Source organism: Procambarus clarkii, chromosome 38, assembly GCF_040958095.1.
Source record: "Procambarus clarkii isolate CNS0578487 chromosome 38, FALCON_Pclarkii_2.0, whole genome shotgun sequence".
Lineage (NCBI taxonomy): Eukaryota > Metazoa > Arthropoda > Malacostraca > Decapoda > Cambaridae > Procambarus > Procambarus clarkii.
The window spans coordinates 16,228,932-16,301,020 of NC_091187.1; the positions used below are offsets into that span (position 1 = coordinate 16,228,932).

The 72,089-nt window shown below is 39.5% G+C and overlaps 2 protein-coding genes across 4 annotated transcripts in view; both read right to left on the minus strand.

Moving 5' to 3' along the window:
• Positions 1-15,858: 15,858 nt before the first annotated feature.
• LOC138372394 (uncharacterized) lies at positions 15,859-28,624 on the minus strand. Its single transcript, XM_069337798.1, has 7 exons — positions 27,466-28,624; positions 25,522-26,670; positions 25,112-25,308; positions 24,358-24,510; positions 22,672-22,815; positions 20,514-20,587; positions 15,859-18,067 (listed from the first exon to the last, which is right to left on the minus strand). Exons 1-7 carry the CDS (start codon positions 28,379-28,381, stop codon positions 17,857-17,859), a joined length of 2,844 nt encoding a protein of 947 aa, XP_069193899.1. The 5' UTR covers positions 28,382-28,624; the 3' UTR covers positions 15,859-17,856.
• A 32,413-nt stretch (positions 28,625-61,037) lies between these two features.
• LOC123771868 (uncharacterized) overlaps positions 61,038-72,089 on the minus strand; it is a 53,198-nt gene continuing 42,146 nt past the window's right edge. For all 3 annotated transcript variants that reach the window (XM_045764601.2, XM_045764600.2, XM_069337799.1), the window contains 3 exons: positions 67,846-67,985; positions 67,505-67,703; positions 61,038-66,025 (listed from right to left, as the gene is read on the minus strand). In XM_045764601.2, the coding sequence (XP_045620557.2) occupies positions 65,860-66,025; positions 67,505-67,703; positions 67,846-67,985 (505 nt within the window). In that variant the 3' untranslated portion in view covers positions 61,038-65,859. The remainder of the gene's footprint in view (positions 66,026-67,504; positions 67,704-67,845; positions 67,986-72,089) is intronic.

Below are 72,089 nucleotides of genomic sequence, written 5' to 3' on the forward strand. Positions count from 1 at the left end.
CGAACGTAAGTTACGACTGAGGACTTATGGGGATAAAGATGCAGTATTGCTTCAAATGTCTCCTTTACTAAGGATAATAATCTGTTGCATGTTGTTGTTGTTTAAGATTCGCTACCTGGAACAAAAAGTTCCAAGTAGCACGGGCTATGGTGAGCCCGTAGTTAATCTGTCGCAATATGAGAGAAGTGCTTGACCAGCGGCGGACATTTAGCTTTGAAAGTTGTTAAATTAAGTTGTTCATGATCAAAGCGTTCATATTTGAACGCTCTGATCATGGACAACTTAATAAGCCTCAATAAAACCTTACATATAGAGAACATTGCATCCAGTAATCTTAGGATGGTTAATCCAAAGAGACCTACGTACCTATATCAGTGTTGACAATCGTATAGAGCACAACCATTTACAGAACGAATTAATGAGCCAACTGCTGCTCTGGCGGTAAGTCCACTCAGAGAATAAGTGGCGCTGCCCAACAAACTTGCCCCTCGGGGCAAAATTTAAGCAGCTCCAGATGCACATAGCTGGAGACACAAGGCTCGAGTGTTGTTTGAGGAGCGGAGAGTCGTCGGCGGTGTTGAGAACACAACGAGCGGCTTATGTTTGAAGCGCTGGGTCCCGTTAGCCAAAACTATATTTTCTCGAATATAAATCAATATTAATTCATATTAAATGAACATGCACAAGGTACCGTGACGAGGGTTCGAACCTACGTCCGAGAACCTAGCTCAGTCTTAATCGACTGAGCTACGACGTGGTAAAAAGAATTTATTAATTCGTATTATTTTAAGTATAGTTAGGCCGAGACAGGATTGGTTAGAATTATTCTTCTGGCAATTATCTGTTTTCAATATATGGTAAAGCATTTAAGTCCCCGTGGCGTAGTGGTAAAACACTCGCCCGACGTTTTGCGAGCACTTTAACCTGGGTTCGTATCCAGGCCGGGATTGACCGGGTGCCAATCATTAACTGTAGCCTCTGGATTGAGTTCCAAAGACTGGATCCCTTTATTTGCATGGAGTGTTTGCACAGATTTAATTTGACTCTGGGGATATAAGATATTTATTTTTGGTGTGGTACTCATGGGTTGTAGTACACCTATCAAGGAAAAGTTTCAGATCAAGATTAGTATGTTGGAACAATGTTTTGTACATGTAAATAGCACATGAGAATTTTTGGAGTGTATGTTTAGCATGTTAAGGGACTTAAACAGAGGGGCTGTGTGTGTGTGTGTGTTGTCTGAAGACAGAGTTTGTTATAGTTCTGATAACAGATTTTTGCTGACTGGTGATAGGCTTGAAGTAATTTTTCAGTGGTTAAACCCCATGCACAGATAGCGTATGTTAGATAGGGATAGATTAGCGCTTAGTATCATGAGAGGAAAGCAGAGTGGGGGACATAATATATGATTTTAGAAAGTTTACCGACCGTTTTTGAGATTTTTTTTGGCTATGTGTTGTATGTGGGTGCTGAAGTTCAATCTTGTCTATGTATAGGCCAAGGAACTTTCCCTCGTGTTTATTGCTCATGGTAACATTGTCTATCTGAAGTTGATTTTGATATGATGAATTACTACCAAATGAAATGTAGTAAGTCCTTAATATGTTTAGTGTGAGTTTGTTGGTTGACATCCATGAATGTACTTTTTTAATTCATTATTGACAGTATTATTTAGTGTCTGTGGGTTGGGGTCAGAATTAATGACGGTAGTATCGTCAGCAAATAGTATATGTTTAAGAATGTTAGGAACATTTGGCAAATCATTGATGTATATAAGAAATAGGCGAGGTCCTAGGATGCTGCCCTGTGGCACTCCTACTGTTTATATAGGGCATACGTAAATCTGTGTATCTATGTACTTACGTATGTAGGTTAACTTAGCATTTTAAAAGCACCGAATCACCTTCTGTGGTTGATTGTTCAATAAACCCTTGAACTATATGTTTAACACATCTCTAACCCTGTCCATGGAGGACAGAAGAAAATGTATATATGCTGCTTAGCATTGTAAATGTGTGGCCATGTCTGTGGTAGAAAATAATAAAAAAAAAATGATAGGGGGGGGGGGGGATGGCTACATACTGGTGTCTGTCACTGATATGTGAATGAATATAGTTCAGAACAAGGCCTTGGATACTATGGTAGTGAAGTTTAAGTGGTAGTTATGATTTACAATATCAAAGGCCTTTCTCAGGTCAATGAAAAGGCCAATTGGGAACTCATTTCTTGAACAAGCTTGGTTATTTTTAATCACACTTAATTACATTATCTTTGGCCTCTGTACTATTGCATCTAAAGACTCAAGACAGACTGATATCACTAAAACTTTCACTCTACACAGCAGTTGTCTCATGTACATGAAATCTAAGATGTCAAAAATTATTAAGTTACTGGGATTCCTTACGCTTGATACGTTTTCTGTGACAGGAGCCCAGAACAAGCGCTTCCATTCTCTTTGATTGAAGATGGCTAACTGGGATGTTTTGCGTTGAAGAGACGTTGCAAGGAAGGCCAAATCATTGTCTCCTGTTATGAAAGAGAGAGAGAGAAATGACTTACTACACTATGCAAATGAAGAGTCACAATAACGTGGCTGAAAAAAAATCTTCTTATATAGCATTATATATGCTATATAAGAATTTCCGGACGACAGAAGACGCTAAATTTCTCTCTGAAGGAAGAATTAGCTTAATCTGGTTCCCCCTGGATGATGGCTAACTAAGTCTGGTTCACTGACTCATCCTAATAAACTCCTTTTACTGCAGCGATATTGAAGACTGCCTATGGTGTGACCAATATCCACATTAAACTCATCTTCCCTGAAAACTGCTTCTACCCTGCTGAAACGAATGGAAGCCTGCCAGATCTGCTTTCCAATGAATCCATCAACAGACTTAAAGATGAAGGACTAATCATCTACCCTCTAACCTAGTTGCAAGCTAAAAGAACAATGCTCATTAAACAGAGTAAACCCCTTGTTAACCCATCTTGACTTAGAAATTATAACTGAAACAAAACCTAGATCTCAATATCATCCACTCCTTCGTGATCAAGAGGAGACTGATCCCCTAAAAGCCTGAAGTTTACTCTTGCAACCGCAGAGGAAGCATCAAAGGCACTCTTCACTAGCATCTAAGCCTTTGGCATAAAATCCACCCGAAACTAAATCTCCTTGCAAAAATACTACAAAATCAATGTTTAAAATGCTTCAGCTACAATCATTAATAAGACGTGTGTGTGTGTGTGTGTAAGCCAAACAAATGCTCCAACTCTGCTAACCGCAGGTGCACCTTGTGCCATGGGAGCCACTTTATTATCACTTCCTTCTGTAAGACCAGGGAAATAGACATTATATAGACCCAAGAGGATGAAGCAGAGGCACAAGTCCAACAAACTGTTACCTTACACTAGCTCCACCCACCAGACACTGTGTTATCCCCAACCACAGCTCCCTCCCACACAACACCGACCAAGCTCCCTCCCACACAACACCGACCAAGCTCCCTCCCACAGAACACCGACCAAGCTCCCTCCCACACAACACCGACCAAGCTCCCTCCCACACAACAAAGACCAACCACATAGGCAGCAAACCCTCCCAAGCCAGCATCCAACTCATCCAGCAAGTTTCCACCAACAATCCCAACACCAGCAACCAACCAGCCCCGAGTAAATGAGTCCGACTACTAATAATTAGAGAAGCGTGGCCCAAGATCTGAAGTTCTTCTCCGGGAACACATACAAGCACGTACAACACCTCACTCCAGCAGACCTAGGGGTTCTACTATCACGTATCTACCGAGGGTGTGGTAGATGAGGACTGTAGGACCTCGTAGGGTAGTCTTCCTGAGGGCGTCCACGCTGTGGGCAGCTGTCCTCGCGGCTGAGTTGACTCGCAGTCGACCGCCGACCATACCTGCGGTGACAAGAGGGAATACAGCCTGCTGTAATCAGAATTAGTTGCAATGTTAGTAATAATAAGCATTTTGTTGACCAAACCACACACTAGAAAGTAAAGGGACGACGACGTTTCGTTTCACAATCGACTTGAGAATGGTCCAGGACGGACCGAAACGTCGTCGTCCCTTCACTTTCTAGTGTGTGGTCTGGTCAACATATTTCAGCCACATTATTGTGACTCCTCGTCTGAATAAACATTTTGTAATAGCAACAATAGTCATTATGTTACCACTACTAGAGTAGTAGTAATAGTTAGCTTGTACTTATAGCAATAACAAAATAAATACATTAGACAAAGGAGAATTTATTATAATTAGTGAAATCATTACTAATATTTTTATTTATCTGAGAATCCCGCGTCTCATAACACCCAGTAATTTGTTCCATTAATCAACAACCTAATTACCAGACCAGTATTTACCCAAGTTTTTCCTGAATTTTAAACTTATTCAATTTGTTGTCATTGTTTCATGTTCCGTTTAGTGCACATAAATCTAACACCTTATTAGTATCTCCGCTGATAATACATTTTCATCAGTGTATATACATAATTCCAGTGTATATACATAATTCGTGTCACCCTTCATACATTGTTTTTTTCTAGAGAATGTAAATTATGCTTTCTTAATCTCACTTTATATAAAAGGTTCATAATAAGAGGCCTGGCATTCCGCGAGCGCTATGTCATGGGTTCGTATCCTGGCCGGGGAGGATTTACTGGGCGCAATTCCTTAACTGTAGCCTCTGTTTAACGCAACAGTAAAATGTGTACTTGGATGAAAAAACGATTCTTCGCGGCAGGGGATCGTATTCCAGGGACCTGCCCGAAACGCTACGCGTACTAGTGGCTGTACAAGAATGTAACAACTCTTGTATATATAAAAAAAAAAAAAAAAAAAAAAAAAAAAATCCATTGATTAACTTTGTCAATCTCAAGAATTAAAAAAAATCCCATTTAAAGAGAGATATTAAGGAAGCTAAATTTGCATTCAGTAGATAGTGGAAGAATTCAAGGTGACGATATTTGAGTATGCGAATGGATAAAATGGTATAACAATGATAATAAGGTTTCAATATAGCACCGGCTATGGTGAGCCCGTAGTGGACTTACCTGGCACAGGAGCGGTGCTGTGTCTCTCCCCGCGGACCCAAAATTGGGTCACCTATTTTTCTCTTGAATGTAAGCGAGAGACGTATTTTTAAGTCTGATGAACAAATATTTCTATAAAATTCAATTCTTATCCGATCGACTTGGGGATAGTATGAACATGTTTGCCATGAAATTTACGTTTTCTTTAATAACCACATAGCCTTTTTGAGAGAACGGCATTGTATTGTATCTTTGTGGTAAAACTATTGTATTGTTGACACGGCGAGTGTAATCGACGTATGTTTTTTTATTTGGTGCCGATCTAAAGCATCTTTGTGTGACATTTTATACATATGTTCTTCTATAACATTCTATTGCGAACACATTGGTACAAAAATGAAATACGTACATAGAAAATTAAGGTCAGAAGAGTTGAAAGAATATTCACTTGTCAATACTGGTTTCGCCGATGTGTGGTAACAGGTATAACACTTCGCCCACTTCACACACTCTTGCGGGTAGGCCTCGATCATGATTCTACATTTATATGCATATGTCCGTATAGGGAATTTTATTGCGATCCCAGTGATACCAAATTTAACGCTGTAGGACAAGTGTGAAGTTGACAACCCTGAAAAGAATGGAAACATCTCGTCGCTGTTTGGAGCTCGCGGCTAGTGATCGACGTAGTTTTTTTATCTGGTAATGGTCTAACTCATGCTTTGGTGACATTTTATACATATGTTCTTGTAGAATATTCTATTGCGAAAACATTGGTACAAAAATTAATTATGTACATCAAAAATTAAGATCAGCACAGTGAAAAGAATATACACTTTTCAGTGTTGCCGCGCGATCGCCCGAAACGCTGGGAGCACTTTGCCCTAGTTAATTTTCAGTTTGCTGACAGCGCGAAAGTGATACCAGACTCACTACCTGGAACAAAAAGTTCCAAGTAGCACGGGCTATGGTGAGCCCGTAGTAGGTCTAATAGGTCTTCTGGGGGTTCTTAAAATGTGTATGAGACCATTATTCAACCTCCCGTTGGGCTCCCCACCTGCTAGGGAGACACCCTCCGTCCCCTCGATGGCCTGCAGCACTAGCAGCAGAGCGAAGCGAAGGGTCTTGCTCTGCGACCCGCTCATAGTAGGTCTCAGCGAGGTCTTCTGACGCGGTCTTCAGGGTGACTGGTCTCCACCTGACGAAGGAGGAGTTAGTACGAGTCATAGATGCTATGGAGAGACCTATCAGGGGGGGGGAAAGCGCCATGCTATTTGACTATATAGAACTGGCAAGGGGTCAGGATAAGGATTTTGGGATGGGACGGAGGGAAGGAATGGTTCCCCAACCACTTGGACGGTCGGGGATTGAACGTTGACCTACATGAAGCGAGACCGTTGCTCTACCGTCCGGCCCAAGTGGCTGGGTACATATGCTATGTATTTGAATAACTATTGAGTAATTTGAGGAGAATGCAAAATGGGTATTTGTGGAGATAATGGATAAAGGATTTATGTGTATGAGGTCTAATGGGATGATGAGAGATAATGGGTGTGAGGGATAATAGGTGTGGCAGATGGTAAATGTTAATGGGTTCAGCCAGCTGGGAAGAGTTGCGTCACCATCTGGATTGATCGTCACCTCAACACACACACTTTAGGCTCCAGTATTTGCAACATTCCTCCATGAATCATCATTCATAACTGCATATGATGTTGTGTTGCATACCTACTCATGACTCATCCACTCCTACTCTGCTAAATTCACCAACACATTATTAAATTACTCTTTCATTCACTTTACATGCTCTTACTCTCATTCCGTCCCAACATTCTCTTTCTCTTCCCGTTTATTATTTCCCTTAATTTCTTCATTCTTTCCTTCATTTCTTCGTTTCCACCCTGAATACCTCTCCCTCCGTCTCCCCACATCTCTCTCTCTCTCTCTCTCTCTCTCTCTCTCTCTCTCTCTCTCTCTCTCTCTCTCTCTCTCTCTCTCTCTCTCTCTCTCTCTCTCTTTCTCTCTCTTTCTCTCTCTCTCTCCCTCTTTCATCCGTATGTTCTTTCAGCTCGTTTGAAGGTCAACAAGAGCTTCTAGATTAACCCAATTACGGTGTTCGCGGCTTCAAAAGATAGAAATGATGTCATTAATGAAGTTCAATAGTGTCGGGGGCAATCTTATCTCTGATGACAAATCAATGTATTCCTTTAAAGAATTGCAATTGCATTTTGTCCCTTTTTCTCCATGCACTGATTTTTAATGAAAGTACACACACACACACACACACACACACACACACACACACACACACATACATATATATGTACATATATATCTTGGAACAAAAATATATCGTTCTCTTGGATCAAAATTATGTTTTACCTTTTCCAGTGTCAGGAAATCTGGAAAACTTTTCTATTACATGAAAAAAAAATGATGAAGTTTCCCCCCAAGACTCAATAGTCACCCACGATCACCAGGATTGTAAAGTGGTAAACTGTGTTTACCTTGTGGAAGCTGGAGGACTCCTTGAGTACCTTCGACGCCAGCCTGTCTGAGTGAATAGCGTTGGTGTTAACTGCAGCGCTCCCGAGTGTCAGAGTGCGTCCACCCTGCCAGCTGCTCTGATGCCTCCACAACTCAGTTTTCACACTAATCACATTGAGTTTACACACCGTGAAAACACTAGTTATCAGTTGTGTAGTCGGCCTTCACTTTGCAGGATACATATAATATTATACATATGGGACTGTAGTCGGCGGAGTAGTAGAGAAATATCAGCAGGTAGAGCGCTGTGTTGAAGAGCAGGTGGAGCAGCAGCAGATGAGTATAAGCAGGTATAGTGAGGTGCCGTCCGGACACTGGCACTCACCTCACTGCCTACTCCAGCGCGTGTCACCAAGCAACAGCTGGCACCAGCACAGCTCATCGATAACTCCATAAGTGCCAGAACAAATTATATAGTCATTTATTCAGTTTAATTTCCTTCTTAAAATCCAAAACGAGGATTACTGGAGAGAGAAATACAAATATAAACAAAATTGGGAGGATTTAGGATAAAAACCCACTATGAGAAGTCTATGAGAAGTCTATGACAAGTCTATCACAAGTCTATTACGTCCAAGAGAAGACATTACCAATAATAATGAGAGGATTACTAGCAAGAAACCGGTTGCATTGAATTGCAGAAATCAAGAATAGACCTTTATTACTCAAACAGAACAGTATTGCCAAAGAGATGATGGATAAATTAAGCTGACTTAAGTGTAACATATTGACTGACATAGTCATGGTGAGACATACCTGGGGAACATGGTGCTCTGAATCATATCACCTGTGGTATTCCTGCTAATGTTATCCCTATGGGAGAAGAGAGGAGGTGTGTTGGGATAGGTGAGTGGCAGACATCAGACGCAAATTAAAAAAGCAGATATGTGTTATGATGTAAGGAATGGTCAATTACAATGACACAAAGAATGGTCAGATACAATGATGTAAGAAATGGTCAAGCACAGTGACGCAAGGAATGGGCACATAAAATGACACAAGTCAAGCACAGTGACGCAAGGAATGGTCAGATACAATGACGCAAGGAATGGTCAAGCACAGTGACGCAAGGAATGGTCACATACAATGACGCAAGGAATGGTCAGATACAATGACGCAAGGAATGGTCAAGCATAGTGACGCAAAGAATGGTCACATACAACGACGCAAGTCAAGCACAGTGACGCAAGGAATGGTCCGATACAATGACGCAAGTCAAGCACAGTGACGCAAGGAATGGTCAGATACAATGACGCAAGGAATGGTCAAGCACATTAACGCAAGGAATGATCAGCTACAATAACACAAGAATGATCAGTTACAATGAGATAATGAATAATTAGATAGAACGACGCAAGGAATGATTAGGTACAATAACGCATTGAATAATCCCATACTATGACGTAGAGAGTAATAACATGCCTCACGACGTAAGAATGCCACAGTCTTTAATACTTAATAAAGCTTCCGTCACGAAGACATTTAGACTACGTCATACAGTGTTGCCACAACAACGGTAAATACACAGAACTAAAACAGTTGATACAACTGTATTTGACTTAGTTCTGGATCTCCTTATTCCCTATTATGGCGTTGAATAGCACTGTAGATTAGCATTTTGTTTTAATATATGGGATTAGACGGGGATTGGAAAGTTCTATGTACAACATTGTTTATACAGAACTCTTAATACTATTATAATCCCATCTTCAGTGATTTGTAAACTATTATATATTTCGTCTATATGCGCGGAAGCCAAAAACTTTATGAAAGTTATTTATTTTGATTGCTTAATTAATCCATATATAGGAGCAACTTGGGTGAAAACAATTCATGTTGAAAACATCTCGAGAGAGAAAACTATTCTTAGAAATTAGAAGATTAGAAAACTATTCTAATCTTCATTTGCAAAATTTCAAAAGTGTATTGAAATTAATTCGAGATTAGCCTCCAAGTCTAAACAAGGGATTTCTAATTTTAACTTGAGTGTTCAATATATCGAGTGACCTTTAGTCCACCCCCACCCGCTCCTAGTATGGTAGGAGCCTAGTACCGAAATAGCATTGGCTATTTCGTGGATCTATCTCCCTACTGTATTGTTTCTTACGGGGATCTATCATCCCTTAATGTATTGTCCCATCCGGGGATATAATGTTCCAGAATGTGTTGGTTTATCTCTCCGAGCTTCGTCTCAACAGTGTTCTGGGTTTTTAATGTTATGTACGATCTTTCCCTCTCGTGGGTCTCTGCCTGCGTTTCTTTTTTACATTTTTCTCTCACTTTAACATTTCTCTTCGATTTGTTTTTCTCTTTTAATATATTTTCTTCTTATTTGAATTTGTTTGATTTTACTTGCCATAATTTCCTTTTATTGAATTGTTTCTTCTTGCATTTTTGTTTCTTCTTTAATATACTTTTTCCTTACTTGAATTTTTTAAATTTTATTTTAATATATTTTTGTCCCACTCATTCAAGTCACTAGTTAACGGCAAAGTCTTTGTTATTGACTTAATACCAGTGCTCAAAGTAGATATATTGCCTACCAGACACGTAGAAAACTATAGGTAGGAAAGGAGAAAGCAGTAGGCCTACTGGTTCATATATACTCTTTTGGATATTTTCACGTGTGTTCTCAATCTTGTTAAATTTAGAGTAACAAAGAGACAGTTGGGTACGTTTTCTTTCACCTGAAGGATCTGTTCACCTAGTAGTAGAATAATTACCCGAAAGTTAGGTAACTGTTGTGGTTGGCATATCGCGGAGAAAGTCAGTAGTTGGCTAATAGTAGGAAAACATAACAAATAACATATTGATTGGCGTTGAATAATTGGATGCATGCATAAATTGGGCTGCTTATAGGGATACTAATGCTAGTAAGGATTCTAATAGGGCTGCTAGTAGTGATGTTAACAAGAATACTAATAGGGTTTCTTCTTAGGGATGATACTAGAGAGGCTAAGGTCGTTGCCAATAAAGCTGCTGATAGATTCTAATAGAGGTACTAATAGGGACGGAGGGACTTGTCAGGAGGGAAAGCGCCAAGCCATTACGACTATATAGCACTGGGAAGGGGTCAGGATAAGGAATAGGGATGAGACGGGGGAAGGAATGGTGCCCAACCACTTGGACGGTCGAGAATTGAACGCCGACCTGCATGAAGCGAGACCGTCGCTCTACCGTCCAGCCTAAGTGGTTGGACAAAGGGATGATATCATTAATGCTAATAGAGCTGTTAATGGAGCCGCTAATAGGAATGTTAGAAGCGGTGAAAATGGGCTCACAAGACTACCAATAGGGCGGGTAATAGGGATGCTAAAAGTAGTCACACTTCAAGTGGACAATTTATCTCCCTAAAAGGCAACAATTTTAACCAAATTTACAAATTAACCTTAATTATTATTATTAAATATTAAGTAGATATTTATTTTACCGAAAACTGCGTAAGTTATGATAAATTTCCACTTGCCAGTGGCAACGCACACGCTTGCCAGCGGCACCACACTCTTGCCAGGGGCAATACACGCTTCCCAGCGGCGATACACTTGCCAATGGCATCGAACACTTACAATGTAATAGTGGCCCCCCAGTAAAAAGAGAAGTATACCATTTTATTGGTCGTTTTCTGTACGGAGTAAAGAGAGAGAGAGAGGATGGATACCCTCAGGGGGGACTTCAGTAGGTCGCATTAGGGCCGTAGTTTCTTGAATTTACCTGCTGGGCCACCATCTCTCTAGTGGCCTCAACGGGGACAGGAAGCCGGCAGCTTTTAGAAGGTTTCCCCCTCACTGTAGTCTATAGGAAAATTGTGTATCTAATGTATTCTTAGTAGTAATAGTAGTAGGTCTCCGTGGTGTAGTGGTAAGACACTCGCCTGGCGTTCCGCGAGCGCTTTGTCATGGGTCTGTATCCTGGCCGGGGAGGATTTACTGGGCGCAAATCCTTAACTGTAGCCTCTGTTTAACTCAACAGTAAAATGGGTACTTGGTTGTAACAACGATTCTTCGCGGTGGGGATCGTATTCCAGGGACCTGCCCGAAACGCTACCCGTACTAAGTGGCTGTACAAGAATGTAACAACTCTTGTATATATCTCAAAAAAAAAAAGTAGTCATCCATCAGTCTCAGGAGACTATGGAGTTGCACGCTGGTGTCGGCCTGGTCTGAAGTGGCCTCACCAGGGCGCAAAGCCAGGGTAGGTTGATTCGGGGGAGAAACTGTTACCCAGGCAGCAGGTCCCCCCCCCCCTCTCCACGGCGCTGAAAGTCAGTATTCTTAAGTGTATCAATAATAATACGATTTATTTCATTTCATAAATTTCAAATGTTTTTCATCCCATTAAAGAAATAGTACATGGGGTTATGTACAATGTTTTCTGCTTCTAGGCGTTTACAGGATACAGAGTTGACTTTAGTCCAGTACTATGTTCAGGAGTATACAGACTAGATTAATGGATTTAGGTATTGTATGTACTAGCTCTATCTTTAAATCCAACATTATGTTTGTAACTCATCTTCAATGTATGTACCTTTACCTGAATAAAAATTATAAATCTAAATATAATCTAAATCTAAATCTAGATGGTCAGTATAAGCTCTTGTGGTGAGCTTCATAACCCTTCAGAGGCTGATATAGGCCTTAAACACAACACCACACCAGCCTATAGAAGTAATTTTCTTCCTTGAAGTGAAGTTCTTTTCCTCGATCTTGAAAGTCGTTGTTACAAGTTATATATATATATATATATATATATATATATATATATATATATATATATATATATATTCAGTTATAATAATTATAATATTAATTCATAGTGCCGGGGGACAAGCAGCTAGTGTACATATACGTGTATATATGTATATATACATGTTAAGCTTATATCGACATCTTTCCCCGCCTCTCCAACATCGAAATACTGACCCTACCCACGATGCAATTCCACAACAGCTGACTAATTACCGGGTAGCTATTTACTACTTGGTGAGCAGAGGCATTAGGTGAAAGGAAACAGGCCCATCCATTTGTGTGTGCCAGGTATTCGTACCCGGGATTCCCGATTGTGAGTCGAGAACGAGCCCCACTGTACTACCGAGACCCCTGTAGTAGGTCACATCTTATGCGTGTCGCTTCAAACTAGAATAATTTAAGTTCTTTTAAATAGATTTCGCAATATTTAATTACTCTCACATGTCGATGTTTACACACAAAGTTAATGAGGAAATTATAAAATTAGAAGGACTAAAGAGTCCTGAAGAACAACCATAACAAACTCCAGAATTGAGCAGATAAATGGCTGTTAGTGTTCAATATCAGCAAGTGCAAGGTAAGGAAGACAGAGAAGGGCAATATGCGACTGTAAGTAATCTCTTCCACAAAGGGAAGTCATATACTTGGAAAAATTATCCTTAGTAGTGGATTTAATACCAAAACTAACACCAGAAGCGAAGATTCTTACAAGGTAATTTATAGTCTTGTGATAGCAGCACAAGAACACACAGCCACTCTTCTGAGAGAAGATCTGGTAGCAAATCCTGCCAGTCACAGTGGTAGACTGAGACCTACACGGGTAGTAGATAATAGTCACGCTCCGAGGCGTCACCCTTCGCTGTGACCGAGTTAGAATTTAGCTTTCATGCTGAATAACGGCGGTGAAATACAGTAGTTCCCATGCGTGACTGTATTGCAACATAGTCCTATCTTGCAAGACTGGGTCAGGGCTTTCAACCTATATGAGCGGATTCTACACATGCGCATGGACCCACGCACACACATGAGCTAATGTCTCAGGAATCTGTGCACCAGTTGATTGACAGTTGAGAGGCGGGACCAAAGAGCCGAAGCTCAACCCCGGCAAGCACAATTAGGTGAGTACACACGCACACGCACGCACACTGAAAGACGGGACACCACGAGTGTAGCTCTTATCTTGTAAATAAACTTAATAATTATACACATACACACACACATCACACAATTAGATCGATTAAAAAGGCGGGGTCCAAGAGCTAATAGCTCCATTCTGCATGCACAAATAATAAATACACACTGCAAAAAGAGCCTTTGATACAGAACCGCACAGGAGATGCCAAACAAGCGAGGGGAGCCAAAGAAGAGGACACAGAGAGAAGCACAGCACACGAATGCTTCAGAGGAACATATACATATTGTTCTCTGCGTCACAGTATTACAAAAAATAAGTGAAATAGTAATAATCACTATTACTAATAATTGCTTTCAAATGTATGAGATATGAGAACGTAAAAGCATGGAGCTACTATGTTCCTGCCACAAAAATAGACAGTTGTATCTCGTAGAAATTCTTATATATAAAACAGCAGACGTTCTCAGGCGCATTACTCCTACATTTTCCGCGTCAGCAGCTGTGTTTGAAGCAGGTTGTTCTCTGTTTAGAGAGACTTGTTTAACCTCCGGTCTGCTCCACCACGCAGCAAGGTGCTTAAAAAAAATATACAAAAAAAAATCGAGCTTTCCCTACCCAGCAAACCTCACAAGAGAGGCGGTGCCGTGAACGGGGCTTTTACCCGAGTGAAATCTAAGGTGCCATTTCCTGACAATCAGCCGTGATAGGAAGAGACACTTCCGATGCAATTTCCGTGTGGTGGCTCGAGGCTGGCTACCATCACGTAGGAATCACATGATATATAAGTCATGTCATGTAAGTCATAAGTCATGTATATAAGTCTGCCCTAAACGCTTTGCGTAATAGTGGCTTTAGGCATTGTATGTATGTATGTATGTATGTATGTATGTATGTATGTATGTATGTATGTATGTATGTATGTATGTATATATGTATGTATGTATGTATGTATGCAGTCACCTAGTTGTGCTTGCGGGGGTTGAGCTTTGTCTCTTTGGTCCCGTCTCTCAACTGTCAATCAACTGATGTACAGGTTCCTGAGCCTACTGGGCTCTATCATAACTACATTTGAAACTGTGTATGGAGTCAGCCTCCACCACATCACTGCCTAGTGCATTCCATCCACTAACTACTCTGACATTGAAAAAATGTATGTATGTATGTATGTATGTATGTATGTATGTATGTATGTATGTATGTGTGTAAGTATATTGAGGCAGCGTCATCTTCGACCAATACACAACTTGTTTTAAAAGTTGAATTATTTCACTTTGGAGACGTGATAGGGAGCGAGAACTCACGAGTCAGGTTTTGCATGTAAGTTAAACAGTCTAGACGAAGATGTAGTTGAAGTTAACATGATAAAATAAATTTATTAAAAATATTATAGAACGAAATAGCAATTGATTTAACGTTATAAACAACAGAATGTTCAAAAAGGCGATGGCTGTTAGCTCACGCTCGACCCTGCCAGCACATTTAGGTGAAAACTCCTAGATTTTCTAGATACAGATACAGATACAATTTGATACAGATTTTGATACAGATACATTTGTGAAAACTTCTAGATACAGTTAGACACCATACAGATGAGATACTAAAACATATGTGGGCCTCTAACTCCATCTCTCTCTCTCTCTCTCTCACCCGTCACTTTAGAGCAAGAGAGAGAGAGAGTAAAGCGAGTAGTGTGTGAGCGAGGGAGCGCCGGCTGGGGTGTTTGACATGCAGTCCTCCACCGCCCAGACCCACTGGCCTACTGACCTTGGCATTACCAACCACCAACCATGGCCTTGTAGTGAGGCGAGGTGCAGAATAGGAAGTGTTCGGAAGAAGAGGAGGAGAAGACGGAGATGGAGGAGGAAGAGGAGGAGGTGGCTAGTTGTAGATTATGTCAAATTGGATCTTTAATGATTTAGAAGAGGGAAGAATGCGGTGGATAAGTTAGAGAGAGAGGGAGAGGGATGGTGGGAATCAGTGAGGGAGAGAGACAGTGAGAGAGGGAGACAATGAGGGAGAGAGACAATGAGAGAGGGAGACAGTGAGAAAGAAGAAGATACTGAGAAAGGAGGACACTGAGAGAGACAGATTACAGAAGAGACTGGTACAAAACCCCTCCAGTACGTTCATCTGTACCTGTCAATACATGCGTGTATGTCTACACTCGCGATTTATACATCATTGATACATACACACGTGATATATATACATTGCTTTCATATATACATTTGTTGTGTAGCCGTTCGTGGTATGTACACTCTCTGACATAAACACTTGAAAAGCGAGCAAAAGCCAAGTTCACATCGCCTTATTTTTTTTTTTTAATAAACAACTAAATAAAAGCAAATAAAAAAGGAGGATAAAAACCCTTTCATAATATAAATAATTTATTGGATGTTGTACAGTAACTCCCTAACAAGTGTTAACATTAATGAAACATCTACTTTTTTATATAAAAAGTTCAGGAGCACACAACATATCACAAATAAATAATTCAAATAAATTACGACAAAGACGATGATTAAAATGTGGGTGTCGACGCGGACCGAGCGAATTGTGACTGAAAAAGAGGGTTTGCTCGGTCTAAGTCTTGGTGAATAAAGCGACCTATACACAGCAAGCGGATCTGCACGAGGACATAGAGAGAGAGAGAGAGAGAGAGAGAGAGAGAGAGAGAGAGAGAGAGAGAGAGAGAGAGAGAGAGAGAGAGAGAGAGACAGAGAGAGCCAGACAGACAGACAGAGATAATGAATCCTGAGTGATCAAAGTCATTCATATGTGGTTGTGGGTATGTTGTAAACATATGTGGCTTTGGGAAGTGCCAGATTTATGTTGCCAAGTGTTGTTCGTATGTGGTTGCACAAAGTTCCCTACATATGTGCAAAATGCAATACGTATGTTGCTGCACATTGTGCCGTATAAATAATGCTACGCAAAGCTGCATGCGTAAGTGGCTGAGTAAAGTGACATAATATGAGGCCAAGTGCCGTGGCAGCACTTAAACCCACATCCATCAATGATCTGGGCAACATTAAATTGTGAATGACCTTATTCTTATCCTCACGTTAAGTGGAATAATACTTATGAAAAAAACCCACTCTCATTCAGCACTACGACCCGTGAAACTGTGAGGCATACATGACAAAACGAGGAGGAGAATATGTGAATGAAGAATATACTCACTACTGAGTTTAATATAATGCTCTTGACCTTAATTCCAAAAAATATATACCCCCGTGAGCACCATGTAGCACAAACCAAAAGTCATGTAAATATACCCCCCTCTAACCCACTCCTCAAAAAAAAAAAATGGTTCGAGTCAAAATATGGACAAAACTCGTAGTCGAGTGAAGACAATGTCGTTCCAAACAGGTTTGGTGAGTGGTGGCGGATGTGGGTCAAGCGACGCTCCCAGACACACTACTGACATAGCCGGCTCTCAGACCACCACATTGTAAACAAAAAACTCCTGCTGTTTTATACAAGAATTTCTACGAGATACTATTTTAGTGGCGGGAACATATGAGCTTCGTGTCTTTACATTCTCATATCTCATGCATTTGAAAACGATATCAATTTGTGCTATATTTAGAAATGTTATGAAAGCTGGTTTGTGGATCTGGGTATGAGGAGGAGCCTCTACTTTCTCCGCTAGAGGGCAAATGAACTTCAGGATTTCTCTTACGTGCCTCCTGTAGGGACCTTCCGACCAGATCTTTCGGGTGAGATCTTCCGGTGAGATCTTCCGGCGAGACTTTCCGGTGATACAGGGATGGGACGTGGCTTTAGCTATGTTGTCTCCCTATCCGTCTGGATCCTATCAATCGCTGCTCTAAGTGATTTTGTCGCAATGAAAAGAAGAAGAATGGCAACTCCTGAAAGGCTGGCATTCATTCGCAGGTCAATGTGGGAGGAGCTACAACAGGTTTTTACGCGAAGAGAACAAATAAAAAAAAAAAGTTGTCTAAAAATGTAACCTCAATTTTGATGTACGCTGTCATTCTAATTGCCCTCTTGGTCAAGTTTAGTCCAAACCCTCGTTTTGGGTATGGTTTATTTCACGAGCTGATAGTCCCTTAACGTATCAGTTTTTTGTTGGCAAAATTAGAGGCTGAGCTTTAGCAGTAAACACACTTAAGGAATTAAGAATCTACATACCCGGTCTTAGTTTGTGCTACAAGATACTCTCCCATTTTGCCCCAGTGAGACACCTAGCAAAGGAAGTGAGTCTCCTAGTAATGGTGCGACAGTCCATTTCAATGTAACTTTACAATCCCCCGTCCCTTGAGCTGCGATATGCCTCGCAGATCGCGAGCGATCGCGATCTGGCGACATGAACTGAATACCAGAGAGCAAAACTGATGTAAGGAGGAAGAGTTTTAACTAGATGCAGCATCCATGAGCAGCGAGACCTTTTGGAAGGCGTTGACTATAGGTTTGAGAGAGAGAGAGAGTGTGTCAATGTGGCACTCGGGGTACTTGACCCCACAGTCCGACCCGTCTTGGCCCTCCCGCGCAGACTTGAGGTATCGGAAGAACCTCAGGATCCTCTCATCCGACACCTTCGGTCTTTGCAGTTGCTCCAGCGTCCTGTAAGACAAGAAATATGTATATAATATGAAGCTTAAGAGACTTATATAGTTGACCAAACCACACACTAGAAAGTGAAGGGACGACGACGTTTCGGTCCATCCTGGACCAATTTCAGGTCGATTGTGAATCTCTCACAGTCATTCACAATCGACTTGAGAATGGTCCAGGACGAACCGAAACGTCGTCGTCCCTTCACCTTCTAGTGTGTGGTTTGGTCAACATATTTCAGCCATGTTTCACTCCTCGTCTGCAGACCTGTACAGTATTGCTCTGTCATATTCTATCACTATTGGAAGGTAAGCCAGGTAAAGGTGATTATTAGGACAAAGCACTATAGGCCTATAAACAGCGAACATATAGTACATGGAAGGGATAAAGGGACGGGCATCTGGGATAGGACTGAGGGGAGGAAAGGTGCCCAACTACTTGAATCATCGGAGATCGAACGTCAACCTGAATAAAACGAGGTCATTGCTCTACCGACCAGTCCAAATAGGGAATCTCTATAGCACCATATCAACGACACTGACCTCAGATTCACACACCTGCACCAGGTGACCTACACGTGCAAACCCAGCCTCAGGCTGGGAAAGTAACACCGGTTAACATTCCTCTCTCCAGAGGTAAAACTAGAAAAATAGATCTTGGTCCATATGACATGAATTCCCTCCCGTATGAGCGGCATATTGGCCCTGGATGTGACTGTGGGCTCTGACGCTGAAATCTGGTTTCTAAGAACTGAACTTGACCCACGTATCAATGAGATAAATATGGGAACTAGAATTTTGGTATCGGTATATTTGAGCTTGCTAACTGAAGGGATTCGACCGTCCGGAGTTGAATGTCGTGGTGGCAACACTTGCTGGACGTATGTGAACCATGTTGAAATAAAGTTAATTTAATTATTGAACCAAACAGGTGCGTACGACTGCTCTGTTTACCTGTATGCTGGCAAGTTAGACACCAAGAGAGTTAAAGAGTTCTAGCAAGGATCTTAGTCGAGTATTCTGAAAGTCATTTAGAACCTACTTTGCCTCACACAAGACAAATGTTCATATTGTTCTGGTATAATTAGATTATGATCAAGTTATGATCTAATTATAAACGAATTAAATAAGTTTGGTAAATGTCCAAAACTATATTTAATCAAAAGTCAGTAATAGTTATGAAATCTAAACAATAGAAACTTTATAAATATTGAAGCCATAAATAATGAAATCGAACTCCCAATCCTGGACTTCTTAGGCACACGCACAACCGACTGAACCATGATGAACTTCAAAGTATTTCAAACATCGTTCAGTCAGTTGTGTGTGTGTGTTCCTGGGTAGTCCAGAGGTGAGAGATCACTGAGTTGTACCCAAGGGTACCTGGGTACTACCCAAGGGTACCTGGGTACTACCCAAGTATTTTGAAAGTCATGTAGACTTTCTTCATGTAGAATACTATTATATCACAGGGTAGTACCCAAGGAAGAGGCATCAGAGGGCAGTACCCAAGGAAGGGGCATCAGAGGGCAGTACCCAAGGAAGGGGCATCAGAGGGCAGTACCCAAGGAAGGGGCATCAGAGGGCAGTACCCAAGGAAGGGGCATCAGAGGGCAGTACCCAAGGAAGGGGCATCAGAGGGCAGTACCCAAGGAAGGGGCATCAGAGGGCAGTACCCAAGGGAGGGGCATCAGAGGGCAGTACCCAAGGAAGGGGCATCAGAGGGCAGTACCCAAGGAAGGGGCATCAGAGGGCAGTACCCAAGGAAGGGGCATCAGAGGGCAGTACCCAAGGAAGGGGCATCAGAGGGCAGTACCCAAGGAAGGGGCATCAGAGGGCAGTACTCAAGGGAGGGGCATCAGAGGGCAGTACCCAAGGAAGGGGCATCAGAGGGCAGTACCCAAGGAAGGGGCATCAGAGGGCAGTACCCAAGGGAGGGGTATCAGAGGGCAGTACTCAAGGGCATCAGAGGGCAGTACCCAAGGGCATCAGAGGGCAGTACCCAAGGGCATCAGAGGGCAGTACCCAAGGGCATCAGAGGGCAGTACCCAAGGGCATCAGAGGGCAGTACCCAAGGGCATCAGAGGGCAGTACCTAAGGGAGGGGTATCAGAGGGCAGTACCCAAGGGCATCAGAGGGCAGTACCCAAGGGCATCAGAGGGCAGTACCTAAGGGAGGGGTATCAGAGGGCAGTACCCAAGGGCATCAGAGGGCAGTACCCAAGGGCATCAGAGGGCAGTACCCAAGGGAGGGGTATCAGAGGGCAGTACCCAAGGGCATCAGAGGGCAGTACCTAAGGGAGGGGTATCAGAGGGCAGTACCCAAGGGCATCAGAGGGCAGTACCCAAGGGCATCAGAGGGCAGTACCCAAGGGCATCAGAGGGCAGTACCCAAGGGCATCAGAGGGCAGTACCCAAGGGCATCAGAGGGCATTAGTGCCCACTAACACTACTCACACTGTCAGTTGTCTGGAGAGGAAGTCACTGTACGGGGTGTAGGCATCAGGGTTCTTGTAGATATTACAGACAACCTGTTCAAATACACATTATGTTAATGGGTGTTTGGTGTATTAAATGGTGTATTAACCGGTGTATGCCTATTGTGTATTAACAGGTGTATGCCTATTGTGTATTAACGGGTGTATGCCTATTGTGTATTAACAGGTGTATGCCTATGGTGTTTTAATAGGTGTATGCCTATGGTGTATTCATTTGTGTATTAACTTTAGTATTAAATGGTGAATTAAATGGTGTAGTAATAGGTGTAGTAATTGGTGGTATTAAATGGTGTATGCATATGGTATATTAACTTGTGAATGCTAATATTATAAGTAGTTTATGGTAATGTTATATTAACTGGTATATGATAATGTTATATTAACTGGTATATGATAATGTTATATTAACTGGTATATGATAATGTTATATTAACTGGTGTATGATAATGTTATATTAACTGGTGTATGATAATGTTATATTAACTGGTATATGATAATGTTATATTAACTGATGTATGATAATGTTATATTAACTGGTATATGATAATGTTATATTAACTGATGTATGATAATGTTATATTAACTGGTATATGATAATGTTATATTAACTGGTATATGATAATGTTATATTAACTGATGTATGATAATGTTATATTAACTGGTATATGATAATGTTATATTAACTGGTATATGATAATGTTATATTAACTGATGTATGATAATGTTATATTAACTGGTATATGGTAATGTTATATTAACTGGTATATGATAATGTTATATTAACTGATGTATGATAATGTTATATTAACTGGTATATGATAATGTTATATATATTATACTTGCTTAAATTATATTTCGTGATGCTTGTTCTAAAACAAAATTTCAATGATAAAAGTAGAGAGAGAGAGAAGGGTGTGCTGTGTTTTCTTTGAAACCAGAAAGTCCTTGACATCGTCCTGATTGCACCGTTGCTATTCAAACTTGAGAACAAATCTAGTGTTACTGGAAAAGTTACCTCATACATAGGAAACAGACAGGTGAGGTTGGAATGGTGAGATGTCATTGATATATCAATGCCTAATAAAGTAAATAAGATCATTCATTTCTCTCTTTGAGGAAGACGCAAATATAATAAGAAGGATTGCAAAAGATTGCTGGTGGACTTCAATGAGCATTAGAGATAATTAGAAAGATGGTTTCTAGACTTTAACCCTGAAAATTGCAAAGTAATGACGATTGGAAAGGTCCTCTTTGTATTGGCTTTAGAAGTTAATACATAGATGCCTTCAGAACACTGTATGCAACCTATTTACGACCGACTCTCAAGTATACAGCTCCAGCTTCGAATTCCCACATATAAAAATCCATAATCTTACAAAAGAAAATGCTCAGGGTATGGTAAACTTTCACATGGCAGCGCTGAGAGAACTCAACTTTAATGTCTAGCTGAGAGAACTCGCCCTCATCACGTTAGAGGACAAACTAGCTAGAGTATGTGTAATAACAACATAGGACAGAGAGAGAGAGAGAGGGCTTTATCAAAGTGGCAAAAGAGACATTTTTTAATCTAGAAACGGTAGGACTAGCGGCCACGGGTTGGAGGCTTTGAGACGCAGGTAAACTGGGAAGATAATAGAGGTAATGATGATGAGAAATCGCTAAACCAATACGACTATATAACACTTGGAAGGATCACCCATCCTTCAATCACATGTAGGTGAGTACATCTAGGAGAATACACACACACGTACATACACGTGTGGGTATATGTGTGTGTGTGTGTGTGTGTGTATATATATATTTGCATGTGTATGTTAGCAGTCATAAAAATAAATCATTACCCATCCTACAAGTCTTATACTCATACTACAAGCGTTACTCATCCTACAAGTCTTACCCATCCTACAAGTCTTACCCATCCTACAAGTCTTACCCATCCTACAAGTCTTACTCATCCTACAAGTCTTACTCATCCTACAAGTCTTACCCATCCTACAAGTCTTACTCATCCTACAAGTCTTACTCATCCTACAAGTCTTACCCATCCTACAAGTCTTACTCATCCTACAAGTCTTACCCATCCTACAAGTCTTACCCATCCTACAAGTCATCCATACCTGTTCGCGGCATCCTTCATCCTCCAGCTTCAACTGGTGGAAGATGACGTCGATCCGTGACAACCTGGAGCCATAGAAGGGGTCGAGCGCGTACACGGGGACGTCCGAACTAGGTGTCGAAGCCTTGCTTGTCAACCCAAATCCCTTCAGGAGAGAAAAAGTTTCGTGTTAACTCGATTATAAAAAAAAAAATCCTGTACCCCCCCCCCACACACATGCTCTCGTTACTAACACAGTCACAATAACGTGGCTGAAACAAATAACCCAATCCACGCATTTCATATGTATGATATACATATATTATACAATGAATAACAAGATTATGTATATATTACAACAGATGGCCTGGGGAGTTTCTGTTTTAATTATAGGATACATTTGTATTTTTCTTAACAATTTTGTTTTGCATTTTAATCTTAGTTTGAGAAGCGTGTATAATATATTGAAGAAGTCTGATATCGACTGATATCGAGGTTCGAGACCAAGATATCAAAACGCAAAGAACAAGTGAGAGAGAACAAGATTAAAGAACAGCATCAGAGAAGAAAGATGAGAGAATAAGGGCGAGGGAATAAGATGAGAGAAGAAGGGTAATAGAACAAGACGAGAGAACATAATGAGAGAACAAGAGAGATAGAACGAAACGAGAGAACAAGGGTAAGAACATATGCAGACAATGAATCACAATAACATGACTGAACATATGATGACCAAACCACTCATTAGAAAACGGAGAAAACGACAACATTTCTATTCTCTTTTTCTTATTCTTAATCTTACCATTCATCTTATCTTTCATCCTTTTCCTACCTTTCATCTTATTCATAACTTCTCCTTCTTCCTCTGTCTTGCTCCTCACCTTTCATATCCCTCTCTTACCTTATTTGTTTATCCTTTCCTCTCTTTCTATCCCACGACTTCATGATGGTCCACGACGGACCGAAATGTCGTCGTGTCTCCGTTTTCTAATGTGTGGTCTGATCATCATATGAGAAAACAATTTAAACCAAAGAATAGTAAATGAACAAGTGTGGAACAACAAGCGAGGAAACACGATGAATAAGCAATTGTAACAGAACAAGAGAGAACAAGGTGAACAAGAGAGAACAAGGTGAACAAGAGAGAACAAGGTGAACAAGAGAGAACAAGGTGAACAAGAGAGAACAAGGTGAACAAGAGAGAACAAGGTGAATAACCAGATATAATAGAACAAGAGAGAACAAGGTGAATAACCAGATATAATAGAACAAGAGAGAACAAAGTGAATAACCAGATATAATAGAACAAGAACAGGTGAATAACCAGATATAATAGAACAAGAGAGAACAAGGTGAATAACCAGATATAATAGAACAAGAACAGGTGAATAACCAGATATAATAGAACAAGAGAGAACAAGGTGAATAACCAGATATAATAGAACAAGAGAGAACAAGGTGAATAACCAGATATAATAGAACAAGAGAGAACAAAGTGAATAACCAGATATAATAGAACAAGAACAGGTGAATAACCAGATATAATAGAACAAGAGAGAACAAGGTGAATAACCAGATATAATAGAACAAGAGAGAACAAAGTGAATAACCAGATATAATAGAACAAGAACAGGTGAAAAACCAGATATAATAGAACAAGAGAGAACAAGGTGAATAACCAGATAGAACAAGAGAGAACAAGTTGTACCTGGGCCGGGCGGTGTTCGACGACCTTGATGTGTGTAGGGATGTTGGTGCGAACGAATCCAACGTTGTGAGAGGTGTATTCTGGCTCTGCCTTGATGATCTGGGGCCCAGGAGCTTGAGGAGCTGCAGCCACCAGAGCCTCGGCCTTCTCCGGCTACAGAGGTAAAGCAAATATGTATAGAATAATATACGTACTCAAGGGTAATGTATATTCTCAAGGGTAATATATATAAACTGACGGGAAATATATATAAACAGACGGGAAATATATATAAACTGACGGGAAATATATATAAACAGACGGGAAATATATATATAAACAGACGGGAAATATATATAAACAGACGGGAAATATATATAAACAGACGGGAAATATATATAAACAGACGGGAAATATATATAAACAGACGGGAAATATATATAAACAGACGGGAAATATATATAAACAGACGGGAAATATATATAAACTGAAGGGAAATATATATAAACAGACGGGAAATATATATAAACAGACGGGAAATATATATAAACAGACGGGAAATATATATAAACAGACGGGAAATATGTATACTGGAGGTTAATGTGTGCCATTACCCGTGTAAATGATAATATGTCGTTTATTTAAACAATTCACGACTCATTTTACTTTCAACTATTTTGCATTTAACTGAAACAAATTACAGTGTTGTAGGTAAGGAACTCGTTTGTTTACATCTCAGATGACGATCTTACACACTGAAGATGATGCTACTCACATGATTAAGTTCCTGTGTAGGTGATTGTGAGTTCTGGTGACGCTGAGGGCGGTTCAGCTCCGGAAGGGGTTCCGGTCGGCCGTGACCGATGGACGTGGAGGTCACCACCCGCACGGACTTGGCTGTGGCCGTCCTGAAGAACACGGCCGGCTGCGGGGTGGTGGTGGGGTTCGGTGACGGACTCGTGTTGAACACTCCTGGTCATGCAAATGTAATTACATTATGATATATATATAATAACTAAGACTAGCACAATAGGGACCACGAACACTTGATGTAGCCACGAGAAACTATTGTGGCTCTGTAATGGCTCGAACTCTATCTCAGGGATCATATATGTAATCAAAATTATGGTACTTAGAAAATGAGATATTTTCATTATAATGTCTTTGATCCTCAAAATTACTTACCAGATGTGACTAAAGATATCTGGCGCGTGGACGTCTCAGGTTCTAACTTGATTATGGAGGCCTCACCGGGAACGTTAATAGGTTTAAATCCTCCTGAGTTTGTCTGATGTGCCAACCCAACTGCTGGCTTAGACTTAGGGGTCGGGGTTGGCTTGTTTTTCGGTAATACGGTCTCGTGCTTAGCAGGTCTAAATCCTAGCTTGGTTTCTTTTGGTACTGGTGCAGAGTCGCCCGCCGCCGGTCTCTTTACAGTAGCATCATCGACAGGAGAATCCTGTTTGATGATGGGCTTGAAACCTCTCTCTGTGTTGATAAGTGTACTCTGTGTGGTATGAACATACACAGGCTGGGGACTTGGTACTTTGAAGATTGGATTTACAGTCGCAGTGGCCACACCTTGCGGTCCATTGAAGACCTTGAAGTGGGTTCCTCCTCTATTGCCTTCATTCTGGAAGGTCCCAAATGTGTTGGACTTGTCACCTGATGCGCCAAGAGCAATGGTTTCTGAAAGACTAGACTCCTGGGCCTGAATATCAACCGGTCCTACAGGGAGACGTTGTTGACGCGGGGGAGGCTGCGACTGAATCCTGGGGCGTTTTAGAGGTTGCTTCTGACCCTGAGGTTTCCGAAGTTGTTGTCGGGGCTTCTGTTGCTGTCGAGGCTTCTGGGAGTCTTGCAAGGGACGCTTCTGCTGCGGTGGTTGAGGGTTCAAGGGCGGCCCATTGCCTTCAACTAGCTTAGGCCCACCGGCAGGAGGAGCCCCCTGTGGTCCCCCTGCGGGAGGCGGCTGCAGGAAATTACCTGCAGGATTCCTTTGTTGGGAAACACCTTTATTTCGAGACTGGGATTGATAAGGGTAATGTTTGTCGTAATAATCCTTGTATCGAAGGTACCATTGGTGGTACCACTGGGCGTAGTTCTTCTGGTACTCGACGTCCTGGTGGTCAAGCTGCTGGTGCTGAGGGGGCTTCTCATTCTCGTCTCTCCTCAGATGCTGAGGGCGGAAGTGAGGCAGACCAGGGGGCCGGAAATTAGGCTGGGGTCGAACTGTTGGGTTGTCCGCTCTCGCTACGGTCGACGAACCCGACCAAAAGTATGGGATGGAAATAAGCCCTCCGAGGACAGCCAGCCATGACATAGGACCAAATGCTGGAAAGAAACATTATGGAAACATTACATTTGAAACTACACAATGTTTACAACTGTATCTGGAGGTGCATATTATTGTATGAAGTGGAGCTGGTGAGGAAAAGTGTGGTAAAAGAAAGCTAGAAAGAAAGGAGAAAATGGGAATTATCATGGGGAAAGCGCCAAGCCATTACGACTATATAGCACTTGGAAGGAGGTCAGGATTTAGGATGGGACGTGGGGGGGGGGAAGGAATAGTGCCCAACCTCTTCGACAGTCGGGGATTGAACGCCGACCTGCATGAAGCGAGACCGTCGCTCTACCGTTCAGCCCAAGTGTTTGGGTCACAAAGGAAGAAGATGAATGATACTTGAGTGGTCTGCAAGACGGCCAATATATTTGAATCTCCCAAGCAATCTCCAGATAATATTGTCTATGAGGTTAGCCATTGTTAAGTCTGCATTATCAGTAATTTGTTGTGTTAATACACATCCGGGAGTTTAAATACTTTAAAAATATTCAAATTCACTATACAAAATTTGTCTGTGACTAATAATAATAGTAATAATGATAGTTATAATATTAAAAATTAAAAATAAATACGATAATACTACTAATTACAATAACAATAGCTAACATTAATCAGGAAATAACTATTACATTAATAAAAAAAATAGTGATAAAGTAATAAAAAAAATGGTAATTAATATATAACATAATGAACATTAACGTCGATTATGTCGCTATTAACGCAAAAACAATAATTCTGTGAAGCGGAACATACAGAAAACAGACAATTTTTAAGGGGACACTCACATATGACGGAGGTGATGGCGGGGTCTTGGCGGGGCATGGCCACACTCAGCTCGGTCTCGGAGGTGGCCGACCTCCCTTGCAGCTCCGACAGGGCCTTCTGCGTCATGAACTCCTCCATCTCCTCCTCGTGCAGCAACACGCTCTCTGGAAGCACTAACTTGAAGCGGTGATTTGAGAGGTAGTCCTCGGCCAGTTCACTGAGAATCTTGGAGGAATCGTCGCTGCTAAGATCCTCGTCGTTGAAGACGTCTGTTAACTTCTTCGTGAGAGTGAGAAGGCCTTTGGCCAGCTTTTCGTCTCCTAGGTACTTGAGGCTGGTCTTAAAGGCACTGATTCCACCGGCCTTCAGGAGGTCTGAGTAGGTCGGGTTCTCTTTGTGGGTATAAGCCTGTACTACAGTCATCAGAATGGGCAATAAATTATCTTTATTGACAATAACGTCCTTCTGAGAATGAATCGGTTCCGGAACGTTGGCTCGGAACTCGGCCAGCGTGGGAGGTTCCGTGTCATTCAGTGAGTACAATGCATAGTCATCGTCGTCTAGGGAGTGCAGTTCGTAGTCGAATTTAGTCGTTGTCTCTACATGTTCTTCATCATAGGACCAGTCGTCGCCGACCTCCTGTACAACGGCAGGAGTCTCCACTTCTCCTACAGAAGAGCTGGTTAACACGTGGGTAGCCTCAGGCTCCTGCACTACCGTTGTCTCCTCGGAGAGAGAGGCTGGCGATGAGGTGGTCGGGAATTCGGTGATATTTCCGACCGAATAGTTGGTAGTAAGCTCATCGCTAGTAGTAGTAGCGGGCACCTCGGTCGTAGATGAGGGTACGGTCGCAGAGGATGTTGTCGTAGATTTAATGGATGACGATGCGACACCAATCACCACCACGAGAGTCACTAACTGCCTTAAGAGCAACATTTCAAATGTTTAGTTACAGTACGTTGTGTCAGTCACTATAAAGTTGCATTACATATTAAATGACAATGAGACAAAGTGCTCACTTCTTAACTTTGATATCAGCTCAATATATCGTAAGATATATCCTCGCACAGCTCCGTCAGCTCAATATACTCTCGCACAACTCTGTATAACAGTTTCGGCGACTGAACCTCCGTGTCCTTGAGTGTTCCCAGAGCGCCTGTGGACGCGTGCGGCCTTGGCAGTGGCTGCGGCGGGTCTGACCCAGTGAGGAGCAACTCCACGGCTTCGTCTCACATGGCAAACTTCCAGCAACAGCTCGGGGCCGACCAATCCCAGCGCATCACCTCCAGTGCTGCAAACGACACTGTACACTTTTGAACCAAACACGCTTATAACTATACAGTTTCCTGATTGCTTGCAAGCATTTCAACCCCCCTCGTAGGAACAAGAGTTTGTTCGAGAGCATCTGTATCTGTTCTGTGAACAAAAGGCGAAATATATCAAAGAAGAATTCTCTCTGTTTGCATTTCTTGCTCATCTTGCCTGGCCGCTTTCTCTTCCGGGCGGAGCAACCCGGCCCACCTCCACATGTCCTACGCACCTCTCTGCCCTCATAGCAGCTCCTGCTTTCACTCGAGTTTTACCGTCACCCTTTACTGAGGTGAATCACTAATCAAATACACACATTCTGATCATCACTTTGCTGTTTTGAATGTACATCAGAAAATGTCATTGACACTCAGTGGCTTATCCCCAAATCCTTATCCTGACCCCCTTCCCAGTGCTATATAGTCGTAATGGATTGGCGCTTTCGCCCCCTGATAGTTCCCTTCAGTGACTTATCTTCCTGGAAAGTTTAATTTGCTGGAAGTACACTTGTGTTGGAGGAGCCTGACAGGTCATAGTTGTATTGGTGCGATATTTCTAAGGTGCAGCATGAAGGAATGTATATATGACAGAAGGGAGGCATGACTAGGTTGCCACAGGGAAGCATGACTATGTCGCAACATGAATGCATGACTATGTTTAAGCTGAGAAACATGACTATGTTTAAGCTGAGAAACATGACTAGGTTGTAGTATGGAAGCATGCTGCTTCCCTGCTGCAACTTCGTCATAGCTACATTGCAACCAGAAAGCATGACTATGTTGCAACCTACATATATGACTTATGTTGCAGCATGGAACAATTACAACGATGCACCCAGGTTTGTTGAATAAATCCCACGCCAGCTAATTAAACATGAAGGCCAGAAAGATTGGAACAACAGTTCAACATCTAACGGCAAATTATGATCCTTCGCCAGAATTTCACTTGCAACTTGTGATAAAAACGTTTCGTGTCAGGAAAATATTCCATGCGTTCCCCCACGCCGGTCGGGTCCTGTGGTCCTGGGTTCGATCCCAGGCACCGGCGAGAAACAATGGGCAGAGTTTCTTTCACCCCCTATGCCCCTGTTACCTAGCAGTAAAATAGGTACCTGGGTGTTAGTCAGCTGTCACGGGCTGCTTCCTGGGGGTGGAGGCCTGGTCGAGGACCGGACCGCGGGGACACTAAAGCCCCGAAATCATCTCAAGATAGCCTCAAGATAACGCCTGTGTACGTTGTGTTGTGAGAATGTTGTACTAGGACTAGCCAGTACCGTTTCAAGCTGGAAGCGAAAAGACAATGAACAAATATCAAGGATACGAGTACTAACATCATTTTAATGAAATATGACTACAAAAATAAATGAAAATCAAATTTCCTTCCATTTATCTTGAGGTGAGTCTGCAAGGTACCGAGAGGCGAAATAGGGGGGGTTGTTTCCCCTCTTTGGAGGACACGGAAAGGAAACCTAAGGAAGGGCGACACGACTTTCTCGTGGGCTTCGCCGCCCGGCTGCCCACTCTCACCCTAACACCCGGCATTTCATCACATCTAGCCAGGAGAAAGCTTCTCTCTCTCAACATCTCAAGAACAAAAAATAGCAAGAATGTGATCTTGCCTGAACGACCGTGTTAATGTCACGCGTGAGGTGGCTGCCCCCCTTGGACGTCACGGGGATGATGTGGAGGGGAAGGGCAGAGGTTAATGTTGTGAGAAGAAAGAATTCGAGCTGGTTACTAACATTATCCTCATTGTACCAGCAGGTGTAGAGTGACGATCGTCTGGCTTTTCCGGTTCATGATCGGCGCCAGCGGCATGAGAGATGCGGCATATCGGCGTTCCTTGTGCAGATAAGGTAAGTTGACCAGACCACACACTAGAAGTTGAAGGGACGACGACGTTTCGGTCCGTCCTGGACCATTCTCAAGTCGATTGTGATGAGGAGGTAGGGACAGGCAATAAATAGGCAAGAGAGAGCTGAGAAGGAAAGTAAGGTGTAGGGGATAGTAGTAATAATGAGAACTGCAGATAAGGTAAGGGTTGGTAGGTGCTGACTGCGAGCAGGAAGGGAGGATTGGGTAGTGCGGCATACCATCGTTGCCTGCGGCAGGTAGGGTGGCGGTGGCCTAGTGCGGTATCCCGTCGTTACCTGCGGGAGACAATGAACCGTTACAATGATAATTTGACACTTTGACATTTGCTATTATTGCAGGTGATGAGTCACAATAACGTGGCTGAAGTATGTTGACCAGACCACACACTTAGAAGGTGAAGGGACGACGACGTTTCGGTCCGTCCTGGACCATTCTCACAATCGACTTGAGAATGGTCCAGGACGGACTGAAACGTCGTCGTCCCTTCACCTTCTAGTGTGTGGTCTCGTCAACATTGCTATTAATGTAAAGAGTGAGAGAGACAATTCCATATATATATATATATATATATATATATATATATATATATATATATATATATATATATATATATATATATATATATATATATATATATACACACACACACATACACACTAGATGGGACTCCTGGCTGTACCCGGGTCTCTTCCGCATCTCCATCTTCTCTTCTGACCCGTCTCCTCCCATCTCTACTCACTCTCCCTCCTTCTCCTTCCCTCTCCTCCCCTCTACACATTTGGTATGTGACTTGCACATGTTCTGGCATAGAAGAATTACTTTACTTTTGGTCACCAGCTGTATCTATACCCTATATCTATACCCTATATTATTTTTATATAATTATATGAATGATAAGTTAGAAAAAGGCATAGATAATACTCCACCAATGAACTCAACATGAAACAAGCAGCAATCAACAAGGGATTTCAACAGATAATAGAAATCTTCTGATGATTTCAATAGAAAGTAAGTAGTAATCCACTGATGATTTCAATAGAAAGTAAGTAGTAATCCATTGGTGACTTCAATAGAAAGTAAGTAGTAATCCACTGGTGATTTCAATAAAAAGTAAGGAGTAATCCACTGGTGATTTCAATAGAAAGTAAGTAGTAATCCATTGGTGATTTCAATAGAAAGTAAGTAGTAATCCATTGGTGTTTTCAATAAAAAGTAAGTAGTAATCCATTGGTGGTTTCAATAGAAAGTAAGTATTAATCCACTGGTGATTTCAATAGTGAGCAAGTAGTAGTCCGCAGGTAATGGAGAGATAGAGATTTCAATAGAGAGAAAGTAGTTCATTGCTGATTTCAGTAAACGTAAAATTCACGGTGATTCTAGTTACTTAAATAACATTTCATTCATAACGAGGTGTATGTTGTATGTGGGACGGGGTGTATATATGTGTGTGTGTGTGATGGGGTGTATATGTATGTGTGACGGGGTGTATATGTGTGTGGGACTGGGTGTATATGTGTGTGTGATGGGGTGTATATGTGTGTGTGTGACGGGGTGTATATGTGTGTGGGACGGGGTGTATATGTGTGTGTGGGACGGGGTGTATATGTGTGTGTGACGGGGTGTATATGTGTGTGTGTGACGGGGTGTATATGTGTGTGTGACGGGGTGTATATGTGTGTGGGAAGGCGAGGTGTCTGTATACTCACCTAAGTTGTACTCACCAAGTTGTGCTTGGGGGAGTTGAGCTTTGGTTCTTTGGTCCCGCCTCTCCATTGCCAATCAACTGGTGTACAGATTCCTGAGCCTACCTGGCTAAATCATATCTACATTTGAAACTGTGTATGGAGTGGCATACCTCTGGTGGCATACCTCTGAACCTTTTCTAACTTTGTTTTGTGTTTGACTAGATGTGGACGCCAGACTGGAGATACATATTCCAGTATTGGTCTCACATATTAGGTATTCGTATATGTATGAGCGCGTCCCTGTGGTACTCAGACATCGATTTACTATATAGTGTTGTAAGTATATATATAGAGGTAAATAATTATATTCTTAAACAACGAATAATTCTTGTAGCATCAAGAGGGTCACCCATCAGACACGCAGACGCTGTTACCACAGGAATCAGACCATTGGAAACACTTTCAATCCCCCACCCCCCCACTCCATCCTACCACCAATCTTCCTCCGGTCCCCAACCTTCCCCCCCTCCCTCGTCTATCTCCTTACTCCCCACTTCCCCCCCTCCCACCTCCTCCTCCCCAACATTAAACCAGATCCGGTATATTTTGTGTCGGATACCGTTACGCGCCAGACATGGAACGGAGTCTTTTTTAACCTTGCAGACCAGTTTTTTCTCCTTCTTCTTCTTCTTCTTGAGTGTTCGTTTGCATCTTAGTTATGCCTATTGTCTTAGTTAAGACAATCGACTTGGGAATGGTCCAGGGCGGACCGAAACGTCGTCGTCGTCCCTTCACCTTCTAGTGGGTGGTTTGGTTAACATACTTTAGCCACGTTATTGTGACTCATCGCCTGCATCTTGGTTACTTGATAATTCCCGCAGTGCTGGAGTTAATTCCCTGTCGACTCCTAGACATAATATCCTTATCTGTCCAAATTTAATCAGACAAATAATTAACGATTTCATTTATCTTCTGTAACATTCGAGCCTTCAAACTAGTTCTGCTGAAATCAAGGCTCTATTTTTCTGGATTTGAACGAATATTCAAGACCTTGAAAATATTTGATTTACATATGGTTTAACATATGATTTGCATATGATTTATTTACATATGATTTAACTTGTGAAAGTACAATTAGGAAATTATTAGTTAGAGAGAACCCTAGTAGTGATAAATGTCTTTTACAAAGTTCCCCTGTTAAGATTATAATACATTTTATATAGCTCAAACATTAAAAGTTTGGAAATTTCGAATCATGCAGCATAAATATTCTGTAAGAAGGAGTCAAATAGCAAGCACTCTGTTTTATCATTTATCAGTCAATTCTCGCCATATTTATTGGGAAAGTTTTTCTTCAATTACAAATAGTACCATTTTTAATAGAAACATTATTAACTCTGATTTAATGCAAATTACAAAGTCATACCATGTGAATATTAAAAAGGGTTTGTGCACTTTGCATCCATTTTAAATATATCAAATATAAATTTATTATAGCCAAATTAATAGACAACATTCTACATAGGGACATTTCTTCCAGGAACTCTCACGCGTTGGCATTAGGCCGTCTGCACTTTCTTCTTATGCTCATGTTCATGAACCAATGTTACTAAATTACAAAAACATTGTCTTTCATCTCACATGTCACCTGCATTTTCCCCTCGGATATATATTAAATTATTGTGTTGTATTGGTCTTACGGGCTATTCATGCCCGTGCCACCTCTTAGGTGGCTTAATCTTCATCAATAAATGTGTATGATCTTGTTTTTTATGATTAACATGAAAGGATTCAAGAAATTTCTTGAAAATATAACCGTCGTATTCTAACGGGCTGCAGTAGTTTTTGCACAAATGCACCTCAGAAAAATGATGAAAGATTTTATATAAATAAGAGAGAACACATCAACAATTGCATAGCGACTAGAGGTCATTATCACGAGAAAACACTAAGCCATTACGACCATACAGCACTTGGAAGGAATATGAGGATAAGGATTTACGAGAGAACGAAGGTAAGGAATTGTGCTCAGCCACTTGGACGATCCGGGATTGAACGCCGACCTGCAAGAGACTTGAGTATAATCAAGCTAATGAAGCCGTTCAATTGTTCAATTTTTAATATTTTGAGACGAAAATGCTAATGAAAAGCAATAGGTCTCTATACGTTCGTGAAGTGCAAACACGGCCGTTAGGTCATGGCCAGCGAACAGCCTCGTTAGAGCGAGTTATTAATAACTGCTTCTGCAGATCAGCTGAACAAGCTACAGAGCTGACATGGATGGAAGGAACTAGGCCAGGCGGTGGGGGAGGGAGAGAGGCCTCCACCTCTCGTGTTAGAACGTGCGTGACTTGAATGGTTATATAGTTGGGTGAGTTCCTCTACGTGGGGTGAGTTCCTCTACGTGGGGTGAGTTCCTCTACGTGGGGTGAGTTCCTCTACGAGGGTGAGTTCCTCTACGTGGGGTGAGTTCCTCTACGTGGGGTGAGTTCCTCTACGAGGGTGAGTTCCTTTATTTGGGGTGATTTCCTTTATTTAGGTGAGTTCGTCTACTTGGGGTGAGTTCCTCTACTTGGGGTGAGTTCCTCTACTCGGGTGAGTTCCTCTTCTTCAATGGGTTCCTCTACTCCAAAAACGTACAAAAATGCAACCATTTTCCGTAACCAGAAACGTACAAACCCATACAACCTACCTAGTCTATCGAGGCTAAGACATTGAAAACGTCCATATAACGGTGCGTTAATTTGTGCTAATACATCGCATTCCTTACGGATTGATCAATTTCCTAAAATATGGCGACTGTAATTTAGACGGATTGCAATGTTGCGTCACATTTACGAGCGGTTTAATCACCTCATTGAGTATCATGATGATCACAATCATCATTGTCCTTGTTTTGCTCTGCATGATGAAGAGCCTGGGGCCAGATTCACGAAGCAGTAACGCAAGCACTTACGAACCTGTACATCTTTTCTCAATCTTTGGCGGCTTTGTTTACAATTATTAAACAGCTAATGAGCTCCGAAGCACCAGGAGGCTGTTTATAACAATATCAACAGTTGATTGGGACGTTTTCATGCTTGTGAACTGTTTAATAAATGTAACCAAAGCCGTCAAAGATTGAGGAAAGATGTACACGTTCGTAAGTATTTGCGTAACTGCTTCGTGAATCTGTCCCCAGGTTCGTAAGTGCCTGCGTAACTGCTTCGTGAATCTGGCCCCAGGTTCGTAAGTACTTGCGTAACTGCTTCGTGAATCTGACCCCAGGTTCGTAAGTGCTTGCGTAACTGCTTCGTGAATCTGGCCCCAGGCTCATAAGTGCTTGCGGAACTGCTTCGTGAATCTGGCCCCAGGTTTGTAAGTGCTTGCGTAACTGCTTCGTGAATCTGGCCCCAGGTTCGTAGGTACTTGCGTAACTGCTTCGTGAATTTGACTCCAAGTTTCTCGCTTTCCCATCAGTCAAAAATATTCGTGGTTTACCCTCCTAACCAAAAGCATCAGAACCTAACCTAGAGAAGCCAATAATCATTAGGACCCTCAAACGTCAATATTGCAATATCTTTTTTATTTTCCCTAAACCACAGCAATTTTTACGACATGGGCAGTTGCTTAAAAATTCCAGTGTGTTCAATAACAGATCAACATCACTTGGAGTGATGCTAAAGTCTTCCGTCTTGGGTACTTCAGGCTTACTTGTTGACGATACACTGAGGGATTTACTGGATCCGGATGGTTGGCTGATTTAACTGGATTCGGCTGGTGGCCAGACTGAGCTGCATTCGACTGGAAGATTAACTATACTGTATCCAACTGGGTGTCAACTATTCTCTATCCGGCTGAAGGGTTTATCAATATTGTATCCGGCTGGAGTGTTGATTATACTGTATCCGGCTGGAGTGCTGATTACTTTTAATCCGGCTGGAGTGCTGATTATATTTTATCCAGCTGAAGTGCTGATTACATTAAATTCGACAGGAGGGCCGGTTATTTTTCATCCGATTAAAGAGTTAACTATACTGTATCCGGTACTGTGTCTAGCAAGAGGAACGACTATTCTATGTCCGACAAGAGGACTGACTGTGCTGTATGCGTCATGAGGGCTGACTATACTGTATCCGGTACTGTGTCTAGCAAGAGGAACGACTATTCTATGTCCGACAAGAGGACTGACTGTGCTGTATGCGGCATGAGGGCTGACTATACTGTATGCGGCATGAGGACTGACTATACTGTATGCGGCATGAGGGCTGACTATACTGTATCAGACACAAACACAAACATATATATATTTATTTTGTTCAGAGTCCCTCGTGAACACGCCAAAAGTTCAAGCATATAATATAGTGTTCTTGTCACACGATAGAACATGTCAATATATTGTCCGTGTTTCAGTTTTCTTAAGGTATTCCATTGTCTTCAACTTATCAATTATTTTGTCTCATTTGGTTCTCGTAGGATAAAAAAAATATTATTAGTTTGCTATTATTTAGTAATATTGGGTAGAAGTATTGGAACTTAAAGAAGACTATAAATTTGTTATTTATTGGGTAGCAAGAGTTATAAGCTGGTTGTGTGTGAGTGGTTTATAACTCTGTCGCATTTTGTAATGGGACAGGGTTGTGCTTTAGTATAGTATGTACAATAATTATACTTAGTTGTAAATTATTTGTAGAGTTAAAAATAATTATTTTGTTTTATTTAAAAGTGGTTTTTCTTCCATAGAGTGGCTCTTCTTTCATAGAGTGGCTCTTCTTCCATAGAGTGGCTCTTCTATGACTCTAAAACGATCACTGATGGTGCCGGAACACAGACGTCTCCTGGTGGAGGAGCACGTCTCTGATTAGAAATCACGACGTAAATATTGGTTAAGTCAACCTCTTGACAGTTTTATGATGTTGCAAAGACAAAAATCATTGCAGACAGGTTTGCACTTTCTCCAAATTCTCACATATGGGGTTTCGACTTGCAGCAACACCTGGACAAAGATTCCACTACATATATATATATATATATATATATATATATATATATATATATATATATATATATATATATATATATATATATATATATATGTAACATATGTCCTACTTTTCTATTTAGGCACGAACCCTCCCTCACATATATCTTTATATAAATAATCCCATTTTCTGCTTATGACTCCACTTCCTTCACAATTTGGGTGGCTCTGGGTCTGGTGGGATGGCGTAGATGTCATGTATGCTTATGCACTCTAACACTGTCATGTGGCTAATGGCATAGAGATTGAAAATTAGAGGAAATGTACAATCTTCCCTTTGTAGTTTTCCACAGGCAATCCGTTAATGATGGACTCTGTTTCTCGAGTTAGGTCTCAGTCATCGACCCTGCGTTGGCTTGCTTGCTGGCTTGCTGGCTGGCTGGCTGGCTGTTTGGCTGGCTGGCTGGCTGGCTGGCTGGCTGGCTGGCTGACTGGCTGGCTGGCTGGCTGACTGGCTGGCTGGCTGGCTGGCTGTTTGGCTGGCTGGCTGGCTGGCTGGCTGGCTGGCTGGCTGGCTGGCTGGCTGGCTGGCTGGCTGGCTGTTTGGCTGGCTGGCTGGCTGGCTGGCTGGCTGGCTGGCTGGCTGGCCTTCCTGTCAGGCTGGCTGGCTGGCTGTCAGGCTGGCTGGCTGGCTGTCAGGCTGGCTGGCTGGCTGGATGGTTGGATAGCTGATTGGCTATCTGGGTGGATGACTGGTTGGATGGCTGGCTGTGGGGCTGGCTGACTGGCTGGTTCTTCTGGTAAGCCCTGCAGCTTTCTCCTCTCCACCCAGCTCAGCTATTTCTCGATCTCAAATTCAGAATTAGTAATTAATTTAAAATTGTCATTACATAAATTAAAATCTCTTTAAAAAAAAATTGAGATATTTAATATGAAATAGCCAGTCAGGCTAAAATGACATTGAACACTGAACGGAAAAGTAAATTTCTTAAAAAGCTTCTTAAACTCTTGTTAAATGATATTATTGTTTGGTTTAATTTAGGTAATATATGTGCGCCTTCTTATATAAGGAAAGTCTTTGCTGGCGTTTGCTATAATATGGATAAATATTGTCTTGAAGCTGAAGATTACTACTTTTCTCAGATACTGGACGAGGTTCAGTACCACTATTTCCCGTCACAAGGAGTGGCTCGATTCACTCGCGTCTTAAAAGAGTCTCGGTACTAAGATATAACTCTGTTCATGAGTGGTGGATCGATGAGAAAAAATTACTCAGGTTTATCATTGCCTGTTACTGCTACTGCAGGCTACTGGACCTCAGGTAGAAGATGCCGATAGTTCTTACAGTGTGGGCCAACCCTGACTAGTCTATGACACTCCCATGTAAGAAAGAGAGAGAGAGAGAGAGAGAGAGAGAGAGAGAGAGAGAGAGAGAGAGAGAGAGAGAGAGAGAGAGAGAGAGAGAGAGAGAGAGAGAGAGAGAGAGAGAGAGTGCGTGCTAGAAAAGAGGCTAGCTATGTACATGCGCGTACCGTTAGGTTAGTATCTAGGTGGAATGTCTCTGTGTATCAAGGAGAGGTGCCACATGCCTTTTTACACGGGATGTTTAGATTCCCGGCATTAGCCAACACTTTCTCCAGGACGCGTCAACATTACGTCCATGTGTTTCATTCCCCCAGAACCCCAGCCAGGTTATGGATATTCATCAGGGCCTCTGGTAGGTGAGGTGTATTCATCACTGACCCTTTGCACACAAGGTGTACTCGCAAGGGCCTCTTGCCAACTAGATATATGCCTCAGGGCCTCTGGCAGGTTAGATATTATTCATCAGGGGCCCTTGGCAGGCCAGATGTATTTTCAAGGGCGTTTGGCATGTGAAGTATATTCATCGAGGCATATGACTGGTTAGGAGTATTCTTCAGAGCCTCTGATAGACCACATATTAATCAGGGGCTCCCTCTCATAGGCCAGGTGTATAAATAAGGGTCTCTGGCAGGTTAGGTATATTACTCAGAGCGTCTCGTTGGTCAGGTATGTATGTCAGGTCTCTGGAAGGTTTGGAGTATTTCCCATGCCCTCTGGTTGGTCAGATAAATACATCAAGTTAGGTATGTTTGTCTGTCCGCTGGCAGGTTAGATATATTTGTCAGACTCCACTAATCAGCTCAAAATGAAACAAAATCCAATGGTGATGTCAACAGACAGAAGAAATATACTGGTGATTTTAATGGAGAGTAAAAAGTAATCCACTGGTGATTTCAATCGGGAGTTTGTATTAGTTCACTGGTGATTTTAATAGAGAGTAAGTAGGAATCCATAGGTGATTTTAATAGAGAGTAAGTCGTAATCCATTGGTGAGTTTAATAGAGAGTATGTAGTAATCCATTGGTGATTTCAATGAATTTTAGTCCACTGGTGACTTCAATGGAGAGTAAGTTGTAATCCATTGGTGATTTCAATAATGAATAAGTAGTAATCTACTGGTGATTTTATTAGAGTAAGTAGTAGGCCACAGGTGATGTCAATAGAGAGTAAGTAGTAATCCATCAAGGATTTAAACCGAGTAATTGGAGGTATTTTGATGACTTCAACTGCAAGTACATTAATATGCATTACTACAGAAACATCAACGAATCATGATTAGTCATCTAATTATTACTTCAATTTTACATGTGTTAAATAATTTTGTCCAAGGCAGAAACCCTAAGTATATGTAATATTTAGGTTACCATGAGGTTACATTGAGGTGCTTCCGGGGCTTAGCGTCCCCGCGGCCCGGTCGTCGACCAGGCCTCCTGGTTGCGTCGACCAGGTCTCCTGGTTGCTGGCTAGTATCAAGATCCTTTCAAGGTTGAACTAATGCCCCTTCCCATGATGCAACTCCACACCAGTTGCCTAACTTCCTATGTACCTATTAACTGCTAGGTGAAAAAACACATTAGGTGAAAGAAAACATGCCCAACCACTTATGCCTCACCCAGGAATCATACCTGTGATCCTAGATTGTGAGACAAGAACGAAGCCAGCTGTACAAGACCTGGTCCGGGTTCGATTCCCGGACCATACAGAAACAAATGGGCAAAGTTTCTGTCACCCTGATGCCCCCTGTTACCTAGTAGTAAATAGGTACCTGGGAGTTAGACAGCTGTTACGGAGCTGCTTCCTGGATGTGTATGTGTGTGTGTGTAAAAAATAGTAGTTAATTACTGGTGATTGACAGTTGAGAGGCTACACCCCCGCAAGAACAACTAAGTGAATAAAACTAGGTGAATACTTTATATGTATTTAAGTGATTCAAAAAAGTGCACCAAGCAATGAAGTGTTTTTTAAGGTTATAATATTGAACATGTGGAATGCACTGACGAGTGAAGATTTAGAAGACTTCATCCACATTTTCAAGTGTAGATATGATAAGGTCTGGATTCTCCTGGTCACCAGTTGATTGAAAGTTATGAGGCGGGACCAAATAATTAAAGTTCAATCCCTGTAATCATAATTAAATGAGAACAATTAAGCAAGAGCAGAACATACAAAATATGGTTATAACAAAATTCTTTATTAAATTGTTTATTATTTGGAAAAAGTTTTGAACAGAAGAATTCAAGTTTTAAGCATAAATTTTAACTGCTAGTGTTAAAAGTCATTTTTAATAATATAAATATGCTGAGAAATGCACTAAACAGCTTCAATGGCGTTCTTAGTTCTTTAATAGTGTAATTGGGAATAATTTAACTTGTCATTAAAGTGATTAGCGGTCTTTACAAATAATAACATTGAATGTGCACATTTTGCCACAATTCCTAAGACATATAATGGATATTTAGGAGCAATAGGCTGGAAGCTGAGGCCAAGATGATAGAGACTCAGGAACTGTCTTTATCACACACACACACACACACACACACACACACACACACACACACACACACACACACACACACACACACACACACACACACACACACACACATACACACACACACACACACATACACACACACACACACACACACACACACACACACACACACACACACACACACACACACACACACACACACATACACATACTGGCCAACGTCAGTGTATCCTTCAGAAACTTGGATAAAGGGGGCTTTCAGGGCCCTATATACAGTGAAGGTACGATATGTGACCACGTTTCGGTCGCTCCTTGACCCTTAAGTGACGACGTTTTGAACCTTAAGCTACACCATAAGGATCACATAAGCATCCGGAGAACTCACCGAAACGTCGTCGCTTTCATTTCATATATGTGAGTTGGGTTATATAGATTTGTAAATAACATAAATCACACTATAACTTTTTTTTTCCAATATTATTTGCCTTAGTTTCCCATTCAGACTGATGTCTCTTTATCCTGTGAAAGGGAAAACGGGATAATTGTTGTGTATGTATGTATGTATGTATGTACTCACCTAGTTGTACTCACCTAGTTGTGTTTGCGGGGGTTGAGCTCTGGCTCTTTGGTCCCGCCTCTCAACCGTCAATCAACAGGTGTACAGATTCATGAGCCTATCGGGCTCTGTCATATCTACACTTGAAACTGTGTATGGAGTCAGCCTCCACCACATCACTTCCTAATGCATTCCATTTGTCAACCACTCTGACACTAAAAAAGTTCTTTCTAATATCTCTGTGGCTCATTTGGGCACTCAGTTTCCACCTGTGTCCCCTTGTGCGTGTTCCCCTTGTGTTAAATAGACTGTCTTTATCTACCCTATCAATCCCCTTCAGAATCTTGAATGTGGTGATCATGTCCCCCCTAACTCTTCTGTCTTCCAGCGAAGTGAGGTTTAATTCCCGTAGTCTCTCCTCGTAGCTCATATCTCTCAGCTCGGGTACTAGTCTGGTGGCAAACCTTTGAACCTTTTCCAGTTTAGTCTTATCCTTGACTAGATATGGACTCCATGCTGGGGCTGCATACTCCAGGACTGGCCTGACATATGTGGTATACGAAGTTCTGAATGATTCTTTACACAAGTTTCTGAATGCCGTTCGTATGTTGGCCAGCCTGGCATATGCCACTGATGTTATCCGCTTGATATGTGCTGCAGGAGACAGGTCTGGCGTGATATCAACCCCCAAGTCTTTTTCCTTCTCTGACTCCTGAAGAATTTCCTCTCCCAGATGATACCTTGTATACATACATGTATGTATGTATGTATGTATGTATGTATGTATGTATGTATGTATGTATGTATGTATGTTCAATTTTAATGAACATAAATATAATTAATGTTAATCATATTTTGTTTTCAGATCGACTCGGCATCGCCATGGTCTTGAGAGAGAGTTAATCTGCCGTATGCCTGACAGAGTCGCCCTAAGCATGGATGGCCTCGCTCTGTGTATTTGAACTATTTCCTACAAGTTTCGATAAGCCCCGGACGTGTGTAAATAAGCACGGTCCGAGCGTGTACAAGTACGTATCGTATACGTACAAGTACGGTCCGTGCGTGGATAAGTATATTCCTAAGCTCCGAATGACTACGTTTCTCGGTTAATGCCATGAGCTCATCTCAGGTGTGTGTACAAGCCCTCCCCAACCTTGGGCTATCTTACACAATGTGAATACTAGAAGTCTCCAAACCTGGAAGATCTTACCCGCCAGATGTAAACAGGCCATCTCCAATCTTAGAAAAATCACCCCATGCTCTACATAAGAGCCCTACAATATGCTTGGAAGCCCTAGCCAAGCCCTACCTAAGCTTAGAAGATCTCACCCTCATACAAGCCTTCTCCAAGCTTAAGAAGATCTCTATGTCCTTACAACCCCATACTCTCCCTATGTGCTGTTGTGTCTCATTGTGGTGATTTTAGGTCATGATTCATGTCAAGTCGAAGTTTCAATGGTCAAAAATTATTCTACTCAACCCGGGAAGAAAGCAGTGATACCCAGTGAACTTTAACCTTTCTCGAGAGAGAAGATCAAAGAATAATTTACACATCAAAGAAAATTATTTAACGGAACATGTACAGTAATATTTGGCGAGTGTAAAGTATTATCAGAGAATTTGAAAAATTCATTATGAGTAGAAAGTGTAAGTAAATCTATACATAGAATTCATAAATTATTTGTGTGGATTTTAATTCTATGTTATTATGACTATGAGTAGATATTACAATCACTTTTTGTATTTATTGGTTGTAACATACACACGCCCATACAAGTACCATACACATGCCCATATGACCACCATACACATGCCCAAATGACCACCATACACATACCCACATGAGCACCATAATCATGCCCAAATGAGCCCCATACACATGCCAATATGAGCACCATAATCATGCCCAAATGAGTCCCATACACATGCCCATATCAGTAGCATACACAAGCCCATATGAGCACCATAAACATGCCCATATAAGTACCATACATATGCCTATACAGGTAACATACATATGTCCATATAACTATAATACACATGCCCATATCAGTACCATACACATGCCCATATGAGCACCATACTCATGCCCATATACGTTCCATACAGATGCCTATATAGTACCATACGCAGGACCCATATAAGTACCATGTATATGCCCATATAACTACCATACACAAGCCCAAAGAAGCACTATACACATGCCCATATACGTGCCATACATATGCTCATAAACGTATCATACATATGCCGATAAAAGTACCACATATACGCCAATAAAAGTACCATGTATTTGCCCATAGATGTATCATACATATGCCCATATACGTACCATATATATGCCCTTAAAACACCATACATTTGCGCATATTTGTACATTACTACTGCCCATAGAAGTACCATAGATATGCCCATACGTATCATACATATGCCCACATAAGTACCATTCATATTCTCATTTAAGAACCATTCGTAATAATACATCTCTATGTAAATAAACAATTTATAATTGACAATTTTTACTACCCATTTTTAATTGTGATCAATATAATTATTATTAGATGTTTTTGAACTCATTTTGCTTAATAATATGTTGAGAAAACCTGATGATTTGTCTGATATTTGAGATGGCTGTATCTTGGTAAATATGGCTGTAAATGCCTTCATATTTAATATTAGCAAAGAAAGACTTTACAGAAAGAAATGTAAATTGATGTGGTAAATCTAATGGTACCATTTTCAAAGCGATTCTATGGCTGGTTTTGATTTTGAGTTTTGAGAAAAATGACGATTTCGCCGCGGCTACAATTCTTTCTAGGCAGCTGAGCTGTGGAGCCGTCACGTCCTGAGTCGCCATGTTTCCTGTCATCTTTTGGACAGATTTTTCTTACTTGATTTAATCATTGCCAATCTTCTATATCTATAAATAAGGATTTATGTTTGTGTAAGGCAAGAGGAATATTGGAACTTAACTTTGCACGGTGACTAGTAGGTGGTGTGGGGCAGTCAAAATGGGTTTGGGGTCCACCCCTTGCCCTCTTGCATGAAATTGCAAATGATACCAAATTTGAATGGTCATATAAGTACCATACTTATGCCCATATAAGTAACATACACATGCCAATATAAGTATCATTCAGATGCCCATATAATACCATACACATGCCCATATAACTACCAAACTCATGCCCATATCAGTACCATAGATATGCCCATAAACGTACCATACATATGCCGATAAAAGTACCACAAATATGCCAATAAACGTACCATGTATTTACTCATACAGGTATCATACTTATGCCCGTATACGTACCAAGTATATGCCCTTAAAATACCATACATTTGCCCATATATGTACCATACATATGCCCATATTTGTACATACATATGCCCATATTTGTACCATATATATGCCCATAAAAGTACCACCGATATGCCCATATGTATCATACATATGCCCACATAAGTACCATACATATTTTCATTTAAGAATCATTCGTAGTAATATCTCTCTAAGTAAATAAACAATGCACTTTAGACAATTTTTATTACCCATTTTTAATTGTGATCAATATAATTATTATTAGATGTTTTTGAACTCATTTTCCTTAATAATATGTTGAGAAAACCTGATGATTTGTCTGATATTTGAGATGGCTGTATCTTGGTAAATATGGCTGTAAAGGCGTTCATATTTAAAATTAGCAAAGAAAGACTTTACAGAAAGAAACGTAAATTGATGTGGTAAATCTAATGGTACCTTTTTCAAAGCGATTCTATGGCTAGTTTTGATTTTGAGTTTTGAGAAAAATGACGATTTCGCCGAGGCAGCGATTTTTTCTTGTCCACCGTCTGATTGTGTGACCTGTCACCAAGAAGCGCTAAGTTTACTTTCATTATAAGTTCCGTTTTTGTTTTTAGTGAATTGGTAATTGATTAATTACTTTCCCTAAGCTGTTTGAGGCAAAGAATTATTCCCCTCAAAGTAAAGTTTGAGGGAAATTATGCAATTGTCTATACCTTGAAGGCACAAGCAATTAGTAATTAACGCTTACTTCCCTGGATGTACACATGCCCATATAGCTACCATACACATGCCCATATAAGTACCATACACATGCCCATATAAATACCATACACATGCCCATATAAGTACCATACACATGCCCATATAACTACCAAACTCATGCCCAAAGCAGTACCATAAAAATGCCCATAAACGTACCATGCATATGCCGATAAAAGTACCAGAAATATGCCAATAAAAGTACCATGTATTTACCCATACAGGTATCATACTTATGCCAATATACGTACCACGTATATTCCCTTAAAATACCATACATTTGCCCATATATGTACCATACATATGCCCATATTTCAAGTTATAGGGAATTGCATAATTTCCCTCAAACTTTACTTTGAGGGAAATAATTCTTTGCCTCAAATAGCTTAGAGAAAGTAATTAATCAATTACCAATTCACTAAAAACAAAAACATAACATATAATGAAAGTAAACTTAGCGCTTCTTGGTGACGGATCACACAATCAGACGATGGACAAGAAAAAATCAATGCCTCGGAGAAATCGTCATTTTTCTCAAAACTCAAAATCAAAACTAGCCATAGAATCGTTTTGAAAATGGTACCATTAGATTTACCACATCATTTTACGTTTCTTTCTGTAAAGTCTTTCTTTGCTAATTTTAAATATGAAGGCATTTACAGCCATATTTACCAAGATACAGCCATCTCAAATGGCAGACAAATCATCAGGTTTTCTCAACATATTATTAAGCAAAATGAGTTCAAAAACATCTAATAATAATTATGTTGATCACAATTAAAAATGGGTAGTAAAAATTGTCAATTCTATATTGTTTATTTACTTAGAGATATATTATTACGAATGATTCTTATATGAGAATATGTATGGTACTTATGTGGGCATATGTATGGTACGTATGGGCATATCTATGGTACTTCTATGGGCATATGTATGGTACAAAAATATGTAATATATTAAGGGGTATATGCCCTTAAAATACCATAGTTTTGCCCATATATGTACCATACATATGCCCATATATGTACCATACATATGCCCATATTTGTACATACATATGCCCATATTTGTACCATATATATGCCCATAAAAGTACCATCGATATGCCCATATGTATCATACATATGCCCACATAAGTACCATACATATTTTCATTTAAGAATCATTCGTAGTAATATCTCTCTAAGTAAATAAACAATACACTTTAGACAATTCTTACTACCCATTTTTAATTGTGATCAATATAATTATTATTAGATGTTTTTGAACTCATTTTCCTTAATAATATGTTAAGAAAACCTGATGATTTGTCTGCTATTTGAGATGGCTGTATTTTGGTAAATATGGCTGTAAATGCCTTCATATTTAAAATTAGCAAAGAAAGACTTTACAGAAAGAAACGTAAATTGACGTGGTAAATCTAATGGTACCATTTTCAAAGCGATTCTATGGCTAGTTTTGATTTTGAGTTTTGAGAAAAATGACGATTTCGCCGAGGCAGCGATTTTTTCTTGTCCACCGTCTGATTGTGTGACCTGTCACCAAGAAGCGCTAAGTTTACTTTCATTATAAGTTCCGTTTTTGTTTTTAGTGAATTGGTAATTGATTAATTACTTTCCCTAAGCTGTTTGAGGCAAAGAATTATTCCCCTCAAAGTAAAGTTTGAGGGAAATTATGCAATTGTCTATACCTTGAAGGCACAAGCAATTAGTAATTAACGCTTACTTCCCTGGATGTACACATGCCCATATAGCTACCATACACATGCCCATATAAGTACCATACACATGCCCATATAAATACCATACACATGCCCATATAAGTACCATACACATGCCCATATAACTACCAAACTCATGCCCAAAGCAGTACCATAAAAATGCCCATAAACGTACCATGCATATGCCGATAAAAGTACCAGAAATATGCCAATAAAAGTACCATGTATTTACCCATACAGGTATCATACTTATTCCAATATACGTACCACGTATATTCCCTTAAAATACCATACATTTGCCCATATGTGTACCATACATATGCCCATATTTCAAGTTATAGGGAATTGCATAATTTCCCTCAAACTTTACTTTGAGGGAAATAATTCTTTGCCTCAAATAGCTTAGAGAAAGTAATTAATCAATTACCAATTCACTAAAAACAAAAACATAACATATAATGAAAGTAAACTTAGCGCTTCTTGGTGACGGATCACACAATCAGACGATGGACAAGAAAAAATCAATGCCTCGGAGAAATCGTCATTTTTCTCAAAACTCAAAATCAAAACTAGCCATAGAATCGTTTTGAAAATGGTACCATTAGATTTACCACATCATTTTACGTTTCTTTCTGTAAAGTCTTTCTTTGCTAATTTTAAATATGAAGGCATTTACAGCCATATTTACCAAGATACAGCCATCTCAAATGGCAGACAAATCATCAGGTTTTCTCAACATATTATTAAGCAAAATGAGTTCAAAAACATCTAATAATAATTATGTTGATCACAATTAAAAATGGGTAGTAAAAATTGTCAATTCTATATTGTTTATTTACTTAGAGATATATTATTACGAATGATTCTTATATGAGAATATGTATGGTACTTATGTGGGCATATGTATGGTACGTATGGGCATATCTATGGTACTTCTATGGGCATATGTATGGTACAAAAATATGTAATATATTAAGGGGTATATGCCCTTAAAATACCATAGTTTTGCCCATATATGTACCATACATATGCCCATATATGTACAATACATATGCCCATATTTGTACATACATATGCCCATATTTGTACCATATATATGCCCATAAAAGTACCATCGATATGCCCATATGTATCATACATATGCCCACATAAGTACCATACATATTTTCATTTAAGAATCATTCGTAGTAATATCTCTCTAAGTAAATAAACAATACACTTTAGACAATTCTTACTACCCATTTTTAATTGTGATCAATATAATTATTATTAGATGTTTTTGAACTCATTTTCCTTAATAATATGTTAAGAAAACCTGATGATTTGTCTGCTATTTGAGATGGCTGTATTTTGGTAAATATGGCTGTAAAGGCCTTCATATTTAAAATTAGCAAAGAAAGACTTTACAGAAAGAAACGTAAATTGACGTGGTAAATCTAATGGTACCATTTTCAAAGCGATTCTATGGCTAGTTTTGATTTTGAGTTTTGAGAAAAATGACGATTTCGCCGAGGCAGCGATTTTTTCTTGTCCACCGTCTGATTGTGTGACCTGTCACCAAGAAGCGCTAAGTTTACTTTCATTATAAGTTCCGTTTTTGTTTTTAGTGAATTGGTAATTGATTAATTACTTTCCCTAAGCTGTTTGAGGCAAAGAATTATTCCCCTCAAAGTAAAGTTTGAGGGAAATTATGCAATTGTCTATACCTTGAAGGCACAAGCAATTAGTAATTAACGCTTACTTCCCTGGATGTACACATGCCCATATAGCTACCATACACATGCCCATATAAGTACCATACACATGCCCATATAAATACCATACACATGCCCATATAAGTACCATACACATGCCCATATAACTACCAAACTCATGCCCAAAGCAGTACCATAAAAATGCCCATAAACGTACCATGCATATGCCGATAAAAGTACCAGAAATATGCCAATAAAAGTACCATGTATTTACCCATACAGGTATCATACTTATTCCAATATACGTACCACGTATATTCCCTTAAAATACCATACATTTGCCCATATGTGTACCATACATATGCCCATATTTCAAGTTATAGGGAATTGCATAATTTCCCTCAAACTTTACTTTGAGGGAAATAATTCTTTGCCTCAAATAGCTTAGAGAAAGTAATTAATCAATTACCAATTCACTAAAAACAAAAACATAACATATAATGAAAGTAAACTTAGCGCTTCTTGGTGACGGATCACACAATCAGACGATGGACAAGAAAAAATCAATGCCTCGGAGAAATCGTCATTTTTCTCAAAACTCAAAATCAAAACTAGCCATAGAATCGTTTTGAAAATGGTACCATTAGATTTACCACATCATTTTACGTTTCTTTCTGTAAAGTCTTTCTTTGCTAATTTTAAATATGAAGGCATTTACAGCCATATTTACCAAGATACAGCCATCTCAAATGGCAGACAAATCATCAGGTTTTCTCAACATATTATTAAGCAAAATGAGTTCAAAAACATCTAATAATAATTATGTTGATCACAATTAAAAATGGGCAGTAAAAATTGTCAATTCTATATTGTTTATTTACTTAGAGATATATTATTACGAATGATTCTTATATGAGAATATGTATGGTACTTATGTGGGCATATGTATGGTACGTATGGGCATATCTATGGTACTTCTATGGGCATATGTATGGTACAAAAATATGTAATATATTAAGGGGTATATGCCCTTAAAATACCATAGTTTTGCCCATATATGTACCATACATATGCCCATATATGTACCATACATATGCCCATATTTGTACATACATATGCCCATATTTGTACCATATATATGCCCATAAAAGTACCATCGATATGCCCATATGTATCATACATATGCCCACATAAGTACCATACATATTTTCATTTAAGAATCATTCGTAGTAATATCTCTCTAAGTAAATAAACAATACACTTTAGACAATTCTTACTACCCATTTTTAATTGTGATCAATATAATTATTATTAGATGTTTTTGAACTCATTTTCCTTAATAATATGTTAAGAAAACCTGATGATTTGTCTGCTATTTGAGATGGCTGTATTTTGGTAAATATGGCTGTAAAGGCCTTCATATTTAAAATTAGCAAAGAAAGACTTTACAGAAAGAAACGTAAATTGACGTGGTAAATCTAATGGTACCATTTTCAAAGCGATTCTATGGCTAGTTTTGATTTTGAGTTTTGAGAAAAATGACGATTTCGCCGAGACAGCGATTTTTTCTTGTCCATCGTCTGATTGTGTGACCTGTCACCAAGAAGCGCTAAGTTTACTTTCATTATAAGTTCCGTTTTTGTTTTTAGTGAATTGGTAATTGATTAATTACTTTCCCTAAGCTGTTTGAGGCAACGAATTATTCCCCTCAAAGTAAAGTTTGAGGGAAATTATGCAATTGTCTATACCTTGAAGGCACAAGCAATTAGTAATTAACGCTTACTTCCCTGGATGTACACATGTCAATATTAGTACCATACACATGCCCATATAGCTACCATACACATGTACCATATAAGTACCATACACATGCCCATATAAGTACCATACACATGCCCATATAAGTACCAAACACATGCCCATATAAGTACCATACACATGCCCATATAAGTACCATACACATGCCCATATAAGTACCATACACATGCCCATATAAGTACCATACACATGCCCATATAAGTACCAAACACATGCCCAAATAAATACCATACACATGCCCATATAAGTACCATACACATGCCCATATAAATACCATACACATGCCCATATAACTACCAAACTCATGCCCAAAGCAGTAGCATAAAAATGCCCATAAACGTACCATGCATATGCCGATAAAAGTACCAGAAATATGCCAATAAAAGTACCATGTATTTACCCATACAGGTATCATACTTATGCCAATATACGTACCACGTATATTCCCTTAAAATACCATACATTTGCCCATATATGTACCATACATATGCCCATATTTCAAGTTATAGGGAATTGCATAATTTCCCTCAAACTTTACTTTGAGGGAAATAATTCTTTGCCTCAAATAGCTTAGAGAAAGTAATTAATCAATTACCAATTCACTAAAAACAAAAACATAACATATAATGAAAGTAAACTTAGCGCTTCTTGGTGACGGATCACACAATCAGACGATGGACAAGAAAAAATCAATGCCTCGGAGAAATCGTCATTTTTCTCAAAACTCAAAATCAAAACTAGCCATAGAATCGTTTTGAAAATGGTACCATTAGATTTACCACATCATTTTACGTTTCTTTCTGTAAAGTCTTTCTTTGCTAATTTTAAATATGAAGGCATTTACAGCCATATTTACCAAGATACAGCCATCTCAAATGGCAGACAAATCATCAGGTTTTCTCAACATATTATTAAGCAAAATGAGTTCAAAAACATCTAATAATAATTATGTTGATCACAATTAAAAATGGGTAGTAAAAATTGTCAATTCTATATTGTTTATTTACTTAGAGATATATTATTACGAATGATTCTTATATGAGAATATGTATGGTACTTATGTGGGCATATGTATGGTACGTATGGGCATATCTATGGTACTTCTATGGGCATATGTATGGTACAAAAATATGTAATATATTAAGGGGTATATGCCCTTAAAATACCATAGTTTTGCCCATATATGTACCATACATATGCCCATATATGTACCATACATATGCCCATATTTGTACATACATATGCCCATATTTGTACCATATATATGCCCATAAAAGTACCATCGATATGCCCATATGTATCATACATATGCCCACATAAGTACCATACATATTTTCATTTAAGAATCATTCGTAGTAATATCTCTCTAAGTAAATAAACAATACACTTTAGACAATTCTTACTACCCATTTTTAATTGTGATCAATATAATTATTATTAGATGTTTTTGAACTCATTTTCCTTAATAATATGTTAAGAAAACCTGATGATTTGTCTGCTATTTGAGATGGCTGTATTTTGGTAAATATGGCTGTAAATGCCTTCATATTTAAAATTAGCAAAGAAAGACTTTACAGAAAGAAACGTAAATTGACGTGGTAAATCTAATGGTACCATTTTCAAAGCGATTCTATGGCTAGTTTTGATTTTGAGTTTTGAGAAAAATGACGATTTCGCCGAGGCAGCGATTTTTTCTTGTCCACCGTCTGATTGTGTGACCTGTCACCAAGAAGCGCTAAGTTTACTTTCATTATAAGTTCCGTTTTTGTTTTTAGTGAATTGGTAATTGATTAATTACTTTCCCTAAGCTGTTTGAGGCAAAGAATTATTCCCCTCAAAGTAAAGTTTGAGGGAAATTATGCAATTGTCTATACCTTGAAGGCACAAGCAATTAGTAATTAACGCTTACTTCCCTGGATGTACACATGCCCATATAGCTACCATACACATGCCCATATAAGTACCATACACATGCCCATATAAATACCATACACATGCCCATATAAGTACCATACACATGCCCATATAACTACCAAACTCATGCCCAAAGCAGTACCATAAAAATGCCCATAAACGTACCATGCATATGCCGATAAAAGTACCAGAAATATGCCAATAAAAGTACCATGTATTTACCCATACAGGTATCATACTTATGCCAATATACGTACCACGTATATTCCCTTAAAATACCATACATTTGCCCATATATGTACCATACATATGCCCATATTTCAAGTTATAGGGAATTGCATAATTTCCCTCAAACTTTACTTTGAGGGAAATAATTCTTTGCCTCAAATAGCTTAGAGAAAGTAATTAATCAATTACCAATTCACTAAAAACAAAAACATAACATATAATGAAAGTAAACTTAGCGCTTCTTGGTGACGGATCACACAATCAGACGATGGACAAGAAAAAATCAATGCCTCGGAGAAATCGTCATTTTTCTCAAAACTCAAAATCAAAACTAGCCATAGAATCGTTTTGAAAATGGTACCATTAGATTTACCACATCATTTTACGTTTCTTTCTGTAAAGTCTTTCTTTGCTAATTTTAAATATGAAGGCATTTACAGCCATATTTACCAAGATACAGCCATCTCAAATGGCAGACAAATCATCAGGTTTTCTCAACATATTATTAAGCAAAATGAGTTCAAAAACATCTAATAATAATTATGTTGATCACAATTAAAAATGGGTAGTAAAAATTGTCAATTCTATATTGTTTATTTACTTAGAGATATATTATTACGAATGATTCTTATATGAGAATATGTATGGTACTTATGTGGGCATATGTATGGTACGTATGGGCATATCTATGGTACTTCTATGGGCATATGTATGGTACAAAAATATGTAATATATTAAGGGGTATATGCCCTTAAAATACCATAGTTTTGCCCATATATGTACCATACATATGCCCATATATGTACCATACATATGCCCATATTTGTACATACATATGCCCATATTTGTACCATATATATGCCCATAAAAGTACCATCGATATGCCCATATGTATCATACATATGCCCACATAAGTACCATACATATTTTCATTTAAGAATCATTCGTAGTAATATCTCTCTAAGTAAATAAACAATACACTTTAGACAATTCTTACTACCCATTTTTAATTGTGATCAATATAATTATTATTAGATGTTTTTGAACTCATTTTCCTTAATAATATGTTAAGAAAACCTGATGATTTGTCTGCTATTTGAGATGGCTGTATTTTGGTAAATATGGCTGTAAAGGCCTTCATATTTAAAATTAGCAAAGAAAGACTTTACAGAAAGAAACGTAAATTGACGTGGTAAATTTAATGGTACCATTTTCAAAGCGATTCTATGGCTAGTTTTGATTTTGAGTTTTGAGAAAAATGACGATTTCGCCGAGACCGATTTTTTCTTGTCCATCGTCTGATTGTGTGACCTGTCACCAAGAAGCGCTAAGTTTACTTTCATTATAAGTTCCGTTTTTGTTTTTAGTGAATTGGTAATTGATTAATTACTTTCCCTAAGCTGTTTGAGGCAACGAATTATTCCCCTCAAAGTAAAGTTTGAGGGAAATTATGCAATTGTCTATACCTTGAAGGCACAAGCAATTAGTAATTAACGCTTACTTCCCTGGATGTACACATGTCAATATTAGTACCATACACATGCCCATATAGCTACCATACACATGTACCATATAAGTACCATACACATGCCCATATAAGTACCATACACATGCCCATATAAGTACCAAACACATGCCCATATAAGTACCATACACATGCCCATATAAGTACCATACACATGCCCATATAAGTACCATACACATGCCCATATAAGTACCATACACATGCCCATATAAGTACCAAACACATGCCTAAATAAATACCATACACATGCCCATATAAGTACCATACACATGCCCATATAAATACCATACACATGCCCATATAAGTACCATACACATGCCCATATAACTACCAAACTCATGCCCAAAGCAGTAGCATAAAAATGCCCATAAACGTACCATGCATATGCCGATAAAAGTACCAGAAATATGCCAATAAAAGTACCATGTATTTACCCATACAGGTATCATACTTATGCCAATATACGTACCACGTATATTCCCTTAAAATACCATACATTTGCCCATATATGTACCATACATATGCCCATATTTCAAGTTATAGGGAATTGCATAATTTCCCTCAAACTTTACTTTGAGGGAAATAATTCTTTGCCTCAAATAGCTTAGAGAAAGTAATTAATCAATTACCAATTCACTAAAAACAAAAACATAACATATAATGAAAGTAAACTTAGCGCTTCTTGGTGACGGATCACACAATCAGACGATGGACAAGAAAAAATCAATGCCTCGGAGAAATCGTCATTTTTCTCAAAACTCAAAATCAAAACTAGCCATAGAATCGTTTTGAAAATGGTACCATTAGATTTACCACATCATTTTACGTTTCTTTCTATAAAGTCTTTCTTTGCTAATTTTAAATATGAAGGCATTTACAGCCATATTTACCAAGATACAGCCATCTCAAATGGCAGACAAATCATCAGGTTTTCTCAACATATTATTAAGCAAAATGAGTTCAAAAACATCTAATAATAATTATGTTGATCACAATTAAAAATGGGTAGTAAAAATTGTCAATTCTATATTGTTTATTTACTTAGAGATATATTATTACGAATGATTCTTATATGAGAATATGTATGGTACTTATGTGGGCATATGTATGGTACGTATGGGCATATCTATGGTACTTCTATGGGCATATGTATGGTACAAAAATATGTAATATATTAAGGGGTATATGCCCTTAAAATACCATAGTTTTGCCCATATATGTACCATACATATGCCCATATATGTACCATACATATGCCCATATTTGTACATACATATGCCCATATTTGTACCATATATATGCCCATAAAAGTACCATCGATATTCCCATATGTATCATACATATGCCCACATAAGTACCATACATATTTTCATTTAAGAATCATTCGTAGTAATATCTCTCTAAGTAAATAAACAATACACTTTAGACAATTCTTACTACCCATTTTTAATTGTGATCAATATAATTATTATTAGATGTTTTTGAACTCATTTTCCTTAATAATATGTTAAGAAAACCTGATGATTTGTCTGCTATTTGAGATGGCTGTATTTTGGTAAATATGGCTGTAAATGCCTTCATATTTAAAATTAGCAAAGAAAGACTTTACAGAAAGAAACGTAAATTGACGTGGTAAATCTAATGGTACCATTTTCAAAGCGATTCTATGGCTAGTTTTGATTTTGAGTTTTGAGAAAAATGACGATTTCGCCGAGACAGCGATTTTTTCTTGTCCATCGTCTGATTGTGTGACCTGTCACCAAGAAGCGCTAAGTTTACTTTCATTATAAGTTCCGTTTTTGTTTTTAGTGAATTGGTAATTGATTAATTACTTTCCCTAAGCTGTTTGAGGCAACGAATTATTCCCCTCAAAGTAAAGTTTGAGGGAAATTATGCAATTGTCTATACCTTGAAGGCACAAGCAATTAGTAATTAACGCTTACTTCCCTGGATGTACACATGCCCATATAGCTACCATACACATGCCCATATAAGTACCATACACATGCCCATATAAATACCATACACATGCCCATATAAGTACCATACACATGCCCATATAACTACCAAACTCATGCCCAAAGCAGTACCATAAAAATGCCCATAAACGTACCATGCATATGCCGATAAAAGTACCAGAAATATGCCAATAAAAGTACCATGTATTTACCCATACAGGTATCATACTTATGCCAATATACGTACCACGTATATTCCCTTAAAATACCATACATTTGCCCATATATGTACCATACATATGCCCATATTTCAAGTTATAGGGAATTGCATAATTTCCCTCAAACTTTACTTTGAGGGAAATAATTCTTTGCCTCAAATAGCTTAAAGAAAGTAATTAATCAATTACCAATTCACTAAAAACAAAAACATAACATATAATGAAAGTAAACTTAGCGCTTCTTGGTGACGGATCACACAATCAGACGATGGACAAGAAAAAATCAATGCCTCGGAGAAATCGTCATTTTTCTCAAAACTCAAAATCAAAACTAGCCATAGAATCGTTTTGAAAATGGTACCATTAGATTTACCACATCATTTTACGTTTCTTTCTGTAAAGTCTTTCTTTGCTAATTTTAAATATGAAGGCATTTACAGCCATATTTACCAAGATACAGCCATCTCAAATGGCAGACAAATCATCAGGTTTTCTCAACATATTATCAAGCAAAATGAGTTCAAAAACATCTAATAATAATTATGTTGATCACAATTAAAAATGGGTAGTAAAAATTGTCAATTCTATATTGTTTATTTACTTAGAGATATATTATTACGAATGATTCTTATATGAGAATATGTATGGTACTTATGTGGGCATATGTATGGTACGTATGGGCATATCTATGGTACTTCTATGGGCATATGTATGGTACAAAAATATGTAATATATTAAGGGGTATATGCCCTTAAAATACCATAGTTTTGCCCATATATGTACCATACATATGCCCATATATGTACCATACATATGCCCATATTTGTACATACATATGCCCATATTTGTACCATATATATGCCCATAAACGTACCATCGATATGCCCATATGTATCATACATATGCCCACATAAGTACCATACATATTTTCATTTAAGAATCATTCGTAGTAATATCTCTCTAAGTAAATAAACAATACACTTTAGACAATTCTTACTACCCATTTTTAATTGTGATCAATATAATTATTATTAGATGTTTTTGAACTCATTTTCCTTAATAATATGTTAAGAAAACCTGATGATTTGTCTGCTATTTGAGATGGCTGTATTTTGGTAAATATGGCTGTAAAGGCCTTCATATTTAAAATTAGCAAAGAAAGACTTTACAGAAAGAAACGTAAATTGACGTGGTAAATCTAATGGTACCATTTTCAAAGCGATTCTATGGCTAGTTTTGATTTTGAGTTTTGAGAAAAATGACGATTTCGCCGAGACAGCGATTTTTTCTTGTCCATCGTCTGATTGTGTGACCTGTCACCAAGAAGCGCTAAGTTTACTTTCATTATAAGTTCCGTTTTTGTTTTTAGTGAATTGGTAATTGATTAATTACTTTCCCTAAGCTGTTTGAGGCAACGAATTATTCCCCTCAAAGTAAAGTTTGAGGGAAATTATGCAATTGTCTATACCTTGAAGGCACAAGCAATTAGTAATTAACGCTTACTTCCCTGGATGTACACATGTCAATATTAGTACCATACACATGCCCATATAGCTACCATACACATGTACCATATAAGTACCATACACATGCCCATATAAGTACCATACACATGCCCATATAAGTACCAAACACATGCCCATATAAGTACCATACACATGCCCATATAAGTACCATACACATGCCCATATAAGTACCATACACATGCCCATATAAGTACCATACACATGCCCATATAAGTACCAAACACATGCCCAAATAAATACCATACACATGCCCATATAAGTACCATACACATGCCCATATAAATACCATACACATGCCCATATAAGTACCATACACATGCCCATATAACTACCAAACTCATGCCCAAAGCAGTAGCATAAAAATGCCCATAAACGTACCATGCATATGCCGATAAAAGTACCAGAAATATGCCAATAAAAGTACCATGTATTTACCCATACAGGTATCATACTTATGCCAATATACGTACCACGTATATTCCCTTAAAATACCATACATTTGCCCATATATGTACCATACATATGCCCATATTTCAAGTTATAGGGAATTGCATAATTTCCCTCAAACTTTACTTTGAGGGAAATAATTCTTTGCCTCAAATAGCTTAGAGAAAGTAATTAATCAATTACCAGTTCACTAAAAACAAAAACAAAACATATAATGAAAGTAAACTTAGCGCTTCTTGGTGACGGATCACACAATCAGACGATGGACATGAAAAAATCAATGCCTCGGCGAAATCGTCATTTTTCTCAAAACTCAAAATCAAAACTAGCCATAGAATCGCTTTGAAAATGGTACCATTAGATTTACCACATCAATTTACGTTTCTTTCTGTAAAGTCTTTCTTTGCTAATTTTAAATATGAAGGCATTTACAGCCATATTTACCAAGATACAGGCATCTCAAATAGCAGACAAATCATCAGGTTTTCTCAACATATTATTAAGCAAAATGAGTTCAAAAACATCTAATAATAATTATATTGATCACAATTAAAAATGGGTAGTAAAAATTGTCAATTCTATATTGTTTATTTACTTAGAGATATATTATTACGAATGATTATTAAATGAGAATATGTGTGGTACTTATGTGGGCATATTTATGATACATATGGGCATATCTATGGTACTCTTATGGGCATATGTATGGTGCAAATATGGGCATATGTATGGTACAAATATTGGCATATGTATAGTACTTTTATGGGCATAAGTATGGTACAAATATGGGCATATGTATGGTACATATATGGGCAAATGTTAGGTATTTTAAGGGCATTTAGCCCTTAATATGGTACATATTTTTGTGTATCATACATATGCCAATAAAAGTACCATAGATATGCCCATATGTATCATACGTATGCCCACATAAGTACCACACATACTCTCATTTAAGAACCATTCGTAATAATATATCTCTAAGTAAATAAACAATATAGAATTGACAATTTTTACTACCCATTTTTAATTGTGATCAGTATAATTATTATTAGATGTTTTTGAACTCATTTTGCTTAATAATATGTTGAGAAAACCTGATGATTTGTCTGATATTTGAGATGGCTGTATCTTGGTAAATATGGCTGTAAAGGCCTTCATATTTAAAATTAGCAAAGAAAGACTTTACAGAAAGAAATGTAAATTGATGTGGTAAATCTAATGGTACCATTTTCAAAGCGATTCTATGGCTAGTTTTGATTTTGAGTTTTGAGAAAAATGACGATTTCGCCGAGGCGTCGATTTTTTCTTGTCCATCGTCTGATTGTGTGACCCGTCACCAAGAAGCGCTAAGTTTACTTTCATTATATGTTCCGTTTTAGTTTTTAGTGAATTGGTAATTTTCAAAGCGATTCTATGGCTGGTTTTGATTTTGAGTTTTGAGAAAAATGACGATTTCGCCCAAGCGGGGATTCTCTGGCTGGGTCGACGCTCCGAGGTTGTCACGTCCTGAGTCATATTGTTTTCTTTCATTATTTGGTACGTTTTTCAAAGTTTTAATCACTGAATGTCTTCTATATCTCTAAATAAACGATATCGTTTATTTAGAAATATATTCAACCTTATTTTCAACCTTTGAGTAAGATTGAAGGGAAGACGACCTTTAGTTAGCCTCACTTAACTTTCCATGGTGACTAGTCAGTGTTACGAGACTGTCATAGGAAGGTGTAACGTCTTAGTGATAAATATTCTAAGACTCCTACATAACACACACTGATATTTTCCCTCTTAGATCTTGACTCATTGTTGGTGCTCACAGGTTTTGAGATTAACTGAATCAAATCAAATCAAATCTCACTTTTGATATCGTTTATTTAGATTTTACCTCTGTTGGTGATCACAGGTTTTGAGTAGGGAGCATGATTGATTTGTTTGTGTGAGTTCAGGTAGTTCTTGTGCACCAGTTTTGTTAAGTGTTGCATTAGATCGTAGTCATCCAGCCACGATATTTTTTCAAGCTACTTTGTCCCTGATCTAAATGATTTTGTAAGCTATACTTACACACGTAAGTATACTTGCAACTTGTTTGCTGAATACTGAGCCACACTGTTTCGTAAGTTATGAGAGTCTATCATTTCGAAGGATTGTTAACAGAAGCATGAAAAGGAATTAAATGAAACAAAAGTACGATATTCTCAATCGATTTATTCGCAATGTTTAAATGAACTACGAGTCAGGCATTGATATTTTTATTAAAATTCTGACAGATGCGGTAAAAATATCTGTATGAGTGCTTGTTCATATTACATTTCCAAAGTTTTACAAATGTGACACTTAAGAATAATTGTAAGATATAACACTTAAATATATGAAAATACCACAAACATCACAGACAAAGGTAATTCTTAAAGCTAAATCCTAATTCTAGACATAATATAGCAACATAAGCTGTTAAGTTTGACAAGTGTGTATATGTTGGTTTGAAGGTGTTTTTCTCCTCCAAAACATTAACACTATTATTTAGTGTCAAGGTATTTAAAGGAAAATTGTACTTGAACATTCAAGTCAATGTTTTCTGAATCATTTAAGTCATTATGTATTCAGGCATTTAAAGGAAACTTTACCTTAACATTCAAGTCAATATTTTCTTAAATATTTAAGGCACTATATTCTCAGCATTTAAAGCAAAACGTACTCAAACATTCGTCAATGTTTACTGATACATTTAATGCACTCTATTTAGGCTTTTAAAATCAAAATGTACTCGAAAATTTACGTAAATATGTTCTTTAACATTTAAGGCACTATTTTCTAAATAAAAAGGCAACTGGACTTTAAAATAATGACCGATTATATGCGATATGAAGGTCACACTATTTTACTTGAGAATTTATTTATATTTTTACTTACAGGCTAATAAAGTTATCATGGTCAATTGGCTACTATTTTTTTAACTAATGCACTGCGAAAACCCTCTATATTTTCCTCTTAATACATGCATCAAAATATATTTGAAACAAAATTTTATTATATAAATAAAATTTATGTAAAATTTGATATATAAAATAGTATACTTGCAAAGAACTTACTTAGTTTCCTCATCATAACCTCTTTCGCATATTTTACATTGTACTGCAGGCATTCATTATACAATGTTCGCTACATACATACATGAAAGCTATGCACGGAACACATTTTATCATAAACAAATATTTACAAGGACATATGAGGCGGCGTAGAGCAACCCTCAGTTATAATCTATACCAGATCTAGAGCTATCTATGTCTAATCACAGTCGCCTTTCTAATTATCTAGCATAAATGTAAATATTTCTACATGAAGCTTCTGTTATCAAAGAAAGGTCAACAGAGGAATTCAAGGGCTTGAGCAACCTTCCCTGTACAACCTGGTCCTCTCCTGTCAACCTTTCTTTAACTAGTGGGAGTCTAAAGTGCTCATCATACTGTCATGTCATGGGGGGAAAATGTTGAAGAACTGGGTTGTCCTCCGTGCAGCAGAAAGCACAAGTGGGGTGAGATATTACATCACTCATATATTATATATAAAAAAAAACATAGTCCACAAATGATGGATGACTGGGATTGTATATGCTTGGTCATCGGGGGCTTCAGTCTCGAGGGAGAAGGAGATAATGTTAAATACACAAGGAGAACTGCACTCACTTTCTCTTAATATTTCTCACACAGTTGCGACAGAGAATTTTGCCGTCGCATCATTTAAGATACGTCAATAAAATGTCTTCTTCTGTCTGGAACTGACCTTCGGCACACAGGAAATGACTGATCACCACATTTCTTGCAGCCTGTTCTCTTAATTTGTAAATAAATGCAACTGTTAAAAATGCAAAATTAAAAAGGTGAAGAGTATAATACTTTTGTCTTAACTAGAAACATAAAAGTACAATACTTTTGTCTTAACTAGAAACATAAAAGTACAATACTTTTGTCTTAACTAGAAACATAAAAAACTACGTTTTGCTTAACCAGAAACGTACAAACCCAACCAACCCACCTAACCTATTGACAGATAGAAAACGTGAATTTTGTGCTGCTTGTTTATGTGTAGATGGGGCCAGATACATCATAGATTGTAGCTAAAACAGGTCCATATAAGGGAGTAAATAGGGAGTGGCGAGGATTTGATTGGTGGAGAGGGATGTGGGGGGGGAGGGGGGTACCACGGGGACCCAATCAGGTCACTGGGGTCTTTGGTTGGCTGAGGTACGATACTCTACGTTCTTACGCTCTCATATTTTTTTTAAGTCTCTCACTAGCTACCTTCATTCTTAAATCTCTCTTCTGACACGTCAAGTTCAAGCACAGCTCCCAGACACGTCTGAACGCTTCTTTTTCACTGGTGGCGGCTCGTGAACGTGAGTTACCGGAACCAGAGGTGAAGGCACTGATGGATATGGTTCGCAGCCTCAGTGACAAGACGTGTTAATTCTTTCATGCCTTCAGTTTTCTTCACCAAGTGATAGTCACTTATAATGACAATACCCCCCTTGGTGAATCACCTGGGGCCAGATTCATGAAGCAGCTACGCAAGTACTTACGAACGTGTACATCTTTCCTCAATCTTTGACGGCTTTGGTTACATTTGTTGAACAGTTTACAAGCATGAAAACTTCACAATCAGCTGTTGTTATTGTTATAAACAGCCTCCTGGTGCTTCGGAGCTCATTAACTCTTTAATAATTGTAAACAAAGTCGCCAAAGATTGAGAAAAGATGTACAGGTTCGTAAGTGCTGGCGTAACTGCTTCGTGAATCTGGCCCCTGGTTTCCATTTACTCACCGAGAATCTACAGAGATTATCCAATTTAAATTGTTCCTATTCCGTCGTCAAGAATTAAAGAGATTATATATAATTACAAAAGCCGTGTTGCATCTCGTGCTGTTGTACAAGACTCGTCCAGCTTTTGTAGCTTTTTTTACGTATAAAATGTTTAATTAAAACGTCTGGTGTTCTTCACGAGATAATTAACACATATATTTGTACGTCTGAATTTGAGGTTTAGGTGAGGATTGACGCCTAGAATGGCAACAGTAATAGAGGATTGACGCCTAGAATGGCAACAGTAATAGAGGATTGACGCCTAGAATGGCAACAGTAATAGAGGATTGACGCCTAGAATGGCAACAGTAATAGAGGATTGACGCCTAGAATGGCAACAGTAATAGAGGATTGACGCCTAGAATGGCAACAGTGATAGAGGATTGACGCCTAGAATGGCAACAGTAAGAGAGGATTAACGCCTACAATGGCACCAGTGTGAGAGGATTGACGCCTAGTATGGCAACACTGAGAGAGAATTAACGCCGACGATGGCAACACTGAGAGAGAATTAACGCCGACGATGGCAACAATGTGAGAGAGAATTAATGCCGACGATGGCAACAGTGAGAGAGAATTAATGCCGACGATGGCAACAGTGTAAGAGGAACCGAGGCTGGAAGGTGTGCGCAAACAACCGGTTTCCCTCCCAAGACGTCCCATTTTCTTACGGAATCGACCAATCCGTCAAAAAATGGACGTGTTAGCACAAATCAAACCTCAGCAATATTAACGCTTTCAACGCATCAGCCCCTCGACAAGTTTAGTTGGCTGCGTTAGTGCGTTCGTTGATATGGTAACGCTAAACAGTCGTATTTATTACGGAGTGGCAAATGGCGTGAAGATGCGGGCGAGAAACGGGTCAATACTGTTTAACAGGAATGTCGTTGACCCGTTTAACAGACCCCGACACAACCAGCACATGTCGTCTCTCGCGTAATACGTCGCATTTTGTTACGGAGTTGACCAAGCGGTTTAGAATGTGATGTATTAGTCAAAATTAATATATGAAATATTGGCGTACTCAGTATATCGGTCTCGACGGGGTTAGGGGGGTTGTTTGGGTTCGCACGTTTCTGGTTTGTCAAAATAGTTGTATTTTTTACGTAGTGGAAAATTGAGAAAACGGGCTGAGATTATCGTTTCGAAAGGAACATAAAATACTGTCCTTATGTCTATTAATACCGCGATCGTTTTGGGGTTTTCAGTGTCTTAAAAATGCCATCAAAAAACAGTTTTAAAAATGCCATCAATACAGTCTTAAAAATCCTATCAAAACATTTTAAAAATGCGGTAAAAAAAAAATTGCCTTACAAATGCCTCCAAAAATAGAACATTTTCAGACCTTCAGACCTTCAGTATCGACAGCCTCTTGGGTCGATACTGAAGCCCTGGAAACACAAACCGAAACTGTCTCTATTTTCCGCTTGTTACAACTTGAAATAAAGTTGTTACATCTTGGCTTAACGTGTTTATGACGTATTAGAACGTTGTTACAACTTGCTATATTGGTTGTTATAACTGGTTAGGAAGTGTTAAAACTTGCTCGAACGTTGTACCAACGTCGTAGTTTCGGTGTGTGTTTGGCGGGAAGGTCTGAAAACAGCCTCTTGGATCAATACTGATGCTTCAAACAAATTCTCAAGGACTTATACCGGTGTGAGACATTCTCGCTGGACCATACCTGCACCGGACAACGTCTTGGGTCAGTTCTGATCATATTCGTACCAAAACAAGACTCGCGATTAGATTTCAATTTCTTCCCAAACGTTGAAACCAGCTACGGGAACTATTTTGTTCTAGTGATTGATAGGAAGAAATAAAGTAATTAAGCTGCCAACCTGCAAACATAATGTAACTGGAGAACAGACGTTGGTGATGTCTTATCACCTGTTTAGGTCTGCGTTCAATCCCCGACCGTCCAAGTGGTTGGGCACCATTCCTTTCCCCCGTCCCTTCCCAAATCCTTATCCTGACCCCTTCCCAGTGCTATATAGTCGTAATGGCTTGGTGCTTTTCCCCTGATAACTCCCCCCTTTATCACCTGTTTAGTACCTTTACCAAGAACCAGAAACAAAATGCTTAATTTGACACTTTTGCCAATCAAAAGCATGTGATATGAGCAAAGGTGAAATCTTGCCAGCTATCACTAAACCTCTTCGAAATTGATATCAGGAAAGGGCTGTAGAGATGAACATATTAGTTGTTGAGGTCAACGACTTCGATATAGGGAGTGGTCATAGGCATCTGTGTGGTGAGGTTTTGGTCGGCTTCTGGGTGAGGGTCTTCGTGTAGGTAGTCTCGTTCCCTGCCCTTGTCGTTACACGGCCGCCACTGATTGTGACCCACTCGACCTACATAGCACCTGTAAAGACATATGTGTGTGGGGAATGGTGACATTTCTTAGAAATTATGAATATAACCAGGCGATATAACATCTGTGAATGTGAATATAATTATTCTTAGTGTTAATTATTATAATTAATTAGTGAATGTGAATGTGTATAATTAGTATAATTATTAGTGAATGTGAATATTCATAACACACCTGTGTTATGAATATAACCAGGCGATATAACATCTGCGTCATGTGTTGGACACATGATGATTAGGGATTTTGAGGTACATTTCCAACAGCTGTTAAATTGCTTTGTTAAAGTTGGAATTTATATGTGATTACAAATGAAAGGAATATATAATTAGTTTAGCATTAATTATCCAGTTCTCATCAGAAAATACTAAAAATTTGGTGTAGTGCAATTGATCATGAAAGTCACAAATATGAGACAGTAATATGAGTCACGTAAAACATTTATTATCGCTCAAAACAGTCATAATTTTCGATCATAGGAGAAGTTATGTTCCACTTTTATGAATACTGCATAGCCACGAGGCACCAAGCCTGCCTGGCACGATACCCCTGACAGACTGAATCCTGGCAACCTTTCAACAACAAAAAATATTTATCTTACGTGAGAAAAGATGGCATTTCTCGGGACTCTAACATGACTTCCATCATTCCCTCAGAAGACGTGTTTAATGCAGTTGGAACAGCTGACAATATTGTGGGTAATGACTGATCAAGCTTTAACATAATAGTGAATCAATGCCAGGGCCCGCGTGTCAGATAGGCTATCTGGAGCCGACTTAAAACACACAGCCAGTGGACAGAATTTCCATGATCCCATCTCCTCTTGCTGATGTCAAGTCATTGGCTACACATTAGAGGATGCTGCTGCTGCTGCTGCTGCTGCTGCTTAGTATTACACAAGTTATAATATGACCGCCAGCAGTTATTCAAGCCAGAGTAGACAAGCGGTTTAGTTGTCTACATTGGTCAGATTGAAGACCATGTGAAGAGAAAACCCGCTTCGTATCAATCCTGATATTTTGTAGTCGAAGCACGAAGAATCTTTCAGGATCATCAGGATCATTGCTTTTGCCACTGTCGCCGGAGACAGGAATTAATTGTATCCTTGATCTTCACGGGAGATACTCGGCCACACCATCAGTGTTTTAACATCGCTACATTGCAATATGTTGACATATTGCAACACAGTAAAGAAAAATCAGTTGTGTAGGCTTTTTTCTCTGTTAATAGTTTACCTGGTCAATATAATGTATGAAGACTAACACAGGTGCAACAAGTTCATTCTTAATTGGTATACTGCAGCTGCTGATGTATGATACTACTTTCATTGTTTAATTGACTTACAGTATTCAATACAGCCTAAACTACTATGTTAATCACCAGAGTCTAGCATTGAACATAAGAACTGAGAACTGGTTTGAAAAGTCAAAAACAAAAAGACGAATTCCAAGTGTACCAATTACACCAACATACCATGGAATTGGGTAGTCCTCAGAGTAGCCACATCGAGCACGGGGTCTGCAGCAGTAGTCCCAGGCACCCGTGTGGTCCGTTTCACAGAAGAAATACCCGGCTTTTCGGTCCTCCCGGCAGTGGTCGCGGTAGCAACGGATTCCCGTTACCACCGCCTTGCCTTCACCAGGGGGGTACTGGTCCTCATACTCGAGCTCGTCTGAAGGGCGAAATAAGGGTCAAGATGATGCTTCGACGCTCTCTGTCTGCCTCTTATTGTTCCTCTATATCTTAATCCGTCTTGTCAGTTTTCCCCTGTCTCTATCTCATATTCTCACTTTCCCTCCCTCTCTCTCACTTACCCACAGCGCACTCCCTGTCGTAGAGGCGTCGCTCGTAGAAGTCTGACTCTCTCTCCTTCACCAGGTTGTAGGAGGAGAGGTCTCGGTGCTCCTGGTCACTCAGGAAACAGTTCTTGTTCTTCATTGAGCCACGGTAATACCTTCCAAGTGGAGACCTTTCATTATTTTTCTTGTTATTATTATTCATTATTATTTATTATTAATGTTACTGATATTATTATAAATTTTACTGTTATTATTTACAATTAATTTTACTGTCATTATTTACAATTAATTTTACTGTTATTATTTATCATTAATATTACTGATAACTACAGTATAATTAACACAATTTTAAATCTTGCTACTATTACAATTATTAATAGCTTTAATTTATTTTGACATTGTTTTGTAACAAGCACTTGAAGATTTAATGCATGATAAATACTATTATGTTGTTATACTGTAGGAAAAGGCCTTAGGCCATGACAGTAAGTCCTCTATGATGACAGGATTGTGTACAGTCCCTTGCCACGTGCTGATGTTTATAAATAGAGAGGACACGTGCAGGACAATGTTGCCATCTCCTGCCACGTGCTGATGTTTATAAATAGAGAGGACACGTGCAGGACAGTGTTGCCATCTCCTGCCACGTGCTGATGTTTACAAACAGAGGACACGTGCAGGACAGTGTTGCCGTCTCCTGCCACGTGCTGATGTTTACAAATAGAGAGGACACGTGCAGGACAGTGTTGCCGGCTCTTGTCATATGTTGATGTTTACAGAGTAAAAACATCCTTACGTGATTCCTCAGCAGGTAACGTGAGTACACATGAGTGAGTGTGAGACAAGTGGGTAATGTGACGATACTAGTATTGACCTATACAGGTGTGCCGGTGACGCGAGGTACCGTACGCCAACATACAGGTGAGTCCCTGCAGCAGTGCTATTGAAGTGGAGCGTAAGCGACCGACGCGACGTTGCCCAGGTGAAAGTTATCTCCGGGAGCTGTGACCTACATAGCTGGGAGCCACGAGAGAGCCTCTCCTTTTCATGCCCTCCCACCTGCCCTCTCTTCTCCCCCCCCCCCTGCCCAGCCACCTGCCCTCCCACCTACCCTTCCACCTGGGCCTGCCACTTGCCATGCCACCTGCCTTCCCTGCCCCTCCCATGTGAATCCCTCTGCCCTCCCACCTGCCTTCCCCTACCCAACCATGTTGCTCCCCCTTCCCTCCTACCTGCCTTCCCCTGCCCTCTCATGTTCCTCCCCCTGCCCTCCTACCTGCCCTCCCCCCAAACCCTGCCACCTGCCCTCCTTCCAGCATCACACCCAATCCAATTATCCAGCAATATCCTAAACAATGACATACATGGCTTCTCCATAACAAACGTTCTGGCTCCATGTTGTAGCCATCCATTGTAACATTTCTCACGTACATGTAGTATCTCTGAGACCTTGTTTCTAATAATCAAATAATTGTTAACATGGTCGTTGCCTAGTTCCTTAACAAGGCCTTCCAAGGACTTCCTTAACAAGGACTCCACCCAACAGCTGGAGCGTAGAGGATATTGGTCAGTAGTTCATTTTAAGTGTCATTTCTGTCTTCTAGTAGAGGGCCACAGCCCTCATGCACAATGAAATCACAATAGCGTGATATATCCATGAGAAGATCTTTGGATCAGGATCGGATCCGGGTCCTGGGGTTACCGTAGACGCATGTCTTGGTTCACTGGCGAGGCGCGCACGTCTGGGGTTACCCGGGACACGCTGGTTCGATTCTCTCATTTTGCTCCAAAGATTTCATCTACATTCCTTGAACTTCTTCCAAAGATGTGGCCAAGATGCCTGGTCAATATTGGCTTTACAGATGTCTGTAGAGCTGAAGTTTAGTACAAAAGTTGGAAATATTCAGCAAAGGCATTAGAATTCATTAGTATTATTGCTCGTAAATACTGTTACTTTCAGCAGTTGGTTTTTAATTAGCATGTTCATTGCCGCTTGAGCAGGTTTTCAATTTCTCAAGACATTCACCTGATCGGTCTGTTTTTTTTGGCCACTTGTGTTGAGTTTTGTTAACAAAAACTGAACCTTGAGTGAGAATCTCCAGCTATAAGCTGGTGTGTCAGCGCTCTTCCTGCTCGACAAGTCTCCGGTAATACATTCACATAGGACCCTCTTCACACGGTGGTCCTATATATACGGTCCTCGATATATGGTTGGCGTCACACCGGCATCCAGCTCCTCGTGACTGGTTAGTCTTATAGAAGCTGTCAACTGTTCCGGGTCATGTTGATCACTGTTATCAGTGTTGGGTGGCGGCCGTGTCTGTCTGGCGAGAGGAACTAGTTCGGCTAGACGGTTCTTGCTGTCTTGTTTATGGCCACGTCTCCTGGTTCTGCTCCTCCTCTCTCCGTCTGTCTGTCTGTACTTTCCCTCCTATACCTGTCCCTGACTTGCTGCATCTGTCCATATCCTGTTCCACTTGTCTCTTTGTTTGCTCCTTCCGTCCCTACTCTGATACTTCTGTCCCTATCCTTGTCCACATGTCCCTACCCTCGTCCACCTGTCCCTACCCCCATCCACCTGTCCCTACCCTAGTCCACCTGTCCCTACTCTTGTCCACCTGTCCCTACCCTTGTCCACCTGTCCCTACCCTTGTCCACCTGTCCCTACCCTTGTCCACCTGTCCCTACTCTTGTCCACCTGTCCCTACCCTTGTCCACCTGTCCCTACCCTTGTCCACCTGTCCACTACCCTAGTCCATGGCCTGGTCCACGTCACCTCCCTGGTTTGTCTCCCACAACAGGTCCTGTTGAATGTATTTACAACAATCCTGTTGCTTAAGACATGAACCACAGCAATAAATATTCACATCAAACCAGTTAATTACTTGTTTCGTTATCTGATTGGCCGCGGTGAAGCCTCCTCTCGCTAACGTTTCGTTATTTTTAACACCGCAGCGAAGTGCTTCGTTCTTATATACAACAATCAAGTTTCTCTTTCAACGAAAAAAAAATTCGGTGACGATAAATTTTGTATGATTACTAATGTTAATATTTATCTGTCTTACACTCTTAAAAATGTTATAATGAAATCTTAGAGAATATTTTAACAATATATTGTGTTTTTACAATTTATATTATCTTATAAATGCACTGAATAATTGCAATTATCTAAGAAATTTCGTTTCAAAAATTCCTAAAACAGAAACATAAAGAAAATATAATATTAAATATAAAGAGATTGTATTATTTTTAAAGGTGTTCATAAGAACAACTTGATTAAGAGAAAGGTGAGAGTCATTGGTCCCGACTCATGACTTTTCAGCAGGTCACAAGCAGGAAGCGTAGCGTCCGCCCTCCTTCACTTTCTCTACGTCAGTTCTGTGTTCACAGTTACGTGTGTGGGTGTGTGTGTGTGTGTGTGTGTGTGTGTGTGTGTGTGTGTGTGTGTGGGTGTGAGTGTGTGTGGGTGTGTGTGTGTGTGGGTGTGTGTGTGTGTGGGTGTGTGTGTGTGGGCGCTCACGCATATTTTCTAGTTTAATCGTGAGTATTTTCTTGCAGGGTTCCATGACGGGGCTTCATAATTAAGAGCGGGTCTCACATACTTTATATAAAAAAAGCCCATAAAGATCCTTTGGCTTGAGCTCATATTTTCTCCGCTGTTTTGCAGCATTTGGCTTCAGGTGCTTGACAGCTGGGTGGACAGCGCTTCGGATTCGTAGTTTTGAGGTTCCGAGTTCGATCCCCGGTGGAGGTGAAGACAAATGAGCAAAATGTTTCTTTCATCCTAATGCCCCTGTTACCTAGCAGTAAATAGGTACCTGAGAGTTAGACAGCTGCTACTGGCTGCTTCTTGCGGGTGTGTAACAAAAAGGAGGCCTGGTCGAGGACCGGGCCGCGGGGATACTAAGCCCCGAAATCATCTCAAGATAACCTCAAGATAAGGGCTTTGTCTACTTTATGGCCGTTCTCTTTTCATTTGCAGGAAATTTTCTGAAATTTTGAAAAGCTGAAGCTTATACTGTTCCAGAAATGTTCTAAGATTACTTCCACTTCTCAAATCACTAAGATTACCTCTCCCCCGGGAGCGTATTATTTTTAAAGTGGCAGAATATTAGTGTGACTTATTTTCCAGAGCGTCAGTGTTGCCTTGAGAAACTCTTAGTTTATCGACACACCTTGTTATCTTCTGTCCTTTTATGTAGAAAAGGAATTATCCAAAGATGGATTTGACTGGATAAGAAGGATATGTCAGAGAGAGA

Coding starts and splice junctions, on each gene's coding strand:
- LOC138372394 (XM_069337798.1), bottom strand. CDS start 28,381: ATGTTGCTCTTAAGGCAGTTAGTGACTCTCGTGGTGGTGATTGGTGTC. Junction 25,309..25,521: donor GATATCTTTAGTCACATCTG/GTAAGTAATTTT, acceptor TTGCATGACCAG/GAGTGTTCAACACGAGTCCG. Junction 18,068..20,513: donor CTCTCCAGACAACTGACAGT/GTGAGTAGTGTT, acceptor CTTGTCTTACAG/GACGCTGGAGCAACTGCAAA.